The sequence below is a fragment of the Anser anser genome (genome assembly GCF_964211835.1).
Source record: "Anser anser genome assembly, chromosome: 4".
Taxonomy (NCBI): domain Eukaryota; kingdom Metazoa; phylum Chordata; class Aves; order Anseriformes; family Anatidae; genus Anser; species Anser anser.
In genome coordinates this window covers 74,478,203-74,550,291 of record NC_139724.1, presented here as the reverse complement: position 1 = coordinate 74,550,291, position 72,089 = coordinate 74,478,203, and the positions used below count along the sequence as shown (strand labels likewise).

Here is a 72,089-nt window from a genome sequence, read left to right as displayed (position 1 = left end):
GTATTACAAAGGTTATGCATGGTAGGTAACCTATATTCACAACGCTTCTACAGGAAGCATTGAGCTAACCTGTGTGAACTAATTCAAAAACGGATTTCATTCATTATTGATGAGCTATTTTAGATTGCAGAGAAGTTTTTATTTTTCCTTTCAGAATTGGTGTTTCTTATTCAGGAGTTCTTTTCTACATTATTAATTCAATCATGCAGAGTACCTTGCTGCTTAATTTATTGCTTTCAGATTCTTCTCAGTCCAAAGCCATGGGACTTTAGGCTTGCAGAAAAGCTACTGAAAGCTCTTTTCTTACTAAAATAAATACTTTATTATTGCTGATTTTATGGCTTTAAGGCTCTAGCATCATGCCTCAAGTACTGCTGCTTTCACCATTTTTTTTGTTATTGTTTTGTTTGTTTGTTTTTGTTTGCTTGTTTGGTGGTGGGTTGTTGGTTTTTTTTGGTGTTTTGTTTTGTTTTCCTTCCAAGCACTTTGCGTTCAGGAGGCATCATTTTTTATGATACCCTAATTGTGTGGACATCTTATGATACCTCACCATAATAGCATTGGGAAGACTTCCCTGTAGCCTACAATTCAAGAAAGATCATCTCCTAACATCTCTATCCTTTATCACACATTTCTGCAAGAGGAAGCTTTGACCAAGTGCCTCTATAGCATAGAGGTTTTGATGATAGAATATTTTCATAGCTCTTTCTCTTCCGCCATTCGTATGGGTCCAGACTCCAACCTAATTTGTTCTTACTGTATATGTTATTTTCTGAGACTGTATCAATCTTGTGCCACAGAGCCTGACTTAAAGATATCCAGAATGATCATGCCTAAGTTACATGTGAAACTAGAAGCTGCATAACTGCGTCACGGCTGTATTCTGTACAGGTAGAGCCCTGGTGAGTACCATTATTGTATGGGTTGAAAAAGCTCAAGTTATTCAGAGTTTCAACACAAAAATGCCGTATCTTTTCTCTATAGTAATCTTTCCACGGGAGACGAAAATAACTGTAAAAGTCAAGATTTGTTAGGATATATGCAATAGTATTTTTCAATGTAAATAAGATAAAGAGGTGTCTTGAGTAAACAGAATAGTAATTAAAAAAAAAAAAAAGGCAACATAAGCAACTTTCCACTTGTCTACTGCATTATTGCAGCTGGTTCCTTATGTTCAGGCTTGGTTTCCACCAATTATTGGCTTCCTGATTGGCAGCAAACATAACCCTCAAATAATCCTTCTTTCCATCTCCTGCAATTCTTGGACTGTTCATCTATTACTTGTGTTGTGCAGATATCCTTCTCTGAGCTCCCTGCTCCCCTGTTTTTCTCCTTTCTTCTCCTGGCCCCATTCTGGACCCTGATTTCCCCTCTCTCCAGTGGAATCTGCTTCTTCCCACCACTTCCCAGCATTTCTCAGTCCACTCAGCTGAGATTCTCAGATGACAGGCTCGAGATTCTCTGCCCTGTTTGCTGAATCATGGCTGTCCAAAGCAGTGCTAACCCAAGCCACCTTCAAAGTATTGTTTGTCAGAAGCAAACTGTTCCCTCTGGGTTATATACTTTGTGCTGACTGCAATGAGAGGAGGGATAATAGCTTTCTCTGTATTATCTTGTTTCAATGCACTCAGCAGTGACCCTAGATTAATCTCTGCTGTCACCTCATTCAGTTTGTTCCTCAGGCACCTGAGAACAGCTTGGTTGGGATTCCCCAGGAAAACACCTACTGGGTTCTCTGCTGTGGGTCAGCAGCATAAATGCTGACACAGCCAGAGGAGAGGAGCCTACTATCTGTCTGAAGCAGTTCCATATACTTCTGGGACACCCTTAATTTCCCAGCTGGTTCAGGCTTGAAACCAGGCTGTTTTCCAACTTCATAGGTTTTTTTTTGTTGTTGTTTTTGTTTTATATGGTTGATTTCCTGCCAAGATGCAGTTCCTCCATGTGGACACTGAAGAGAGAGATTAGTTTCTGTCTTCTGTGACAGGTTTGTGAGTGTGTCCTACTAAACTGGAATTTTCCTTTGCATGCCAGGACTCTGATTGTGTGCACTGTCTATTCAGCATTGGCCCTATTAGCAGGATCTTTTGCCTTTAAACTTCTTTTTTTAGGCTTTTAATCTACCAAAAGTGCAGGTGGACCCTGAAGTGCTTGTATATTCATTGTGGTTGGCTCTCTTTCTGGGGAAAAGGCCTTAATTTGTGACACTCACAAAACTTGTTGGCAGTCTGCAGTATAGAAAAGTGAGCAACGAATAACGACTTTTTTTTTTTTTTTTTTTTTTGTAAGTAAGGCATAAAAGAGTATTGGGGCTCTAAAATGATTATTGGTTTGGGTTGGACTTGGAGGTTCAGCTAAGATTTATTAGGCGCTCTCCTAAATGTCAGATTTGTTTTTAAGAGATTTTTAAAAAGAGTAGAAATCTGGCAGACCTAGGAACTAGTATTGGTGGGAGGTAAAACCAGACACCCCTGAAAGGTAGGTGAGGGCGTTTTTCTGGTCTCTTCAAAATAATCAAGTTTCTAAACTAAGGGAGCTTTGGGTTGCCTTTTTTGATCAAGGTGGGGTTGAAGTTGGTCTTGCTGACTGGTCTCTGTGTTCAGAATAAAACCATGACTGCACAGACTGTTAGGGCTGGTTGAAGAGTTACCAGAAGCAGCCTGTGTACAATAGCATGAATCTTGATAAGGGTTTGTTTAACCCGTTTGCTTTGCTTTTATTCTCACTTCTGTCTGCCTGGTCTCATTAACCTGCATGATCTTACTGGATGTTTGCATGAGGCTCAAGCTCTGAAGCTCTCTGCCCGAGGAAGCTTCAGAAATCAATTTCAATTTGACAATAAGTGATCAAGAAATTGCTGAAGACCTAGCTTTGAAGTGATACAAATATATCAAGGTAAAATAATAACAAAATAAATAGGAACTTAAGTAATATGCTATGTAAAATCTATCCACAATTCATTCTATATAAAAATCCATACATTGGCAGATTAGCTCCCAGTAAAGAATGGCTAATATTAAAGCAATAACTCATATCACCAATGCTGCAGCTCCTTATGAAGAATTTTATCAGGAAATCATATTAATACTATTTGAAATTGTCACAAACATCCTTTATTCTAGTTATCTTTGCCTGAGGTTCTCTTAAGAAACCATGTACTATTTTGTAATATAAATGCTTCACAACTGGGTTCTTGTCCTGTGCAGTAACATTAAAGTGACTTTTTCTCACTTATGTATAAAAATTAAACCGAAGAAAATTCAAAATATGCTCTTTTTAGCATAAAATGCTTATTATTTTGTCACAATAACCCTTCAGTCATGTTAGCTTATAATACACTCATACTGAATAAAGATCTGGTTCTTATAAATCACTACTGGTAAAGAAAATTGATATGACTCAGATTTAAATTTTCATTATCAAGGATACCTTTTCCATGAGCATTTATTTTTAAGAAAAAATAAAGAAGTATTTCTTTTATTATTTTAATCAATTTAACATCAGTGAATTGCAGTTCACTACCTTTTTTCAATCTTGTTGCAGTTTTAGTGGGTTTTTGGGGTGAAATTTAAAACATTCACCCAGGTTTTCCTTTAATACCCCTAACACACAGCCTCAGGAATGCCTGACCACTGGGACTTGGCTGCTTGGCCTTACAGGGATGAGAACTAATTGAAGTAACCTGTGACTAATCCATATTATGGAAGAAGCCAAGGAGGCATCAGAGAAAGTAGGTGGGAAGTTGCTGGGTAGTACCCAAAGGACTGTTTTGCCTTTTTTGAACTCAGTGAAGATAAAACAACTTGAGAAGCGATTTATCTTGTTGTTGAGCCCCTCTCCTTTACCAGAGAAAGAGGCTAATTACTGATATTTAGCTAGACTAATGCAGGGTCTTCTATACAGTATAGATTCATCTATACAGGTTTGTGCTTCTGTGTACAACTCTTAAATTTGTGTATCTCGAAAATTTGTGAGATTCTCTTGATGAAAGCAAGCGCAGAGTGTGGTCCTAAGTAGATTTAGAGAGCTTTGGCTTAACCAGCAGGCTGTTTGAATTAGTGCGTTCAGGTGAGCTGAAAACAACTACCTAAATTTTCCAGTGAACTTCTAAGGTATTCAAAATGCAGGAAACAGTATTTATTTGATGAAGTCTCACCAAGAATTCTAAATAATAAGTTCCTATCAAATAACGGTACTCAAGCACAAGAAGAACATTGCATCAGTTGCATGATGGCTGAAGGTTTATTTTTGACTACAGCTGTCCTCATGCACGTACCTTTTTATTATTGCACTGTAACTCCACAACAATTTCTGTTTTTATTCAGAGGTCTTTCTAAAGGCATTTAAACCTACTCACACAAGCATACCACGACTACAAGGCACAGCACCATTTCAGTTTGATCATAAAACTAAAAACAAAATCAGAAAACCTTGTTACTAATGAGTATGTGTCTGTATTAAAATTGGGGTATTTAAGATTACCTCCTGAAACACAGAGCACCTTGACACCAAGAGACTTAAATGTCAAGTAGGAGAAACATACAGATGGGTAAGAAAATGACCTTGAAGTTTGGAAACAATAGGGTTTCAGAATTTTATGTTTCAGAGCAAAGTGAAGAGCCTTTTGCTATGCTTTGTGACCCCAGGACAGTCAGTGAACCCTTGTGATGCTCCACGTGAGAAACTGTCATTGGCAGCTCTTTACTCTAATAAACTGGCCTGTACTGAGCAGTCTGGCTATTCATTTTCCTGGAGGAGGACAAAAAATAAGACATTAATCAAATGATGGGTGGTATCAATAGCTCTGCCATGGAAAGGAAGTATAATTTTGCAGTAAATTTAAAAGAGGTCGATGAAGATTTAAACTTATCAAATACATCCAAAGCTTGGAAGATTTCTGTGCTCCTCATCTACCTAGTAGGACATTAGCCAATGCTATAACCAATAGAAAAGCTCTATTTTGTTACTGTATCCTTAAGCAAAATCCTCCTTCCCTCTTGTCAGTTCTTCCTTAAAATAAGTATAGGAAGACTTTAGATATAACAGACCTGGCTAGGAAACTGTCAATATTTACTTAGAGGGGGGAAAAATATTTATTACATTATTTCATTAATATTTTCTGAGCATTTCATTTAGGGAAAAACAAATCCAATAACTATTGTTTCCCAAAACACCAAATGTATTTCCATTCTCAGTAAGAAAAATCTATATTGAGGCACTGAAGGATTACAGTGAGCAAGTGATCTTCCTGCTGTCATTTTTTTTTTTTATCCATAAAAAGGTTTCTTTGATTTAAAACTTTTTTTTTTTTTTTTTTCCCATTGAAGAAAAATTTAGGAATATATTTCCAACTAGTTCTGTTTTGAAGTGAATCGGAGTCTTTCCGACAAAGCAGAGTCTGATCTGATTTAAGCCAGAATGGTCACACTGATATCAGAAGTTAATTTCTTTAAGCTGTTGTAAGTTACTAACAACATGATGGTTTACTGCTTTCTTCACCTGAAATACAGGCAGGATTCATCAGTGTCTGCCTACTGGAACAGTTACCCACTACATCCCTTTAAGAGACCCACTTTTTGAATGCTGTACATTTTGTCAATCTACAGTCTTTAGGACTGACATTTTCTACACAGTGTGTTTACAAACAGTCTGAAAAAAAAATCATCTGGACCATTTCCATCCCTTATGAGAACGGGGAGGCGGTGTGTGTGTGTTGGGGAGAAATACTCTGCTTTGTTCTGAGTGAACAATCAATATTGGTTTTGCTGGAGAGCGGGTTTTCTCTCCGTTGTCTGCAGCTGAGCAACCATCCTTGGTCCTGCTTTGCCTGAGACCAGCAGGTATTTCTGAGGACCACTGTCCATCACATCTCTTAAACATATCAATGGAACATTGCAATATGTCATTGGTGTCATTAACTCAAATGGCTTCTAGGGTAAACTTGCATAGCACAAATCAGCTTTCATAGAGATGTACACAATGACTTTGAAGAAACAAGAATGGTTAATAGAAATAAGAGATGTTTTTAATCCATCTTTATACATGGTACATCGTCTCAGAACCGATTCTTCATTTACAGTTGCATTTCAGTAGAGAGGTAATCTGTTGGCTAGATAGTTGTCAACATGTTAAATATTCCTCCTGAGAGTTAAGTATTTTAATTTTTAAACCAAATGGTGTATGATCCCATGAAATAATGCCTTGTACAAATCTTGAGTATTTAAACCTGACACTATAAACTTTTGCAATCAACCAAATGTGTAATTGCATGAAAGAATGTATCAAATTAGTTTGATAGGATTTGCTTTCAGAAGAAAATGTGAATTATATTACCTTCCTTTAGGTCTTTATCTGTTATATCCTGTGTCAACCATTATTCTACTCAGAACCACTGTCAGGCTGATGTGCCTGTAATTACTTTGTTTATCTAAATACTAACACAATCTCCAGCTGAAGAATGTGGATGCAGGGCATATGGGATTGCTGTGTTTTCAGATTTATATTTTCAAAGATTGGAAATTGCAGACATTCATCAGACATAATGTGGATGCATAAATCTTCCAGTCAAAGATGACACTGCTAGGTACAGCTGAGCTCCAGTTCATTACATCCTAGCATCCTAACCATGAAAAACGTGAGATTAACTGAGCCCTCCAGAAATGCTTATTTCCCACTATTGGTTATGAAGGGAGTTTAGGATGATGTGGTGGTTTTATCCAGCTGGGCAGCTGAACTCCACCACAGCCACTCTCTCACTCTGCCTCCTCAAAGGGAAAGGGGGAGAAAATACAATGAAAAGCGCCCAAGGCTTGAGATAAATACAGGGAGATCACTCAAAAATTACCATCATCGTCAAAACAGACTCAGCATAGGGAGATTAATGTAATTCATTACCTATTACTAACAAGCTAGAGGAGCGAGAAACTAAAAGCAAGCTAAAAACACCTTACCCCCACCCACCCTCTTCCACCTCGTCCCTCTGAGCAGTGCAGGGGAACAGGGAATGGGGGCTGCGGTCAGTCCATGACACTTTGTCTCCGCTGCTCCTTCACGGTCACTCTCTGCCCCTGCTTCTGCATGGGGTCTCTCTCATGGGCAGCAGCTCTTCAAGAACTGCCCCCACATGGGTCTGTACCATGGGGTCCATCCCCCAGGAGCAAACTGCTCCAGCATGGGGACCCCACAGGCAACAGCTCCCCCCAGACCCCCTGCTCCTGCGTGGGCTCCTCTCCACGGGCTGCAGCTCCGGCCCGGGGCCTGCTCCTGCGGGGGCTCTCCATGGGCCGCAGCCTCCTCCAGGCCACATCCACCTGCTCCACCGGGGGCTCCTCCACGGGCTGCAGCGTGGAGATCTGCTCCGTGTGGGACCCGTGGGCTGCAGGGGGACAGCCTGCTCCACCAGGGGCCTCTCCACAGGCTGCAGGGGAACTGCTGCTGCGTGCCTGGAGCCCCTCCTGCCCTCCTGCTGCACTGACCTTGGGGGCTGCAGAGCTGCTTCTCACTTCTTGCACTCCCAGCTGCTGTTGCTCAGGAGTTTTTTTCCCCTTTCTTAAATAAGTTCTGACAGAAGTGCAAACAATGTTGCTCACCGACTCAGCTCTGACCAGCAGGGGGTCCCTTTTGGAGCTGGCTCTGGTCTGACGTGGGGCAGCTTCTGGATTCTTGTCACAGAGGCCACCGCTGCAGCCCCCTGCTATCAAAACCTTGCCACATAAACCCAATACAGATGATTTGCTTATAGGTATCCACACAGCCCATTTCTCAAATTAAACATTGTTCAAAGGAAGTAAATAGGACAATGGAAGGAAACCAAAGCCTGTCAGTTGATCAATGTTTTTTACAGAAGTAGAATGTGATTAGTGATTGCCAAGGTGGAAATAGCTGTGTTTAGTATACGTACATCTATGCATTGATAAGAGCACACCCTTAACATTGTGAAATTTGATACTAAGAGTTAGGAAGTCTCGTTGCCTTCTACCTGCATCTCTCTGTTTTTATTCCATGTTGCATCTACACTATGATCCAGTCTTTAATTACATAAATACACATTTATCTATTTATTTATTTTTTTCACAAGATGCTCCTCTCTTATTCTACATGTATGATGGACTTTTGGGGATATATCCTGACTGCGTAGGAGAGGAGCCTGTAGTCTCTGACAAACTTCAGTCTCACTTACTGTCAGAAACTGTACTGACAGAGCCAAAGGATTGCAAAAAGAGGAGATAACCTCATGGTAAGGTAGCTGCATGCTGCTCTAGGAAGTTAATTATATTTTAGCCCCTGTCTTCGACATGTGTGATACCCAGAAAGTCACTTAAACCAAACTTTGCACAAATGGTCATTAGTTGAGTGTCCCGCACTTCCTGGTCTCTTACCTTGAGACCCTGTGTGATGACTGGATGCAGTCTGACCTCCTGTAGTAGCAGCCAAATCACTGGGTACTGTGCTTGCACAAAGTTTGATATACCGGGATAAGTACCCTGAAAAAGTTACATTCCAGGTGTTTCAGTCTGGACGTTCCCAATTAGTGTATATATGTGTTTTTAATCTCTTTGTGCTTCTGCTCCCTGTTGGTAGAATGGAGATATTGTTTCCTCCCAACAAGGGTATCTTAATTAATATTTATGAAGTACTTGGTTTCTATAGTGATGAGCATCCTAGAAGGTTCAGGAAGAACTGAATAATTATGTTTTTGAAGCTAGAGTTTACTAGGGCAGCGTAGCTAAAATAAGGGCCAATAAACTAAGAGATGAGAGTATCAAGTGGCTGCTGATTAAGTGGGCATTGTTCTTTTTTGCTGAATGAGCTCTGAAACAAAAACAATTAGCTTTCTGTCTGTCATGAGCAGTGAGTTATTAGATAAGTGCAAAATTGGGTGGCTTTTGCTATACAACAAAAGCATCATTAAAAAAAAAAAAAAAAGCTTTGTCAAGAAAGCTTTTTAGAACACTTGCTACCCTGTGGAAATAGCTTTTTTCCCATATTAAAATCGTTAGAAAATCATTCAGAATTGCCATCATTCAACTGAAAAAGCATTTAACTCAAGAAACAGGTTTCAAACTTTTGAGACAATGATCAAATTCCAAGTCTTTCTATTTTTTATTGTGTAGACTTCCATGATGTCTCAAAGCAGAAGATACACATAACTATGCATTAAGAGTGTACACGTAAAGCAGACCACCTAATTTTCTGTCCCTAAGAAACACAAGTTTCTTTGTCACCTCATTGTTATGATGTGGGAAGAAACCATGTCAATACAAGCAAGATTCACTTGTTCAGTCAGTGGTTAAATGAAAGCTAGATGTAGAACTACTGGAACTTATGTTGGGGGATATTATGAAAGAAGAAGTACTTCAGATGCCTGACATTTCATGCATTCATTGTGCATGTGAAAATAATCCTGCCCTGCAATAACTGCAAATAATCATTGAGAATGCCTTTTTTTAATCAAGATGCAATTGTACTGAAAGTGTCTCAGGGGTACATGCAACCTCCGGTTACTCTGCAGCCACACTTGTAAATTCATTCAGCAGCTGCATTTGAGATCTGTATTGGTGGAAAACAGCAGAGAGAACAAATGAATAAAATCTTTGATTCTCATATGACACATCTCCTCAGTGGAGTTTTATTAAAAGAAAAAGAAAGAAAGAGAGCGAGCGGAAAAAAAAAAAGGAAGAAGAGGAAGGAAAAAAGAAAGCAAGGGGGGGGAGAAGCACAACCCTGTTTTACATGCAGAGAGATTGAGGTCAGCTACATTACAGGCAGCAGAAAGTGAAGTATCATAAAATGCCATTTCCACAGTATTGTATATCCTAAAGGTAGAATAAAAAGATGTTCATTGCTGTATTAAATAAACAAAGAATTGTTATAATATACGGCAGATCAGACAATCTTCTTGTGCTAGATAAGTCATCATCCTTCAGTGCATTACCTATCTGCAAATGAAAAGACTGAATAGCACTCTGCTATCATATCTAATAGAGCAGTTTGAAAATGTTCTATTGAACATTTTTTTTAAAGTTAGTTTTCAGCAATCTGAAAAAAAGTCTAAGACTTTTTTAAAGTGAGAATTATCAAGTTTTTTTCAGTTTTCAGATGAAAATCTGCATATGGGAACAATCACATCTAAACTAGTTAAAGAAGAAAAGTAATAATTTATCCCTGTTTCCCTGAAAAAAGCCTTTTTTTTTTTTTTTTAAATCCTGGAATCCTGGATATAAATACAAATGTTTGCTTTGTCTATTAAAATTTAGATCCAGATATAATTTTCCAATTGACTATGGAGAACATCATGTGCAAGAGTCATCTTTTTTTTTTTTTTTGATTGATCCTAAGACTAAATGAATGACTTGTGTACTGCAAAATGTTGAGGGCAGATTTTACAATCTTTACCCTGAGAAACATGAGGCATTTTCTGAAGGGGTAAAAACGTTTCTTGGTAGGAGCAAAGGTGGAAGAATCTGCTCACTAGCAGAGATACCCATGAAATGTCATGACTAATTGGAAAAGCTACTCTGAAATTAGCATTTGCTGAATGGTTTAATAAAATCAGCGTGGTATGAAAAAAATAACAGCAATTACTGTGTTACATAACTCCCAGGAAACATCTATCAGACATCACAGACTAGCTGAAGATGTATAATTTAGCATTCCCCTTCCTCAGAACTGCTTGTTCTTGCTCAAGATGGTCTCTTTCCACCCTATCCCCCATCTGCTCCACCTCCGCTTCCTATCCTGTCTGATCGCTTGTACTTTTTTTTTTTTTTTTTCCTTTTTAATTATTATTACTGGTCTTCATTTCAAGGAATCAATATCAGTTCTGCGGTTGAATCTTCAAACTGCTGAAGGCCTCTGCCAGTTAAAAAGTGATTCCAACTCTCATTAGCTTCAACGCACTGGTTTCAATTTAGTCTACCGATTTATCTATCTGGGTTCTGATATTGCTGTCTACAAGTGCTAGTGGTGTTCTGGTTGCAATTGTGTGTTGACAAGAAAATTTCACAGAGGAATCTCTTCTCAGCAGTGCTGCTTTAAATTTCCTGTGTGTGAGTTCATAGGAGTTCAGAAACACTGAAGAAGAATGTCTGGGAGACACCAGTGCGCTCTCAGGTTAGATTTACCCCAATGCAGATTAATTTTTATATCTTTTTATTTTTATTTTCATATATATATGATATAACTATCTGAATGTGTTTGGTACAACCTGAAGAGAACTTATGAAAACTTAACTGAGGCTTCAACGCACTGGGTCATAACTCCTTACCAGTGTTTAGGAGGGCGTTGAAGACCATTCTGAGACGCGGTTTTTACAGATGGCATTTTTGTCAGGATAAAGAATATAAAACTTCCTGATTCAACATTGTCACAGATTTGTGTGGGCAGGTGATGTGAAAAGATGGGTACAATGGTCAAATCCCTGGTTCCCAGCAGTGTGCCCCTTATCATCAGTAGCCCAAATTGCTCTGAGTCCCCTTCCATACTGTTCTTCATTGCACAACTCCTGGCTCTACCTCTGCTTTTTGCAGATCATCTGACTATGCAAACTACCTGAAGGCTTAATTTCAATGAATGGTGCTTATAAAGATGTGTAAATCACCTAAGATAGGACAAAAGTTTAGTAATAGCTTTGCTGGCTTGAAGATCAAATGTTTTTTGTTGAAGAAATTTTGATGGTATAATCTGATGAATTTACATACTTTTAAATGTATTCAGATGTTTTTCTAACGGCAACTGATGATCTGTGAACACAGAAAAAGAAAGAAAACCCTCCTTGCATAACCTCAGAGGTCTGCTATCAATGTTTCCAATTTGAAAACATCTCTCCCAGACCACACAGCCTCCTCTTTAAATGTCGGCAACATACGAGTTTCCAGCTCTTACAGAGAACACCTTTTACTGTGCATAGATTCAGCAAGTGATAAAACAGACAGAGGCTTAAAAATGCCTGTTTTTATTTTTATTGACTTTTGATGTGTAAAATTACTGTAATATAAGGGGAGTTAACAATAGTCTGTAGTTGAGAGTGCTAAAACCGTGTCTGAAAATGAATGGCTCTTTAATAATCACAGGCAATTAAATAAAAAGTAAAAGGGTAAGAATCTTGTTTACCTAATAAATAGGTCACTAGAGAAAAAGTGATAAGAGGAAAAAAAATCAATGATTCTGACATGAGTGGAAAAGTAAAAGCCACTGAAGACTGAATTTTCAGACCTACTCTGACAACATCATTTCCCATGATGATGTCATAATTGTGCAATTTTGTGTGACAACAAAATTCTAGTTATGCTGTAAGAAATTTTATGGCATGCTATTACAGCTTTAAGTTTCCATTAAATGGTCACTCCATGAATTCTGCTGCAATTTGTAACTTACAATTTTGACCGCAGAAAAGACTTTTTCTTGTTTTCTCATCTTTTTCTACCCACTCATGAAAATTTACACTTGTCAATAGCAATGAAACAGGATTCAACCTTGAAGACAAGTGATTGTTCTGCTCAGCTTTTCACTGGATACAAGGAGTACATAGAAAAACTCAAATTGTCCAGGAAAATCATAGAATAGAATCATAAAATATCTTGAGTTGGAAGAGAAACACAAAGATCATCGAGTTCATCTCCTGGCTCCACACAGAACCACCCAACAATCAGCCCATGTGTCTGAGAGCGTTGGTCCAAATGCTTCTTGAACTCTGGCAGCTCGGTGCCATGACCACTGTCCTGGGGAGCCTGTTGCAGTGCCTGACCACCCTCTCAGTGCAGAACCTTACCCTAACACCCAGCCTGACCCTCCCCTGTCCCAGCTCCATGCCGTTCCCTCGGGTCCTGTCGCTGTCCCCAGAGAGCAGAGCTCAGCACCTGCCCCTCCGCTCCCCTTGTGAGGGACCTGCAGGCTGCCATGAGGCCTCCCCTCATCCTTGAGAGAAATTTAAAGAAAAACCCTTACTCTTACAGATGGGTTTTTAGACGAGCCAAGTGAGCACTTGTTTTTGTGGAAGGAAATTAAAAGAGATTACATGTTTATGTAAAACATTTTGGTGAAACTACATCCTATCACAAAGTTGCTATGCAATGAGTTGTAGCAAATATCATACTGGAAAAAAAAAAAGAGGCTCTAAAAAAAATAGCCTCACTATGCTCTTTTAATAGGCAGCACTATAAAAAAGCTTTTGATTTGTCCTCTTGTGAAAAGTCTTGGCTACTGTTGTGTACTCTGTGAACACAGTGGGTGCTGTTATCTCAGGTTCCTTGTGGTGATAAATAATTATTGCCATCACTTGGAATAATTCTACAGAGAGCTTATGTCCTTTCACATAATAAGTCATATAGTATTACCTGGGCATTTCTCTACAATTACCTTAAAGGCGGCTATAGCGAGGTGGGGATTGGTCTCTTCTTCCAAGCACCAAGTGATAAGACAAGGAAATGGCCGTAAGTTGCACTGGAGAGGTTTAAGTTGGATACTAGGAAAAATTTCTTCACTGAAAGGGTTGAGAAGTATTGGAACAGCCCACCCAGAGAAGTAGCTGAGTCACCATCCCTGGAGGTTTTCCAAAAACATGTAGATGTGGAGTTTAGTGACATGGTTTAATGGTGGAATTGGCAGTACTAGGTTAAAGGTTGGACCAGATGATCTTAGAGGTCTTTTCCAGCCTAAATGATTCTATGATTCTATGGCTCCATTTCAGCAAAAACAATTGAAATTATAAAGATTCTGGTATAAAAATTATTGTACAGTATAGATATGTCTGATTTGTGTCTAACAGAGTAAGACGATGTTCCTAGAGGAAGCCTAAATGATCAGAGATTAGATGTTCAGAGTTTCACTGGCTAAAATTGCATTGTATGAATCTAATATCAATGGTAAGATTTTTCTGAACAAAGATTCTACAGTGCAGCTATTCAAGTTATGGCTATTCACTAAAGACCTTTTATAATAAAAGAACACAAGCAAGAAATGGTAGGGCTTTGTTAATTGCTTGTTAAAGTACATATCTACCTTTGGTCAAACAAATCACACTCTGAGATAGTTATTTTTTTCCTTTGACTAAAAGAGAACCTGAGATGACTTGATTAAGTGTGGAGGTATCAAAAGTCAATTTATATCCTCTAGAAGAGACAGCATTAGTGAATGTATTGGCAGGTGGGGGACTTGTATTATTTTGTTAATAAAAATGAAGAAAAAATCAAAATGCCTTATCTTAAATAAAAACTATAAAAAATCAAAAATTACTTTATTGTGATTCTTACTGACTGTCAAGTTTGCTCTGAGATGGAAGTGAATTTTATCCTTCAGTTGGAGAGTTGACAAATTAAGCATGATGAGGGCATAGATCGGTACAGTATGTGCCATCTCGTGAGAAGAGTTTAGTTCTTTCAAGCCTTTCCACAGCTAAGGATTAACACAACTACTATGTTTTTTAAGGAAGTTCAGCATTTCCTAATGTAATATTTTCTAAATTAAAAAGAAGAGTGCTCTGTGACAGCATTTAGAGGGCTGCTTATTTTACTCCTTGGAAGCAAGGTATGGTTCCTAGCATGTTGCTATTTTTTATACGACAAATATGTCTCAGTGTGTAGTCTAAGATTATAATAGTTTTTCTCTTCCTGATGGTATCTATTCTTCTTTAAACGTTAGGAAGATCAAAGATTTCATGTCATATGTAACAAATATATAAAAAATATTTTCCTGTTCATGACATTATTCATAAGAAGGGTTAGTTGGAAGTCAGATAATACTCAGATGGATGTCTTGTGAAGATGGGTTGTTACAGTTGTTGTTACTGGAATATTATTGTGGTCATGTGGAAGAGAAGCAGGTGGTGTGCTAACAAATTATCCTGTATTGGAATATAGAGAGGAAGATATTCTAAATGAGAGATAACAGGAGGTACAGAGTTTTGTTTTATTGATATAATATATTGAAGTTTGAAGTTCCACAAGTCACACACACATACACCAAAAAAAAAAAAAAAAAAAAAAAAAAAGAGAGAGAGAAATTATGTGAAGACAAACTAGATATATACATTTTTCTTTTATTCTTATTATATACTGTATTTTTCATAAGGAGGTGGTGGAGGAATAGTTAACTGGTAATGGTATTAATGTCAGTCTAGAAAGAAGGGTTCAAATTTGCCAAACACTTCCTATGTAGCCTTAGGCAAGATCCATCTACCAGTGTTCAATCCGTAAAGGATTCCAGGGCTTTACTATCTGCCACCTAACATCTAACTATCCAAGCCCTTGCAGAAGACACAAATTCCTTCTCCCACATTGTATGAAGGCCCTGATGAAGTCATCCTGTAATTAGCTCTCTTAATATCTCAAGGTCTAACCAAGTTGCAGTAACCACAATTGTTTTCACTGGAGCAGAGAGGATGAGGTGAAATCCTTGCACTTAACTTGGAAGAAGAAAGGGTGTTACCTCCCTTCTGTTCATTTTCATTAATCCATGACCTAAGCATAAGGTTAAAGGCTTATTGAACCTCTTCCATATGTTATAGAGAAAACAATGATTTTTTTGAAGTATAGAGGGCAAAAGAAAGAGGGGAAAAAAAATGTGGATTAGACTATTGTTTATAACTTAGTTTCCTGTTCTTGTCAGTACTGAAACACCAAAGACTGCTTATATTTTCTCAATGAAACAGTTACTGGATAAAATACTGTAAAAGTTCTTGGGGCAGAAAGCACATACCAGAACTTCACCTGATGAAAACATCAACCAGTAGGATAGAGATTTAAACTCTCTCTCCCTGTCTAAACTAATGAATCTTTAATTGTATTATATGAAATGACTCAGACTCTAAAGAATCATAGAATCATAGAACATCCCGAGTTGGAAGGGACCCATAAGGATCATCTAGTCCAACTCTTGGCACCGCACAGGTCTGCCCAAAGTTTAGACCATGTGTAGACCATGTGACTAAGAGCACAGTTCAATCACTTTTTAAATTCAGACAGGCTTGGTGCAGTGACTATGTCCCTGGAGAGCCTGTTCCAGTGTGCGACCACCCTCTTGGTGAAGACCCTCTTCCTGATGTCCAGCCTAAACTTCCCCCACGTCAGCTTAACACCATTCCCATGGGTCCTATCACTGGTGTTTACAGTGAATAGGTCACCTGCCTCTCCAAAAGCAGAGGAAAAAAAAGGATAGAGGTCAAGAATTTCCTTCCCTCTTTTCACCCTAGAATAGTTGTTGTCTAGTGGTTAGTGCATTCTCCTGAAAAAAAAAAAAAAAAAAGAGTTAAAGAGTTGTTTTGAATTCTCTCAGGGAAAGAGTAAATCAGGCATGTGTTCCAAATCCTGGATGAGTGCACTAACTTCTGAGCTGCTGAGGAAAATGGAGACAACTATCTTTTTTTGGGGTAAGCACAAGAGCTGAAGAATAAACCAGAATCCATTTGAGTCATGCAGGCTAGAAGGGACCTCTGGACCTCTGGGACCTCTGCTTAGACCAGGCCGTTGAAGTTGGATCTAACAGTTAAGTTAGAACAACTGCTCAGGACATCGTCCTGGGATTTCTTCAGGGGCAGAGATTCCACAACTTCTCTGTGCAACTTGTTTCAGTGTTTGAATAGCCTTGTGGGGATTTTTATTATTATTATTTATTATTATTGAACTGAATTTCCCTTGCCGTAATTTATGATCATCACCCTACAGTCTGTAGTTTTGAATATGCTTGTACTGATACACAGGATAATTTCTAATTTGCAGGTTTAGAAACAAAATCAGATTCAAGCTTCCCAATCTATTCTCCAAACAAGTCTCCTGGAGGTTGTGAGCTGATGAGGAGATATCCAATTTGTTCCTAAGGAAAAATAAGCAATCATTACCTGAAAATGTCATGTAATGAAGGTGTGCTTACCTACAGACTCTTTCTTGTTCAAGAATACAAGGCGTGCTTGGTTGAACACAGTCTGGATCCACAGTGCCTGTGATTCTTACTTTCATGAGTTCAGATACCTTTTAATGTTATCTGTATATCTACCTCCTGGAGAGTCACAGAATTTTTCAGTATTTCCTGATTCTGGGCAGTACTATTTAATGCCAGATTAGAACTGAACATAATATAAACTTGGTTTACACATAATGCACCCTTTATTCTGGGGAGAATCTGGGTCCATAGGAGACCCTTACAAAGAAAAACAAACAAACAAACAAACAAAAAACAAACATCATAAAACAGAATAGAACAGACTCACCACAAGCCACCTCCTTTGAACATAGTAGAGGTTGAAGACTTCCCTTGAAGTATAAAGTTGTATGATAGAGCCAGGTAAGACTTCATTTAATTGGATAAGATTAAATAAATGTCCAGGATTTTGAACTTCACCTGTACTATATATAGTCATAAAAACTGGTATAAATTGATACGTTGTTTACCTTTAATCTCACTTGATGAATTTTGAAGAGTCATTATTATTCATACTATCCCCCCAGGATTCACTTTTTTAAAAACAACATTGTTGAGATTGCTTCAGAAATTCAACCTTCCAGTGACTTAATCATCAGTGTATTTTTCAGGTCATGCATTATCATAATATCCAGCATGTCTCTTTTCTAGAACATATTGTAAATACTTTAAGTTTTAGTACATAAAAGAGGAGAGGCAAAAAAACAAACCAAAACCAACCCTTGAACAATGTACCTCAGTACACAGGAAAACAAATGAATAAAACTGTATTTTCTGTTGACCGTGCATGATACTGATATAAGAGCTAGATCCAATTATATTTGTTCTTTGACATGGTTCACTTATTCATTTTCTCATTCACTTTCTCTCCTGCACTAGAGTTCTGTCCTCACAAGATAACGAAAATACTTTGAAATCTGAAGAAACACTGAATATGTGAACATAACATCTAACACATTTAATATTCTTCTATTCTGAAAAAATAATCTGTGAAGAAAACTTTCAAAATCGTGTTTGTGATTTAAATGCTTTGGACTAGTTTTATAAAGTTAGTTAGAAGAAAGGAGTAAATATTTTCTTACGATATTAAGTCGCCCTAGTTATTGAACTTTATAAGTAATGATTTATATTCCTGTGATGAGTTCTAAGCATTCAAAACTAGGTTTTACCATCACCAATACAATCTCGGTCTGTAGAAGACAGTTGCAAATCTGCACATATCCAATAGTATAGAAGAAAATATAAACTGAACATGGGCAGGAAATTCAGAAGAGCTAGGACATGTTCTTAGAGCTGATGTATAATCGTAAGAATTTTGTCCCTGTGCTCCACCTTCTATGCCTTTGTTTATGTATTTAGAAAGCTGTTTGAATAGTAATGGTCTTCACAATCTGTGCACTACCTGTCATCACTGCGTCTCTGGTATTGACTGAGGACTCCAGATGTGACTACAACATAACTAATAACATAAAAACAACATAAGAAGGTGGGACAAGAACAGAAACTGATTTTATATTGTCCCCAAGGGCCATGTTTCAGAGTGAAATGGAAGCAAAAAATAAAAGAAAAAAAAAGAAAAAGATGCAGCAAAAATGCTTCTTGGGAAGAAATACAATAATCTTGTTTAATCCTGAATCACTGTTGCAATCAATTCAATTTTGTAGGTAGGCTCCCATGACACATCTATTCCAAGAGTTAACAAGAAAGAGAACTGAAATACCAACAACTCCAACAGGAGACCAAATTTTCTCTTATGATGAAAATATCTGCTTGGAGAGGTTTCAGATCTGCATGATCAGTGTGAAATTGAAATTACTCCAAGTGATTTTGATGAGTGACTGTCTTCACAGATGAACTGTTTGATGTTAATGCAAGAAAGAAAACAGAGTGATATGAGAGTAAATGAAAGCTTTGGGGGAAAAAAGGCAAGAAAAAGCTTTTTTTTGTTTTGTTTTGTTTGTCTAATCATAAATATGTTTGATGGAGTAAAAAAATATTGAAATAGGACTAGAAAGGTGAGCAGGGTTAGACAGATATGTGGGCTTTATTCTATACACAACAAAAGAAGAAATGAACAGCAGCAAAAGATAATGTTCAACAGCACATAAATAGCTGAAATATGCACATATCAACTGTACACCTCATGTTGAATTAAAGGAGAATTATGTTAAAATAAAAGGGTTCTCATGCAATTCGTGTAACTTATAATAAAGATTCTGCCTTTAGCAGCAATAAGACCTTTTGATCTTAAGAGGCATTCATAATGACAAATAAGCTCAACTTGTTCACCTCATTTGTGTTACCAGCAGCTCTGACAGAAATTGGGCCATTGTGAATTCAGAAGCTGGTGCTGTGCAAGGTGACATGTACTACTACTTTCCTTTCACTGTGGATAACACTTATTACTCTGCAATTAACTCTTCAGTCTCTTCCATAAATAATCTGACCTCTCACTAGGGAGACTGATATTTCAGCATAAAACCCGATACGTTTGAAGTGTAAGGAAACTTTAGTCTCAGTCTCTGAATGTAGGTGCAAGTATATACTAGGTAGTTTTTTAGGGATCAGTCTTGAGCTTCCCCAGAACCGAAGCATTTCAGTTTTCAAAACTATTGTTTATCAAAGTAGCACATTGTATTGTCTCTAGCCTTTACAATGTAAGGTCACAAAGTATTGGAAATGTGCAATAAATCTCCTGGTGTTTATGTGTCTTTTTCATTTCGATTTGACAATATAATATATATCCTTTCCCTGTGACAGAATTGCCTGCTGTGTTGTAAAAGTACAAAATACCTTTAAATACTGCTAATCAAATTCTGGGGGCAGCTAATGGAAGTAATCTTAGCCCTTACTAAGGGGCTATGAACAGATTTGCTGTCTTCCATACAGAGCTGCATCCAAATTGTGAACTTCAGGAGTTCGAAAACTTGGTCCTTGCTTAATCCTTACTCTGGAAGACAGGAAACTATTCCAACTCTCTATTTGGCGTGGCTTAGTTCCTCTTACATGCTCACTCAGGTTGGCTCAGCTCCACTAGCCAATGTATCGGCAAGATGGAACCAACACTTAGTGATTTTTTTTTTATTTGTTTTTTTTGTTGTCCATCCTCTGTAAAAGCTATCCTTCCTTAAGCAGAGAATGCTAACATAGATAAAAGCAGTACAAGGCTACCTAATGTCTTTTTTCCTTTACTATGTGCAAGTGACTCAGAAAAAAAAAAAAAAAAAAGTTTTGTATTCTTATGGGGCCAACAAGATTTAAAATCTTATTTTATTTTTAATTTTTGAAAATGGATGGCCAGGACAAATCTGAAAAAAAAAAAAAAAAAAAGATATAGTCTTGTTTGCAGGAAAATCTCTAGGTCTAATTCTTAATGTCATGGGTCTTGACTGACTTGTTCAAAAAAAATTTAATTCTTCAACATTGTTTGCATTTATAATGACATATTATACAATTATTAAAAATGATTTCTTTTTCTCCTTTGAAGAGATTTTTCTCTTCTCTTTAGACCAGAAGGCTATGTAATTGTCAGTTCTACATCCCAGATTAAGCATGACTGTTTATGTCATGCAATTCATGCCCTGCTTGGTCTGGTTGAACTGAAAATCAAACTGAATAGAAATTAGGTCTGTAGACAATATTGCTATAGTTTCAACATGCAGTGATATCATCTATCATATTATTTTCTAGTTGCAATAGCAAAAGACCTGAATTTTCAGCATGCTTGGGTGCTCAAAGATGCCAATAAAGATCTAGAAAGATCTTGTTAGTCAAATACTTCCACGTCTTTCCTTCATTCAAGTCATACAGAAAGATGGAGGTGAAATATCTCTTTAGGTATGTTTTCATCTCATTAGAAAGTTGCTTTTAAAAATCTGGTAAAAGCTCACAATAGTGAGCTTCATGCCTCTCAAAGGTAAAGAAATAAAGAACGAAGGGAATCTTATGAAACTGGTGGTATGGAACAAGTATAAACTGATGAAGAGCTCTGTGAAGTACATTGCAATAGGATTAATTTTCAGGTGTGCTCAGCACACACAGCTCTTCTCCAGCCTGAAGATGCTGTTGTTCCTCTTTGCTTTGTGATGTCCTTACGATATTTGTTTGTGTTAAGGCCACAACAGACTGATATTGTTCTCTTCCAGTAAGGCATATTAGGGACTATAAACATTTTCTGGAGTTCTCTCTAGTACCAGGTTATCTACCAAGTAGATTTTGGATATTGAAGGAATTTAGAAGAGAGCAAACCAAAGGAACAGATGTGTGAAAAGGATGAGTATTGGCACTCTAGACCCTCTGTGTCCTGTGGCTGAATACTGAATAATCCAAGTTTGACTAATCTTATTATTTATATTTTTTTTAGGGAAAAAAAAATAAAAAATAGCAGTTTTCTTTAAAAAGAAGTTAAGCTTTCCTTTCCTTTCCTTTCCTTTCCTTTCCTTTCCTTTCCTTTCCTTTCCTTTCCTTTCCTTTCCTTTCCTTTCCTTTCCTTTCCTTTCCTTTCCTTTCCTTTCCTTTCCTTTCCTTTCCTTTCCTTTCCTTTCCTTTCCTTTCCTTTCCTTTCCTTTCCTTTCCTTTCCTTTCCTTTCCTTTCCTTTCCTTTCCTTTCCTTTCCTTTCCTTTCCTTTCCTTTCCTTTCCTTTCCTTTCCTTTCCTTTCCTTTCCTTTCCTTTCCTTTCCTTTCCTTTCCTTTCCTTTCCTTTTTTTTTAATTCTAATGGATGACAAATTGTTTACCAAATCATCTATGTACAGAAATTATTTACATAAGATTGACACAAAGCATCCAAATGTTAAGATTGCCCCATCCCTGGAAGTGTTTAAGGCCAGCCTGTATGGGGCTTTGAGCAACCTGGTTTAGTGGAAGATGTCTCTGCCCATGGCAGGGGGTTGGAGTTAGATGGTCTTTAAGGTCTCTTCCAACCCAAGCCCTTCTATGAGTCTATGAAGATTGGAAACCATCCTGCACATAAATAGGAAACTGAATACGTTTGTCTCTTTTACTACATATGTAAAGAAAATCAGCAGTCATTTGATCTTCCTAAAATACGTTGTGTAAACCAGGAAAAATTTGAATAGGTAAATCTATCTTGAAATATTGCCATTGAATCAAGACTTGTTCAATGTGGAGGAACTTTCAGGGGCGTGTTATCTCCCGGATACTACCCATAATTACTGGTAGATTTTAGAGGAAAGACGAATGACACATTCTGAATGAACATGTTTAATGAATCCCTGGTTTCTACTTAGTGGCCTCTGTAGTGGCAGTGGAATCAAGAGGTTATTGAAATAAATTACTGAATCAGTACACAATGAATCAGTGGCTGGCTTTTTTTACCCAGGGTAATAACCTTTCTGTCTGCTGCAGGGATCACAGCACTTGGAAAAAAATGTCACATTATTCTTTTCTTTCAGTTAGGTGTACTTACAGGGCCACCTAGCTAAAACTGTGAATGTCAGTGACAGTCTGGGACAGTTTGGCTGTATGCATCTCACCAGCCTCTGTTGGACAATTAGTTTCACCAGAAGACAGTTCTGTTGCTAAAAGCACAATCCAGACCTCTTTGAAATAACTGGAAAAGCTGCCATAGGTTTTGGATCAGACCCCCTAATGCAAGCTGGATGCAAGAAAAGCTGCTAAATTCAGCTGGTATTCTTTTCATCCAGATAAAAGATAAGCTCTTACTCAAGCTGTGAGCTCCCAGGGGGAGAAAAATGAATAGAAGAGTTGTTCAAACACAACAGGCTTGATTGTGCCTGAACCTGTGTGGGTGTGAGGGAAATGGGAGCCAAGTGCAAATAAGCTTTTCCATCTCCCTCCTGAGAGTCTACCCCAGGCTAGACATGGTTGTGCTCCCTGAGATCAGGGAGCCTGGAGGCTAGCACAGAAAATGATGCCTGTAGCAGGGAAGAAGAAAGGGATGTCAGAAAGTGGAACCATTTAGCCCCATTGGCACATTGTGAATCCTTTAAAGTGGGACAGCTACCTCTGCACAGAGGGAGGCACCAGCATCAATACATCTTTTCAAATAGGCATGTGCTTGGAGTTGTGCATAAACTAATCTGCTTAAGGAGATTTGTTTCTGTGCTCCCAGAAAAACTTGCTGGGATGTTATAACTGTGCTTTCTGCACAAGGTTAGCACAGCAAAGAGATCTATATGTATATATACTGCTGCTATGTGTGCTGTTGCTCTTTGAGGATGCACCTGGTTCTTCAGTAAAAGACAAAGAGGCTCAAAATACTAAGAAGTGCAGTGTGCAGTTCATATTTACCATAGCAGCAGTTCCCAGCTTGTCGTCCCAGGTAATGGCACACACCAGGACCAACGGGTAAGAGTGGAGATGCAGATGGCAAATCCAGGCAGGAGATGGACACGGGGTGTGAGGACTAAGCATCAGCAACAGACATCTGAACTGGAAATGTGGTGGTTGAAGTGGTGGACAAAATCATGGGATGTGTGCAGCTCCGAGGCTGCTTCAAATGCCTGGATGCCAGTGAGTGCTCAGCATCCTCCCAGCTGCAGTGCTGTATTAAAAAAAACATGATCTGTCCCGAAAGTATTCTCTGTTTCTCTTCTAAAGAGGACGATCATTTATGCAAGAAACATGAGACAATCACAGCTGTTCAGAAAGGATTTGGGGAAAATACATGCACACAGTGATACTTTGGACTGTGCTTTCTGCTGCTGCATTTCTGTACTGATGTATGGAAACAAGTTCTGAATGTTTTCCTGATCCAACAGATCAGATTAAGGCTCTCAAATTTGGAATCACACTTATAGCAAAAGAGGAGTCAGCATTACTATTGTTACTGTTATGGGGTAAATAAAGCCAAAGAGAAGGTAGCTAGTGACCCTTGCTAAGAGTTGATGTAAACTAAAGCAAAGTATTTGGTGTCAGTGGTGGTTCATGGCTCTTTAGCAAAATTTTTGTTTTGCTTTGTTTTGTTACTTTTTCTGTATTTTTTGACCTTTATAGTCAACAGAAAAGGTTGTCAATACTGTCTCCTACTGAAAGAACATTTCCCTTTGTCACTGAAAGAGAGAAGTCAATGGGGCATTTTTTCTGAGCTGTCAGAGCTCCACTGACCAATGTTTTTCCAGCAAATTCAGGACCAGTGATGACAGACTCACCCATTTAATGATGGAACAGACAAGCACACCAGAGGTGATGGCAGTAAAATCTTATGTGTTCTTCAGGATTGGACCATGATAAAAAGGTTGTTATTTCATTCTCCATTTTAATTCCTTTCTTCCACTGAGTTTTCCACTCAGTGCCAGCTGAATGTGCAACTCATCTAGAGCTGTGAAAAAAAAAAAGAAAAAAAAAGTTTCAGATAAAAAATATCTGGTTGGATGTCACCTTTTTAAACTGTTTTATGATGATTGTGGGTATATTGAAAAGGAGTGTTGTTTCAACAAGCAACATTGAGTAAGTTTGCTTTGACTACATCAAACCAAAATAGTTTGGCCTTGGCCTTCCTGAAATAATTTACCTTATTTTTTTTTTTTCCCTGTTGAAATCATTTGAGAAAAGTGATAACTTTTCAAACCTTTGGAGTGCAACAAAACCAGCATGTTTTGAACGTCAATACCATTTGACTTTAAAACTTATTTAAGATAAAGCATTGAAAAATTCACTGAACTTACATGAGTTTACACCTATATCTTAATAAGTAGATGAATATTGTTAGCAATTGACACACTGCCTAATACACCATGTTATGAAGTAGTTGCCAATGCAATCAGGTCCTGAACAGGTACTGACATGTTAATCTGGGAATAGTGATATGAAACCTTTATTAGCCCTTTTATCATTTTTTCAGTCTCCTTTTCTCTGCCCTTGTACCTCCCTTTTTCCATAACCTCAAGCCAGGGCTTAGTCAGCAGCGTTAGTCATTTGCCTTCAGTCCTAACATTCAAATACAAGGAAGAAATCTTGGCTCTGTTTAAATACACTGCAAAAGTCCTTCTAACTTCAGCATGGCCAGAGTTTCACTCTGAAGTGTTGGATCTTTATAAAAGCAGAAGAGTCAGTGACATTTTGCTGCGTCACTAAATCCATGCAAGCAGAAGTTACTTTTGCCAAAGTGAAGAATATGCACAGTTAAGCTTTAAGGGTTATGCCAGAACAATTCCTTGAGTCTTTTTAAATCCAGCTGAAGGTGCCATCAGATTTATTTTCATAAGTCTTTTGCAGGAGAATGAGAGTGACATATCAAATCTGTCCCTGAACCAAGTCTCTATTTTATAACCTATACTTTGGCTATTTATTCAAGGTGTTTATATATATATATGTCAATATATATCAATATATATCACTTAATTGAGTTAGTGGGAGTTTTGTGGTTTATTTCATTGTGTATAGATGCATTATGTGTCACAGATTATTGAATATATTGTTCAGCATACATATTTCATTTCTTATATTAGAATACATAAGCATACATAAAGATTAGGTGTTTGAAATGAATTATTGTATCTTCAGTGGTCACATCTTGACTAATTTAGGCTACAGTGCTATAATTTAATAACAGGAAAACTGTGTTTGCTGCTGTTAATTGCCTATTCTTACACATAAATACTCTTTTAAAGGTGGTTGGTTTTGTTGTTTTCTTTTTTTTCATCCTCCTTTGGAACATTCTTCCAAAGGAGCTTTTAAGCTATTTGAGGCACTCTGGTTGTGTGCTTTATGCCCAATATTTTTACATAAATAGCAAGAGAAATTTGTATTAACTGTATTTCAAAATTTCCACCCGTAGCTCTAGTTTTCTGAGTTATTGCACTGTTTCTGTAATCTTTAGAAAACACTTACATGTTTACTTATGCTTAGCTCTCAGTATGCCTTCATTATGTTCTCAGTGAATATCATTTTTCTGTGTGGGAATGACATGAAATAGAAGTAGAACAAGTTAACTGAAGCCATTGCAGAGGAACACAGTCCACTGGGTATTTCTTGTGCTGCACCAGTTGTCTCTCGCACACCTTCCTGTTCTTCCCATCCCCTTGAAGCCGAGTCCTATAGATAGTTGCTTGTACTCAGGGTCCTCTGGAAGTGTGCACTCCTCACCTACAAGCCTCCAAGGAATAGTGGCTTTTCATGCATACTGTAAAAAACCTTTCTGTTCTTTGGCACTGCATAAAACTCAGGAGGTTTTCAATGGTGCCAGGTACTAAAATGACCTATCAGCACTGCTAAGTACTTAAACAGAGATTCTTTTCAACCCCTCAGAAATGATAGCCTGAATGTGTATTCATATGTTGATAGTGGAGTTATAAAATAACATCTGAGAGGAACAGTTTTCCCCTTCTATTTTCCATTTTCCATGAGGTTTAGCTCTAACTGGGTACTCTGAAGACATCCTTGGCTGATGTAACCACATGGTGAGGGAATTCACTGTCTATGTCAGCTACAATTTGTGCTGTGATTTGTCTTTAGGAGGTACCTACCTCTTCTTGTAGACTGCAGAGAGAGATAACACACCACATTTAATTTAGAAAATCCCCAATTTTTTTATTATTATTTTTTTTTCATGAGTATTGCTGACAAGTATTAAGAAACTGAAATATTTTTAAGTCCAGGCTGAAACTGAGTACTTTAAAGCAGAATAAGTTTATAAAAAAGAACTGTAAAAATCCCCAGCTACTGGGTTGGTATATGCATTAAAATAAATTGGTAGCAATAAATAATGCTTAATTTTAAGTGGAAGTTTAAAATAAGGTAAGAGGGAGAATTTAATAATTACTAGCTACATGACCACAAGACAATCCTGTCCTATTCACTCCCAAGTGGTTTAGGCACACTACTAGAGAACTGTTTACCTAGGTCAGTTTAGGTGTCTTTATTTGTTGCATTCCCTTTTCATTCATAATTGATAGCTGTAGTTCTGAGATCTTAAATTTCACTTCATCTTTGCACAATATCTTAATATCAGTTAAGTATTTTTATAGTAGGTAGTTTCCAATTTTGATTAAATTGACATGATTACCATAGCTTAATTTGGCAAACTTTTTTTGCCATACAAGATTTGAAAGCTTTTGTTTAGTTCAGGTGGTAGGGGATTCTGGCTGATGTTGTGAAGATGCCAATGCCATTTTTGACTAATTTGTAGTAAATTACTGAGAAGCATGAGGATTGGTAATATTTAATGAAAAAAAAAATACTGGGAAGATCTCTGAGTCTTTATTGTTCATACATTACTGCTTACTGGTGATTTGTGATCTCCCTTCATCAGATGATGTCAAATGGCTACACAATCTGGTATGCCATTTTCATCATGGAGGAACAGGTTCTGCCTCGTTATACCTCTGGATCTCTAAGCTTCTAGTGCTTTAGCAGGGATGGAAATCTAATTCCATAGTTTAATCTCTCACAGAAGTTGTGTGTGTGTTACATGCGACCAAGTAATTAAAAATTGTCACATTTGCTCAGTGGTTTGAAATAGACATTTTCATAAAGTTTACACTTGGGACTGTTTTGCTGGGTTTGACTTATCAATTCCTGATGCAGACTTCTAAATAAATAAAACATGGACTGGTATTACTTAATATCATTTTATACAATTGGTGAAAACTAATTTGATGATCTTGTACAGGGATTTCTTATTTCCCAGAAGAGCCAATAGATGACATCTAACTAATATGCCAGTTAAAATTCGTACATGTAGCTTATATGAGAAAATTGATTGGAACTCATTTGACTATTGAAGATTCACATCAGTAAATATAGGGACTGCATTAGTATTAGCTAACCTTCCGAACCACAAAATACATTTTGTCTCATTTAATTTGTAGAAGAAAGGCACAATTATTTTGTGAATATTTTACTTCTTAATCTCCTCATAATTACATCCTGTTATAATAATTAAAATCACACCCTTTGATTTAGATTATTTGAATGGAATAGTGATTTATAAGCTTAAGGTTTAACTAGATCTATTTTTCTCTCCCAGTCTTCAAAAAACAAGATTATGTAAGATCACCTGTTGGTTGCACAATTCTGTTCAGTCTTCATCTGATTTGACCCACAGTACCAAAATACAGATACTTGAGTACCTGTAATGGAAAGTCAAGAACTGTATTATTTTGGTTGCTTTTGGTGGAGGAGAAATTTTCGTAAGGTTTCCTCCTCATAGGAATATAATTGCCATCAAGCTATGACTGAACTTTAATTTACTTCAGCATCTTGTGCTTTTTGGTGTCTGTCAGGTAGCGCAAAATACTGTACAGTATGCAGCTATTTTATGCATGGCATCAAGGAAAGCTTCTTAGAAAATGTGGAGGGTTTATGTATATTCCCTAATCCTTATCTGTATTCACTATTTAAAACTCTTAAGTCTGAAGACTTAAATATTTGCTTTCTGTTTTTAAATGCACTTTGATCCACTTATGAATTTAGATACCTAACTGCTGTGTTGGTCCTACATCCTACATTTCAGTAGCAAATGAGGTCTGAGGAATATTTGCTCAGCTGCAGACTTAAGGAAAGATCCTTTCCCTGTGTCCCTAGCCTGAAGGAGGATGGTTTTCCAGGTAATCCCTTTGCTTGATCCACATTTCAGCACCCAAGCAGAGCAAAAGACAGAAACAACATATGCCTTCTCTCTTTCAGTTTTGGTGATTTTCTTCATGAATTGTTTTGCTCTCTGGTAAGCGTCAGAACTGATATTTCACCTAATTATGTTCAAACAAAGAGCAGGCTCCCTGCCAAGCCCAGTCCCTCATAATGCTTTAACAGATCTGACACAGGTGTTGATAGACTTTCTGATGTTTTCTGCCATCACTTTTCACAACAGCAGCAGAACAAAATGATTGCTTCAAACTTCCCAGTGTCAGCTTGCACAACTGTTCAAGCAATTACCTACCCCAAAGTAATGTAATGGGTAAATTGATGTTATACAAAGATTTGTTTGGGAATGTTAATGTTTAAGTATATATGAATTAATTTAAAGGGCACATACGAGGTCAGCACCCAACCAAGTCACCTGAATAGTCTCCTATTTGCTTTGGACATAGCTCTGGCTACTGCACAAAGTCCCACATGGGCATAGTCTTACATTACTTGTAACACAGATATGCAGACACTTTGTAAAAGAACAAAATATCAATTCAGAAGGGATGAATGCCTACTATTTGGTGAAAGACATATACTGGATTATTTAAACATAAATAGAACTACCTTAAGAATGTTCTGCTTTCTGCATCAGTAATCTCAGTGCCTGTCTAAACACAATCCACAGCTTAGTAATCAAAAAGCTGCAGGGTACGTTAGCATTCTATGATACTTCAGAGCTCCTTTTTTACATTCATATATATTATATTTCTGCATATATGTTTGCACAATTTAAATTATGAGGGCATATTAGGGGAGAAAGAAAATTAGTTATCGTTATCCTAAGCTTTACCAAATGAAACTGTGAGAAGATATAGTAGGTAAGACATTCAATATTCTGAGTTTCTGTATGTCTGGTCATCCATTTTATGAAAGATTTGAAATCTAGCATGTAAAGAATCTGAACATCTATACTACATTAAAAGTAGCACCCAGCAGTACTGCATAATCAATTAGTACTTCATGAAAATGCCTATTGTCTAGCAATTTGTATTTGAAGCAAAGCCTTGTGGTTTGAACAGTACTATAGTTTTAATTTTTGACCGTGCTTCAAGTTCCGAGTATGATGATAGGCTCAACCCTATCTACTTAATGGGAATAATAATATAAGTCTGTCTCAAAATGGGGTTTTAAAATGAGGTTGTAGAATATACATATAACATCAACACATTTTAAACAATGTCTAACCAGTGCATTAGCATACATTCAGCTTCCAAGTCATCTCAAAAACTTCCTGTCCTTTTAGAGAAGCTTAGAGTCTCAAGGAAGCAAAGCCTCAAGACTTTGCAGTATTGTTATATATGGAATTCCAGGAAAGCAAACAGGTTTATCTAGACCCTAACTTTCCACAGTAAAAGAACTAGTATTTTTATATGATCATGACTAGTCCAAAAAAAAAAAAATAGTATAGGGTTTTACTTCACACATTTATTGTTGCCACAGATTACATGCTTAATTTCTTTTCAAGAACTAGAAAATCTGAAGGCTTTTCTTCTAGGCCTTTTCTTATTTTCAGTCCTGAAGTAATCTTTTTATGTTTTGCACATTTTGTTATGTTGTGTCATACTTACAACTGCAATTCAAAATATAGCAACCAGTGCTAAATTTTATGCAAACCCAGAGACATTGACTAAACAAGTACTGAAGAGTTAGCACCCTCATAAACAAGATAGGCAGAGAATATGGGACCTAGCACTTTAATGAACAGAGAGAATAGTAAGAGGCAAATCAAAGTTCTGGCCATGGTAAACAGTAAAGGCATAACGTGCAAGAACAATGTTTATGCAAGGGAAATAACTAAGAAAAAGGAAACAACATGGAGTGAACAGGATCCCATGAGGTCTGTAAGAAAGACAGGTATGGAGTGACCTTGATGCCAATGCACTGTAAGGCAGTGTAGACAGTCAATTGGTATGAGAGACAGAAAATTCAGTCAAGACTGTAGGTAGAATTCTGCAAAAGAATAAAATTTTGCCTGCTTTTAGCTACTTTTATGCTAATTTTCCTACCAGGTGCAAGCTCTTTTAAGTCCTCTTCATTTTTTCCCCAGGTGACAATGCAGGAAGAAAAGATGCCATAGATGCTCTGCTGTCAATAACACGTGTGTGCCAAGCAGTATAAGGGCCCAGAAGCAGATTTTACTTTATATTTCTCTCCTCCCACTGCGACAATATCTATTTTACTTTGTCCTGCTTCTTAGGCTCTCATCAGAATTTAATTCATCTGCTGGTATTATGACTCAAAACTGTGAGCTTTCTGTCAGCACTTTGAGAAAATATTGATGATCTCATCAGTTTTGAATGCTGTTTCTGCTTCAGTTGCTGAACACTACCAGGTTGTTTGCACAGACATTGCCCATCTGACCTAACTATATGCTTTATGTGAGGTGTTAAATTTGGTAAAATTGCTCCTCATGTCTCAGTGTGTGGAGAGTTTTGGAAGAGTAATATGGAAGAAAGAGAGTGGTGTTTTTTGTTGTTGTTCATTTCTTTATGTGTTGATTTTGAACTAGATGGCTTCCCTAAATTAACCTTGTTTCTTGAGATGACAGAGAAATAGAGAGTAGATGTATCCCTTCTTGTGAAGAGAAATTCCACACAGGAAAGTCTCCTGATCTCTTGATGCTGAAGCATCATGTGGGAGATGGTGGTGGTTTCTTCATCTTCTTCAGAAGAAATCAGAAAACTGAAAACTGAACTTGCTGAGAAAGTTAAGAAAGATGTTTGTGAAGTTGATATATGGGAGAGAGCATGTGGTAGGGAATAGGAGTTTCCATTGTGAATATGGGCTTGCTGGGAGATGATGTGGTGACCAGTTTCTGCACCACAGTGGGGCATTGAATAGCACCTAGGAAGCTACTGGAAAGATCTGGAAAGAAAAAGAAAAGAAAATTAATCAGGGAAAAAAAATAGCTTTGTCTTTTTGTTATAACTGCATATTCAATCTCTCACCAGCATAATTTTGAAAAAAATGATACAAATGTGGATTTTAGAAGGTAGGCTCCCGAGAACATGATTATTTGGCTATTGCTGTTGCTATAAATAACAAAATTGGAAGTTTGTGATAGTTAATCTCGTGCTGTTTCTGAGGGTTTCCTCAATGATTTGGACTCAGTGGGGCTGATTTGATGAATTAGTTTGCTGCCTGCCAAACGGCTGGAGTTGAGTGGCACTAGGATCCAGCTACCTGCAGAGCATTTGCTAGCTAGAAGGAGCCAGCACAGGATCTTGTTTTATGCAGGGGCTGCTGGATTTGTAACTTTGACTCTAGGCTGAAAGCCTGGCTCTGACAGGGGTCTATTAAAGTCCCTGAATGTCTTGGTGTAATCCTGACAGTTTTTATTTCATCTGCGATGTCAGGCAAGACAAAGTTCCTTAGCCACTAAAATTCCACCTCGAGAATCCAAACTTTAGGCAAAAGCTCATACCCCAAAGCTTCTTTTTTAGCTTTGAGGCTCAGCTGGTACAAAATCCCATCCTAATTTAGAATAGTTGTAAACTAACTGAAGAGCAGATTGCTATGCTATTGCTGTAGCCAAATGCCTGTGAATGAAACTTCTGTCTGTACTGGACCCTAATTTATAGATTCTATATTATAGAGTTTTTTCCTCTTTTTAAAGCTCTTGTGTGTCTTTGGTCTTTTTCTCCTTCACGGCAGCTGAGCGTATGACCTCCACTTCAAATGTGATAGATTGCAATGACAGGTTGAGATTCTGGTGCTCGTATAGTTTGGAAGTAATTGCCACATTTCTTCACCTGGGATCCAGAAATCTGGGGGGTGGATAGGAGGAGCACAGAAACCTTGTTTTTCTGCAGAACGTATGGTTTTAGCACTGGGTTCCTGTGCTGCAGGCTGAACAAGAAATTTACTTCAATATATAAAGCAAAGACAGAACAGGATAAAAATTGGCTTAGCGAGATGAGTGCATTATAAAACCCTCTTCAAATAAGGTAAGTGCATTGTTTGCACCTAAATATGTAACCCACTTACTAATCAAGAAATACAGTTAATAAAAGTAGTATTGAAATGGTTCAATAATATTGTTTCTTGACTCTTCCTGTCCCAAGGCTGTGTTTTCAGCTGTTAACAACTCTACAAGATTTATCCTTTCTTGGTGACTGCTCTGTGCTGAATATTTTAAGGTAGGATTTTGTGAAGAAAGGACATGTTCAGAAGTCTCAGCCTTTTTTTTTTTTTTTTTTTTTCCCTACAGAAAATAGAAAGTGTAGGGATGCTAATTTAGAGCAGGGAAAAAACTCTCTGATAAAAGCAACTTAAGGTTATAGCCTGAGGTGTAGGATCAGTAAATGAGGAACAGAATATTGGGAAACAGGAGAGCTGGCAAGAAAAGTAAAAGATCTGGAACTGAACAGATTTAGGATTGGGGATGGACTACCTGGACTAAGAATGGATATCTGCTGAAGAGTTAAAGCTCTTGGAATCAAGAGTTGGCTGGAGAAAGAGAAGATAACCAGTCAAGGAAGATGAAAACAAAAATGAAAATGGGGAAAATGGGAATGGATGGTCTCACTACTGAATACAGAGTTAAGAAACATGATGGGTCGATACTAAAATTCAATAAAACAGAGATCATAGAAGAAAAACTCAAATCTGGGAATAAAAGTGTGTGTACCCAGGGGCCTCTAGGGCTTGGTTTCAGGTTTCATATGGGAGAAGAGTTCAATGATCAGTAAATATCTAAGAAATGCACTACTTCCTATTCTGCTCTTCTATTTATTCCTGTGAAGGATGATTACCCACTAGGGTTATCAGAAACTTTGTTAGTTTACTTAGCAGAGAACCGTGTGATGGAAATGAGTCACTAAGCCCACTCATGAACCATGTGGTTGTCAGTATATTTTCTTATACTCGGATTGGATGGATTTTTTGTTTACAGTTAGCTGGTCTGAAAAAAACACAACACACACACACACATAAAGCTAGAAAAACATAAAAAGTATTTATTATTTTAAATTATATAGCTTGTGCTTGAATTGTGTCTTAATTCAAACACTAAACATTGAGAAACTGTCAGAACAGAGGTTGCTTCTGCAACTTTCATTTAGTTTCTGTGCATAATATACCACCGTTAAGAGTAAGATATGGTGCACTTCCCTCTACGCCTTCTTGGGATTATGATTTTGTTCACTGACTACATAAAAATATCTTACCTGGAGATGTAAAATTAGCCTAAATCTGTTGCTGGACAGATTTACGAAATGAAAAATAGGGCTGACTGTATTGTTTCGTGATTGAAAAAGGTTAGGAACTCCTTGGAGGTGGGTTCTCCCCAAGACAATCTTAAGGACTCCTCATGTAAGTTTAGGAAAGTTTACTAGCTGCTGCCACCTCTGTGAGTGCTGGCTTAGCTGTGAGACCCTCAGTTCTTCAGTACTCAAGGAAAAACTGTGTGTCATCTGCAGACATACTGAACTAAAGATGGTGAGAGCTGTTCTTTAAAGAGAAAAATGCAAATATGCCTAAAATGTTATATTGAGATGTTTTGAAGGGTTGATCCAAAAAGAGTGGTCTTAATCTTCCTCTACCTCAATTCCCTTGTAGCAAAATGAAGGCAATAGTATTTTTCATGCCAGAGAGATGTCTTGAAAATTAATTAATGTTTATAGAGCATTTGGTTACTATAGTAATGAGCATCACTGAAGAACTCAGGAGGAAATTGAGCACTATGTACTCTGTGTAACAGTAACAAAAAACAGAATTAGCATGAGCTCATGTAATTAGAAAGTATATTAAAATGCACACTGGAGTGCATTGGCTGACTTTTGTAGTTTTGATTGTGTAACCTTACTAACCTTCTGGTCTGTTATTTATTTATATAATTATCTGTTTGTTTGTTTGTTTATTGTATTATAAATGCTATAGTGGTGGTCTGGCCAGCTATTCCTGACTGTAAAATATTTCACTTATTATGTTGGTGCTTAAGGTACCTTCTATTAAGGCTTTGTGAGAATTCTTAGAGTGCCTATGCATAAATAGCAGACATTGATATACTGCTTTCCCTGACATCTAATTTGTTATGTGTGTAGCATAAGTATTGGTCAAGTGAATCGATAAACACAGAATACATTAGCTCTTGTATGAAGAAAATGATTCTAGTAACTATTCAAGCCATATTACTTGTGATTTCAGTCACTTTGACTGATTCCCTTTCTCTTTTGTTTGGCTGTATATTCCCATGACAACAGATGAACTTTGTCCAGGAGATGTGATAGGAAAGTGTTTAAGACCAAAATATACGTTGTACCCCACTTTTCTTCAGTTTTCATAGCTTCACGTCAGTCAGTGCAAAAAATTATTCTCTGCTATTTTAGCCAGAATCTGTGAATGAACATAAGGAAAATAATAACACTTCCTAATCCCCCTTTGTGTTAAAATGAGGACATTAAAACTTGACTTTCTTGCACCTTGTACATTCACACATTGTTCTTGTTTGCTGCTTCTACCCATATATTCTGGATTTTCAGGTGTGGATTTTTACATCCTCACCTCCACTCTATCCCTTTAGGAAACAGATTAGAATTTTGCTTTCTGACCCTGAACTGAATCCTTTCTCAGCTCTAATGGTTCCCTACCTCTAAAAGAGTGTTTTGTCCTTTCTATCTTGCATTAGACATATATTGGCTTTAGTAGGTCATATTGGTAGACTAGCTTTTGCATTTTGAAATGTAATGAAAGAGTTAAAACAAGTAGGACCATATCCATATCCATTTTTTAACAAGTTTGTTCCACTTCACTATATTTTCAGTAGTCTTTGCTGGAATAGCTTGATGGATTAGGAAAGTGGTATAGAAGAAAGATTTTTTTTTTTAATTATTTTTTTTTTTTTTGTGGCTCATGGGGAACTGAGTGGCAAAGTGGCAATTGCTGGTATGAGAGGAATGACACTTTAATATGTAGGTGACACACTTGATTCCTGTGTGGGAATTTTAAATTTTTTATAGATCAAGAGTATCACTAGATTGCACTTGATGTTGTGACCTCTGTCATTACATCAGGGCAGTGTATTAAGAGGATACATTTTCGTCCCTTTTAACTAACAGTGTAATGGTAACTAATAGGGTAATGGTCAGTGCAGGTAGATGGTCACTTAAAGGGAATCCCAATTGAGGCAGAAAATTGAAGGTGTTTGGGTTAATTTACAGTATTTTTCTGGGCACTGAGGCACTCAAAATAGCAGTTGCAGAAACTCAAGGTCACATTTTCTTCATGCAGCTCTACACGCTTTAAGGACCAGAATAATAAATCTCTGTGATATTCTGAAAACTCTGGCTTTAGCTTCCACTCAGCAGCCATCCATCTAGGAGACATACAACTCACATCACCACAATATCTGAATGCCTTGCATCTTTAATGTATTGATCCACACAGAATTCCTGAGAGGCAGAAAAATGCTATTATCCCTATTTTAGAAATGCAGAACTGAGGTATAAGGAGAGATAAGGACTTAAACAAAGTCATAGAACAAGTCTGTTATAAGTTGTGATGTGATGCCCCAACCATCCTTCACCCATCTTAAATGAGCTTACAACCTCTAGTATAGAAAAGTCTCTGCTGTGCTTTTTAATATTCCCTATTCTTCATGAAGATTTTGGGTCAGAAAAAAATGAGAATTTAACTTCTAAATCTTTACAACTTTTCCTAGTACCTGTATAAAGATATACTTCTTTTCCCTGCTGCAAAAACAAATCTGAAAATCTTGCATATTCCTTTTCAGGCTTTTGATTTTTGCTTGCATATATTACTTCAGAGCTACTTCACAAATTAATTTTCACTGATACAGTTTAACAGTTCACCATTTTCAAAGCAGACAAGATCTTGATAACACAGAATGCAATCAAAAGTTTTTTTAATATTAATTTGGTAATCTGCGTTGAGACTGTATTCATTCAAAGCCGTATGTAAGAGTTTTTACATTGTTCTTATCTCCCCTTCATTATGCCCCATTATTTGGACACCTACATAAATTACTGTCAAATTATTATAGTCTTAGTGTTTAGATTAGCAGTCAGTCAACTGGGTTTATCTTAGAAGGCTTACGATGCAATTCTTCATGTGACTTGAAGATTGTATGGACTTGCTACGAGTCTTGTTTTATAAGACGGGCCAACCACCCTGTAGAAGGGAGATCCTGTCTGTGGTGATTCTAGTCTGATAATGGTTGACAGTTAATTTGGGGATAAAATTTGATGAATTTTAGAAGAAACACTATTATATAATAACTAATTTATCTAATAACTAATTAAAACTTGGATTTTTCTTGGGTTATTAGCTTTGTTCTGGATGGCTCAATGCATTTTTTCCAGTGAACTAGTTGAGGTGTTTTAGATTTGAACTACTGTAAGTGAGAGCTGGATGTAATCTTTTGAAATGAAATATAGAATATACTCTAGACTGTGTAGCCTAGTTTTACTTTTAATGCATAAAAGTTTGTTATAGCTCCAGTGCTTCAATCTGCAGTTTCTAACAGCAATCCAAGTTAACAGCTTTGCATCATTATCTTATCTATAAGCTGTTTATTTCTCTGCCTTTTTATGTTATGCCTTTTTTTTTTTTTTTGGTAGTCAGATCTGTTCTCAGATATTTGGTGGTAACATTTTTCCTTTTGGGGTTACATCTAATTCAGGCTTTCTTGGAGGAAGGAAGGAAAGAATTCCTTAAACATTAGGTCCAGCTCTAGTTGTGATCATATATGAATACACTTTACAGAGATGAGAACAGAACTTTATTCTCATCAGCATTTTATGGTAGTCCACCTCTCATCTAGCCAATACATTCATGTCTACACAACACTTAAAGCTTTGAGTTGTGATTTAAGACGGCCAGCAGCTGAGAACCACATAGCCATTCTCTCACTTCCCCAGCAAGTGGGGGAGAATGGGGGAGAGAAACATAAAAATGTAGAACTCATGGGTTGAGATAAGGATGAAAATTTCTGTTTAATAGGACAGAGAAGAAAGGGAAAAATATAATAATAAAAACAACAACTATATATATAATATATATATACAACTATATATATAGTTGTTTTTATTATTTTATATATATATATATATAAAGAACGTATAAAGCAAGTGATGCACAATGCAATTGCTCACCACTCACCAGCAGATGTCCATCCCAGCCCTGAACAGTGGTTGCCCCTCCCTGGCCAGCTCCCCCTAGTTTTATTGTTCAGCATGACACCATATGGTATGGGACATCCATTTGGCCAGTTTGGGCCAGCTGTCCTGGCTCTGTCTCCTCCCAGCTTCTCAGTTTCTTGTGCACCCCCAGCCTCCTCACTGGCAGGGCAGCATAAACTGAAAAATCCTTGGCTCTGTGTAAGCACTGCTCTGCAACAACTAAAACATCAGTGTGTTATCAGCATTATTTTTTTTTCTTAAATCTAAAACATGGCTTCATACCAGCCATTATGAAGAAAATTAACTCTTTTGAAACAAAATGGGTAACTGGCCTTGTTGCAGTTGACATAAAGTGTTCAGGACAGTAATTTTCCATTTTTTATCAGTGTTCCTGTGGGCATTTGTACACTGTTCAGTGGAACTCTTCAAGGAATCTTGGGGGAAAAAAAAAAAGACTTCAAGACCAGATGAAATCTGTTTTTTGGATGCCCTGAGTTCTGCTGTATGTCAATAAGATCTTTCAAGACCTGCACTGCTGTATCTACATGACAGAATACTGCTTGGGATTAAGTTAGTTTGTGTGGTTTTGCATCATCCAGGATTAAGATGCCTCAGGGATATCCCATGAGGGCCATCAGCCTCCTTGGCCAAGGATGACACTCATCATGTTGAGTCTAATGGGAGAGGCTCTCCAGATCCCCTTACATACCCAGAGGAGTTACTTCCTATGGGACAAATTATGAGACAGTTTTTATAACTGATGTTCCTAATTAAGAATCTTTATCTTTGACATTGGTTGAGAATTTGGCCATTTTATATAATGGTTCTCTGTTCCTAAGTCCTCTGTAACAGGCACATCAACAAGGTTATTCATGTCAGCTCTTTCTCTCTCTCACCCTCTCTCTTATTCCTGAACCATAGGTTACTAAATCATAAACATATGGTTCTATAATAGGTTAGGTGGGAAGCAGTCAGGCTAAATAGCTTTATATTCTGATCCTTACTCAAAAAGCATTGCTATTCTGGAAAATACTTGGGGCTGGTTAACTTCAGCGGGACTGGCACCAGATAAAAAGCAAACAAATAATGTGCCTTATTGAGTTAGGACCATTATCTGGTTTTCCACTAATGCAATTCCACTGAGTTAAACTGATTTCTGACAAATGAAGGGAGAAGAAAATCAGTGTCAAGGTCCCACACTGCTCTCCACAGCTGGTAATTTATGGGGGAATGTGAGTACTGACATGAAATCTCCGGACACCATTAAGTTCTTTTGAAATCATGTTCTAAAAGTGAAATGGGACTTCCCATGAGTGACTGATGCGTGTAGTTTATGGAATTAAATCTGGTGATGGTGTTAAACTCTGTTCATGAGCAGAAGCTTTTGTTATTTGTTGATTGTCTTTTTAAGATGATTTTTGAAAATGACCTAAGAGCTTAAGCAGCAGTTGTTCCAAAAATAGAGTGAATACAACCTTTTGTTTTTGTAGGAAAGAGGCTAAACCTTTGAGTTCTTTCTATCCTATATCTGTGGGGAAAATGCTGTGAAAGGAGTCCCACAAGGCAAGAAAGAAACCACTAGGCAAGAGAACAGGTGCCTGTCAGCATATAGAAGGGAGAGCTGGAAGAATTAAGGAGATTTTCTGAAATAAGCTTACACTTATTAAAGGGAAATGATTGGAAAGTAATGAACTTTTAGGCAAAGTTTGAACCAACATATGTGCATATGTGGGTAGCCTGAAGATAATAAGACAGTGACATAATGAAGACTCACAAGTGACAATATACTTCCCTGAATATACATATAAAACCTTTGATTTAATTGATTCAGATAAAGAAAAGGTGTTTTGAGGAAGAGGAATGGCTAAAGCCCAACAATTTCTCCTCAGTCTTGAAGTGGTTTCTTTTCGCTTCCTTTTCCTTAATCAAGTTGAGGAGACTGAACATTTAATGCAATTGGATGGGTTCTGTCCTGGAATTGTTAAAAGGGTCAGCTAAATTTTTTTGAGATTAAAGCAAAGACTGTAACATGAGGAGTAAAATAGAAGCTGAGATCTCAACTGCTATTCATGACACTTCAATTTGAAAATGGCTAATGCCATCACACTGGTCATGATATAAATTACTTTAAAGTTTTTTGAAAAAATATCCTCTTCAGCTGTAATACATCCTAAAAATAAAAACAAATTTTAGGATTTAAGCATTTCTCAAACGTGCTAAAATTGTTTTGTATGTTCTTGCCTTGCTGGGTGCTTTCAGCCCTTCTAAATTTGATATATTTCAACTGTATTAAAAAAAACATGCTTTCTTTTTTATTTTTTTTTTCTTACTTCGAGATAAAGGAAAAAGAGGGAGAAAATCACACCTATTTTAAAAATGTTTGCTTAGCCTCTCCCCTTCTGAAATGTGAAAACTTTCTGAGCTCTGTAAGTAGCTAAAAGAAAGAAAATTTTACAAAAATATCATCAAATTCCTTCTTGCCTATTGAAAAGACTGATTTTCACAGTGAGGTTTCATTAGTACTTGAAAATCTTAAGTAGCTTTAAGATTCAGGCTAACCCAGGTTGTTAGAGTATTATGTTGGAGGCTAGTGATTCATTCCTATTTATCATACTCTTCTTATTCTTCCTTTTTTGTCAGCTTACATAGCATGGATATATATGCTAGTATGTAGGTTGTAAACATGAGGTATTAGAACAGACTTTATTTTTGATAAGTCTGATGAGGATGGAAGGTACAAAATACAAAAATATGAATCTGCCACTGCATGTTCATTCTGGGATCATAACTTACCCTTTATTCATTTTTTTTTTTATAAATTAAATGTTTCACTAATGATCATTTAGAAAAAATATAAATAAATTACTCTGAGAGAAGGGAGACTGTTATTATCATTTGTGGCACAGAAGGAGACCAATTGTAGACTTCACTGTGCTAAGTCCTGTGCAAAACCAAAGCAAAAAGATGTTACTTTTTCTGAAATTAAGAGTTAAGTGTAGGAGTCTATAAAATAAACTCAGTGTTACCAAGTGTTTGAACCCCACTAATTTTGAATGAGAAGACAGCAGTTTCAAGGTAGCTTTTGACAATCAGCCAAGAGCTCTCAAATTTTATTTTTGTTTTTCTTATGTCCTTCTTCAAGAAGCATTTAGAGTAAATTTGTTCTCTGGAGTCTGGTCATTTGTACTGTCTTTGTTACAATGGCTACAATGTGTCACACTGAAGGTAGGTATTGATGGGAATATAATAAGTTTTTTAAAAACTTATTTTTAAAAACTTTAAAAACTTTAAAAAACTGTCATAGACGTTAAAGAGGGAGAGCCTCGAGACAAATGAGATAAGGACAAAAAGTCACTGCAGAGACTTCATAGGAAAGGAAAAAGAATCCTAAAGTGTTCTGGATAGATTTGCCTTGCCGTAGAAATGGAGAGAAGTAGGTTAAGGATGAGTGTTTGAAGGGGCCTTTTTGCAGACACAGATGTAAGCAAATCAAACTCTATTAGAAGGAGATAGGGAGTGAAGTTACCCCTAACACAGGAAACTGGGAGGAAGCTTAGCTTAGCCCTTGGTGAAACACACACTCTCATCTCTGATTAAAAAACTCTTGGGTTCAGGTTGGAAAATGATTTATTAAAGTAGTAATTTAAAGATCATTGCCATCAGGGAAAGCTCATTTTGTGCCCCTTGCTTTAGGGCAGCAAAATGGTTGTATTACCAGTACACAGCCATTGAAGAATTTCTGACTCAGTATTCCTGAGGACCCGACATCTTTTGGTGTTTTCATTTTTGTTGCCTCTTTTATGAACCTATTGCCCTATAGACAGGAGGCAGAAGAAATTGTGTGAATTTGCCAAAAGGATGGAAATCTGGCTAGGATGTTACAGCAGGTGTGATATATTGCTCATAACTGCAGTATGTAACACCCACTTTGTAGCCAGGAGAAAATAATTACTCAAGCAATCAACATGGACAGAGCTGTAAATAGCCCATTCTGTCTCTTAGTAAAAGGAAGGGGGATGATAAGAAAAATTGGTGGGTGTTATGCTGAGAAAGGCCTATGCAAGGAAAGACAGGAGAGAGGTATGTTATGTTATTCAACTGTTAAATCAAAGATCTAGACAATTAAGCTTTAATAGTTTTGTTGTTCATTGAACTGCTTGTTGAAATGATGTTCCATGTTTATAGTTAAACTGTAAAATTCACTCCTGTAACCAAGGCTAGAGATGAAACGTTGTATCTCTTAATTTTGAAAAGATGCTTACAGCTTTATTGTCAAAAATAAAATCCTGTGTGGTGAGAGGAAGGTCTATTTTCAGAGAAGTCTGAGTTCTTCTTTCCCTTATGTGTCCTTGCATATGGTCAAGTTATTTCTGCTAACTTATTGGATGTGTGCGTTCCTCTGTGGTTGACTCTTTGCGCAGGTGCTTCTGTATGCAAAGAACATATAATATCAAGTATTCTGATTAAAGTCAAATGTCAGATTGGAAAGCTATGTGTGTGACATTGACTTGAAGCAGGGTATGTGGTTTCTGAATTGGTGGTTATTAGAGAGTGGTTTTTTTTTTATCTCAGTGCTGCTCAGTTTGATAGCTCACACTGACACTACCATGAACACTTCACTTCTCTGTAATTAGTGTTTCCTGCCTTCGAAGAGCACAAAGGGGTATGCGCTGACTGTGCTCCTCTAGCTCTTGTTGACCCAGTGCAGGTGGAAAATATGTAACTTAAATGTATTCTATGAAAGCAAGTGCTTACAAAGTCCTGAAGGTGTTGCTCCCATCAAGACACCACTTATGCTATGTGTTTTCGATGTGCACTTTGGCCCTAAAATCCAAGTGGAGACTAGTAGCTGAATTTCCTAATTTGAACATTCAGAGTTAAACCTCCCCTAAAGTAAAGGCAAAGGGGACATCCCAATGACCAAGGAATAGTTTAGAAAAGCGTGGGCTTGAATTTGTGTCAAGAGTCATGTCAGATCTGGAGAGGGGAGTTGGTGGGATGGATGAGAAAGATGCAGCATTAATATATCACTGTACTGCTTGTGATAGAGCCCCATTTCAAAGGCAGTAAGGAAAGCAATATATCATGAGCTGACTCTTGATTTTTTTCTGTGTCTCTTGTGTTATATTGCCTGACCCCCAAAACTGCTGATGTATGCTCTCCTGTGATGCTGCTTTCTTCCCCAGTTGCCCTGCTTTCCACTGGCAGTTTAAAAGTTGAGGAACAGTTCAGCTTTAATCAGAGTTTGAAATTTAAGCAAAGAGAGTTTGAGAGGCCTTTGTTAACAGTACTATGGTTTATTCACATTAAGTTTTTTTTTCTGAAGGTTGTTGGGGTACTGATGGTGACAAAAAAAAAAGTCATAAAAGCTGATTCGAATAGACTTGCATTTCAGTCTTAATGCTGCTGCTACAGGTTACAGTTTCCTACTCATCAAGTAAAGCTAAATATAACAATAAATACCGCTATTATTATCTAATTATTAATATATATATATATCTCCAACAGATTCAAATCCAAAGATGTAATCTTCGAGGGGGGCATTTAAATAAAGAGAATGTAATCATTGTAGTGACACCAAAAGGTAAAAAGAAAATACCAGAAATTAATGGGTAATTTCTAGCAGCAGGACCTGAAATGTTAATGAATACACCCTTGTATACTAGCCCTTGGAATTTTTGCCATCACCAAATTAAAGGTAGAAAAAGTGAGAGACAGAGACACAGGTCCTGTAACTTTATGCATCTAATATAACCCGGTCATCTAGCTTCTGTCTCTATAGTTCCTGGAGACAGAGCAGTGCTTGCAGTGAGCAATTCAATTTCTTTTAGTTGGCTTTCTGAAGACATTGACAGCTTGACTATAAGTTAGGTTTCGATGAATCTTACTTTAAGTGATGCTTTCAAGGACATGTAAATCTCCTATGGCCATCTGGGGAATTGAATGCAAATCTTTCTTATGCAACTCAGGAAAGCATATTATTTTTGATAACACTACCACAGATATTAAAAAGGACTAGCACCAACTTCTGAGAGCCACCGAGAGCTTTGATGGAAATGAGGTGGAGAGAAACAAAGTGTATGAGTGTCTTTACAGTTTACAGAGGCTCACAAATGCTAGCAGCTGAATACGGAGACTGAAGCTATGTCCACATGGTGAATCAATTTTCCAAAACTGGAAGTAAAAAAAAAAAAGCAATTTTTTTCATCTCAGTGGGGGAGAAGAGTTCCACCTCTGCCTTAAGGAAACATATTTAATCTGCTTTATTTTTACTCCAGGGACCAAAACAAAAATCTATTATTTAATTTCTTTAGTTCAGTTCCATCAATATAAAATATATTTTTTTAAAAAATTGCTACTCTTCTAAAATCATGGGCCTGTTTGATCAGAATTAATATTCCTTAGCTTCTACAATTCTGTTAGTGACAGCCTTGTCTCTGGTTTATCGTGGGACTTAAAATGCTGCAAACACTAAACTAAACTACTCATAATCAGTAGCTGTTATTTGACATAGTCATATCTCTGCTTGAAACCTTTGCTCTGTATAGTAATTAATCAAAGCTTTCAAAAGTCTAAGTAATTAAGAGCAAGACAGTTCTAATAGAAGAATTGTAAGCTGTCTGTAATACATCTAAATAAGGCAAGCCGTTAGTGTAGTTATTTCCTTGGCACAACATACAGCATCTGACCCTTTCCTTCTCCACCTTGTTTCTAAATTTCGTATGTGTCCACTTTTTAAATGTTTAGAGAGAAAACGAAATACCAAAGTGCTGAATTGCTGGAGGAAATGACTTTGTTGGAAAGATGAAATCTGAAAACTAACCACCTTGCCACTTGTGAGTGTAGAAAATAAAACCTGCTATTTGTGAACCTCTCAGGATAAGAAGTACTTCAGCAGGAATGGCTTTAGCAGGCTGCAGTGTTTCTTAAGAAGAGAGGAGAAATCTGTTCTGCTCTGATCATTTGTTTTTGCGCTGCAGTAGTGCATTCAGCTCAGTGGTCGATCATGCAGTAATAAACTTAATGCAAGTGAACTTCTGTGAAGCGTTCTTAAAAGCATGCAAATCCTGTCTGAGGATCAGCAACATGTAGCTGACATAGCTTCCTCTACCTGAAAGCACATCAGTCGTTAACCACTTGGTTATCTCTCTTGCTGTATTTGGGGACTGAAGTGAGGAAAAATGAGATATGGAAAAAGAAACCTAATTGAGTGAAAGCTAGTAATTAACCTTCATTGAATTTGGCAGGAAAGCTAGTTAATATGTATGCTTCAAGATGTTTCAATTTCAGTTCTTGATGGTATTTTTGTAATTGGTTTAAATTTCCTTGAGCGTGCTTTAGGTGATCTGCTATACCTTTGATCACTGTCACCTCCGATAAATACCCAGATCCAATTGGGTCTACTTTACCGCAGCACAGCACCTATGCACCTGACAACAAGCTCTGTGTTTAAAGGCATGATCCAAAGTTGTTAGTCACAGGTAGGATGTGTGATTTTCGTAGGATTCCCCTTATGGTCCTTGACAATCAGATTAGGTGACTGCTACAGGGATGCTGTCCAATTTACAGCACTGCACGTATTCCATGGCAGGGGGCTCTAGTCAAAGCCAGGTTAGATAGAGATGATTCAGCCCAGGGAAATGATGGTGGACTGGGTGGTATTTCATACCACTCTGAAACCTTATTATTTTTTATATTTCTTTAAATCTGAGTTCTCACAGCAAAGTTAAGCAAAAGAGATCATTCCGAATTGTTCTCAAGTCCAAATGGATTTGGAATCACTTTAAATCAGATCTGTATCTTTTCTGTACTGGAGTTAATGCAATAGTCTTCCCATAAGACCTTCATAAACTGATTTTTTTTTTTTTTGGATGCTTTAGTCCTGCTTCTGATTTTGATCTTTTCAACTTGCATAGCTACACATACTGAAAAGCTGTTCAGTTATATCTTTTGTTTCACTATCTTATCAACGCACTCATGCACGCAGATGGAAAATATTAAAAAAAAATCTGAAGTACAATGTTATATTCTATGCTATAATGTGATCATAGAGATAGGTTTTCAACGAACAGTACTGGACTATATTTTTAATGCCTTTGGCATTTATTTCCATTATGCTCTATGGTGCAATTCTGATTCAAAACTTCATCAGACATATTCAGGCTTCAAGATATTGCTGTGAAATGTTGGTCTCACTCTGAAATCCAAATGAATCCCACAGTTCTTATACTTGTTCTGTATTGGCAATAATAATTAGTAGTAAATATTACTGTGAATGCAGAAGTGTGGGAAACCACTAGATACATATCAGTGACAGCTTTATGCTCTCTAAAGTTCCAGAACATGACAATTGTCAGCTGTATATACAGAAATAATTGCAGAGAGATCAGCCTTGATGTGGGTAAAACTTGTATGTTTTTTGGTAGATGAAGATAAATTGCTACCATTTATGTAGCAGTTTTAAAATAAATCTCTTAAGGAGCATGTGACCAACCTGAAACAGGAATAGGATACATTACATCATGCTCTAGTTCAATATTTAATTACTGAATGTTGGAATAACCATGCTGCTTTTTTTTTTCCAATTTTCTTTAAAAATAAACCCAGTAATTATTTATTCATTTAAAATTAAGTGGTTTGGATGCAGAATTTGTTGCCTGGGGTTTACTGACGGGTGACATGTAGGGCCAGTTATACAATTCTTTTCCCAAACACTACTTGTTCTCCTTTTCCCCACTCTACACTCTCCCCAGCCCCCAGAGCAACCCATGACAGTCTCCATATGCGTGTTGCATGATCCAAAAGATATTAAGCAAAGTTGCTGCTTTTTTAACGATGAAAGTAAAAAAAAAAAAAAAAAAAAAAAAAAAAGTCCTAGGCTCTTGGGAAATAAATAAGCAGTGAATGTGGAAGCACAAAAAAAATGTGATATTATGGAATCTGTTCTCTTTCTAGCTAAACACTAAAAATAAAGCTTTGATAATAACTATGAATTCCACTTTCTCGGTACAAAGAGACTATTCTAATACCATTGCGGTTATCAGAGAAAAAATTAAAAACTTAAATTTAAAAAGCCAGACCAGAGACCAGTTCTTTTATTCATTAGTACAAGCTCATTAGGTACAGTTCACGTTTCTCTCTGTTTTCTCTACCTTTCCAGACAATCAGCAGTGACGCTCCAATGTCTGAAAGAGAGTATACCTACATGATTAATACTACTGCTGTGCAAACTCTTCACACAACCACACTAGTGATAATTCCTGGCGTCTACCTGCAGTCGCCAAAATATTTCTACTTTTCCCAAGGTAGCTGCAATGGAAGCAAAGGGATTTGCAAACAGCAGTGTGTGAGATGAGGAGGCTGTGCTGACAGCTACGGGTGAGGTTCTGCTCTCTGTGTGATCCGAAGGTGCTTATCTGTCAGGGTGGCCATGGATACTGTCAACTGCAAGGTGTGAAACTTCTACAGTCTATAGCTGCAGTGGTAAGTAGATCACAGCATGGAATAATGAGCAATGTGTTGCAAAAGAGGTGTGAAAGTGATCCTGGGAGAAAACTAGGGGGTTCAGAGTAGTACAGGTATATTCTCCAGTAGAGTTCAGTTAGAGAGGGAGCTAGCAGAGAGTTCAGCTAGTGGAGTTCAGCTCTTGAAGAGGGAGAGGTGATTTAAATGGGGAGCAATAATTATTATGGACCCTCTTCTCCATGTAAATTACATAGTCTGCAAGCACAAAGTGTTTGAGGTTATCAGTGAGCTCACAGTCAAGATTTCATTTCCATGCAATCTAATTCTGTGTTCCCTAGCTGGAAGAATATTACTTCCAACAATATTGGGATAACATTGGTAATCTTAATTCCACATTAATGAAGAAGTTTTGTTTGTGTTTTTCCCAAGTTGTTGTTTTTCGTAATGGAGAGAGAGGGTGTCTGCTCTGCATGATAAGGGTCAGTTAAACAGCAGTCATTGCCTGGCTACATGGCTGCTAAAGTTAAAGAATATCTCATCTCGTACAACACTTGTTAGAAGCAGATCATTTTCCTTTGTAAAGGTGGAGAAGGGAAGGAGTGGGAGGTTGGGAAAGAGGTAAAGTACTTGTCCAAGGCCACTCTGCAGAGCTAAAAAAATAAAACTTGAGGCTTTTGAGTTGCAACTCAACAGGCTATTTACTGGCAAAACAGCTATTTTGTGATTGCAGAGTATTATCTTCTACTGGTCTTATTCAATTACTTATGGCAGAGTGTAATCAAAATTTCCACTTTGAAATGTTTGCAGCCTTATTTGACTGCTGGAAGAGACTGAACTTTCAGGAATAGGATAGAGTTCAGTTTGCCTAGATTTAGCCACATATATAGCCAGAAAAATAAATGGAGAAAGTATTATGTCATGGGTACAATAATAATAAGTGCAAGAAAGAAGGCATAGTCCCTTTGATATACACACTGGGCTGAGTATCTCCCCAGCAACAACCACTCTTGCAATACTCCTGAGTGCTTTCCCTGTCCTCAGACTGTTCCCTGTCCTCAGACTGCTTTTTTTTTTTTTCCTCCTCTCTCCAGTATTTAAATTGCATTGTAGGTTTTAAAATAAAACATTGGTAGCAAATAATTCTCAGAATGTCTGTAAGTCCAAAGCCTACCTTTGGCAGTGTGTCTGACAGATATAATGATTTAAATTTTAAGATTTAATGATTAAAAGCATGCTCCCTTGACACATAGGTCACTGTCCTGGTTAGTCATCTTGAAATCTTGATGTGCAATCTGCACTATGCTACCTATATACCAGTCCCTCTCTTTTTTTTTTTTAAAGAGTCTTGTTTCAATATTATTTCTTCATAGAAGCACTGGACATCATATACCAGATGAATACTGAGCCACCATAATTTGGAGCACGACCAGTGTCATTATTATATCCTGAAGTGTGAAAGGGAGAAGAAAAAGTAGATCCTCTGTGTAAACTCATTGAAATAAAGCTTTTGGTTAGGAGCATGTTAGGATGACGCGTAGGAACTAGCTTTTTCCAAATCAAGTTGTCAAGGCTGAGCAAGCGGGGACTACATGGTGCTGTCGCTTAACCTGATATAACATGACTGCAGTACTGACAAATTCACTGTTGTATGGACTTTCTCTTGGTTTTGGCTGCTTAGTTTTCACTGTACAGCCTACTCATTTGTACAAAGGCATTTTGCTTCAGGCATAAATCTGAAGCTTTGTGACTCTGTTCAGATCTTGTAGTAACACTGGTTGTTCTTTAAAAGATCATCTGGATTATTTAGGATCATTTGAGGAAAAAGTTCTGTCACTTCCAGAAGACATGGCTCACAGGAAATCAATTCAGGCAGTCATTTAGATCTTCGCATGTTTACGGAAGACAACTAAACTGAGATGCTCCTAAACTTTCTGTGGCAGAACTGTTGCTTCTCTCAGTGCTGTTTGCCAGGTGTCAGATATCAGATATTTTTTTAACATTTGTTCACAGACCATGAGAGAGGTTTTACATTGTTTCTTGATGCTGTGATGTGGTTAGTTGATTCCTGAGATATAAAATGTTATGCATTAGTTTGTTCTCTTTTAGTAAATGTTGGTGTATCAGTTCACGTGATAACATAGCTGAATGTAAATCACTAATCCGTTGTTGATCATCTAGTTCAAATAATCTGAACTTCATCTCTTTTTGTCATGAGAGTTAGTGTCTTGGAATTTTAAATACTAAGTGGTATAGTTTAAAAAATTGAGCACATCAGTTGCCACTAAAATAACCTGACTTCATATGTTAAAGCTTGGAAAAAAAAAAAAAGAAAAGAAGTAAGACTAATATTAAAGAAATTGAGTAAGGTAATCAATATTCCTCTTGAATTCTTTGAAATTTTAAATAAAGAAAACTTAAGAGTTTGGGTGTCATTTCCTCCTCCATCTCAACACACACGGAGCATTTTAAGATTTTTTTAATCTGTTGTAACAGCAAAGAAAAAAGTCTCTTGTGTTCAGTCAGTTTTTGAGCCTACAGTCCTTTCTCACTGCAACACAGCTTATAGCTTGCACTCAAATAATCTTTTTTTTTTTTTCTCCTCCCTTCTCCTTTTTCTTGCTCCAAAGTGTAAATTGTTTCCTGCCACTCTATAGAATTTTTCTCCCTTAATGATATGGAAGGAGATAACTACTCACAGTGCTGACAGAGGTAAGAGTACCAGAACAAGTAATGCTTCAGACACAGGATGATATACTGCTACTGGGAGTAAACTCAACAAAGATTCATATCCCAAAACACTAGTTAGTCTATCAGCACTTCTGCCATTATCTCTTAGACCACAAATCTGAGAGAAAGTTTCAAGGTCAGTTGTAACTATATTGAAAATCTGCAGATCTAAGAAAAGTCCAGTGAATTAGCAACCTCTTCCTTCTTGAATTGTATTTCTAAAGTGAGGACTTGGATGTCTCTATTTGACTGGATGGGTGTAATAGGATAAGGGTAAATATAAAAGCCTGTGCACATAAAAGATATGCTTGGGGAGGGGAAGAAGTAGCATTTGACAGAAGCATTGGGTATTTTAGCCCACAGAAAGTATGAGGTCAGAAAGAGTTTTATGATAAGGTTTAGGTAATTACCTGTGTAAATAAACTTCCGCTAATACCATCGATGGCAGTATGCTAACTTGTCCATCATAACAACGAGGTGAATTGGATGTTTTAAAACTGTCTTTAATTGTTTCAATGCCTCTTTAAAAACAAAAATAACAAAAGCCTAAAGTGCAAGTTAAAGTTGCAGCTTGTGAGCCACTGACCTCTAAAGGATATTTAGGGTTTTTTGGTTCCTGTAAGGATTAATCTGATTTTTTAACAGGAAAAACTGTGTTCTATAGTGTTCAGTTTTGGTACATTAATACATTTTTTTCACTGACTGATGTGGAAAAAAATATCATTCTAATCCTCAGAGGAAGTCTTTTCCACCTTTCCCCTTCAGTTTATGGCATTGGGCATATTACAAACATAAGTATACGCTGCCAAAACAGAGGAAGGACAGATAGCATAGTAGAGATGAACTTAAACACAAAAAGCTAAGGAAGAGCTCATATGCATTTTTAGGAGGGAAAAAATTAAAAAAAGTGGAAGCTAGTCTTGATTATTCAGGACTGATCATAAGAGTGAATATAGAAAAGTCCAAGACAAAATGAGAGATATCATTGGGTCTTTGGGAATGCTTCCAAGATGATCTTCAGTTTATTACTAGGAAAAGAAAATAAAGTGAAGGTGCTGGTCCACAACATGAAGAAGAGTAAATGTTTTCTACAGATAGGAGACAGGGGAGGAAGGAGAAAGGCTTAAAGTTATAACACTTTTTGCATTAGCTATTCTGGGAAGGAAAACTGTACTTAGATCCATTAATATCTGTCACAGACAGTAAGTTCTCTTCCTGCGAGAAGGACATGAAGCAAAAAGTGAAACACATATTTGGATCTGCTGGGGTTGATGAACTTAGGCTGCTGAATAACTGTATGTTTCATTGTCAGATATTATTTTCTCTTTTAAAGAAGGTATCAGGAAGAAAAAGAAACAATATTTCATATAAAAAATTTCCAAAACCAAGTATGATTCAGGTCACTACCAGAATTGGTGCCAGCCACCACCATTCTTTCTAATAGTACCATTCTCCTCTACTCATATTTGTACCTGGGGGAAATAATAATAATAAAACACCTTGTGAATCCCTGATGAGTATAAAATTATGATTGAGGAGTGCAAAAGATCTGCTTTGGAGAGTATTTAAAATGAGTCACAGACAGAAAAGTAAGCATGAATCAAAGGAGGCTCTTCAGGGACATATCCTAATGTGGTGCTATTAAATATTTTCATTAAGATCCAGATGATGGAATAGAAACTTTACTTATTGAATTTCAGGCTGCACCAAGCTGGGAGAAACTGCAAGTACATGGGAGGACAGGGTTAGAATTCAGAATGATCTTGACAAATTGGAAATATGGCCTCAAAACTGGGTTGAGATTCATCAGGGATAAGTTCAAAATTCTATACTTAGATAGAAATAATCAACTGTAATGTAGACCAACTGAGGACAAAAACAGGAAGAGTGATAAGGAGTCTAGAAATGTTGCCTCTGAGGAAAAATAGAGGAATTTGGGTTATCTCTTTTAGAAAAGAAGAGACAGCATACAATAAAAGTGCTATTACAAAAAAGACAAGGAAAAAAGGGAAGGGACTGGAGGGGAGAAGTAAAAGCTTAAACTTCTCCAGCAAAGAACTGGGTTAGACACTGGAAGTCGCAAGTCAGGATATAACAGTTTATTTTCTGAGCTTGTGTTGTACCTAACTTTTAAGTATTGATTAGAGAATTATGGTATGTGATACAAGTAAGCCAAGTCATATGGAAGCTAATGGCAAATGCAAGGTCACAGCAACTTTGTTGGCCAACTATTCATTGTGAGCTTGCTCTTGGACAATCTTGCAAAGTTAAGGCTTTCACTGCATAGTGTAGACCTGTCTAAAATGAACTACTCACTGGTATCAAACTTTGAGTCTTTCAGGAAAACAGAACATCTTTTGCTGTATTTGCTATCCTTTATTTTCCTGGAATCTATTAGCATGAGGTTGGAACAAATATATTTTTTTTTTCTACACATGAAATCAGGAACAGTAAAGCTATTGTAGGAGTATTGTAGGAGTTATCTGTTCTCTTCTGTTGTCTGCTTGAAAGAAGAAATATTTGTATCCATCAATGAATTTGAAACTGAAGTGTACATGCTTATAGAAAGCTTTAACCTTCATCTTAACTTTTTGAGTAGCTTTTTACATTAACATTCTGTAGCTCTCTCATAGCCTAATATTGCTATCTGAATTTAAGACTGAAAGTACATCTAACTTCAGCAATTGCTTGTCACTCACCTGTTGAAATCTGCATTTATATTGCTAATTACAGTGAGCAATTTCTTTTCCCTAGCACTATGCCCACTAGACTACCTGCCATTTACCTGAATTTTCAGAAACCATTTTCCATAATAGGTCAAGAGAACTCCAGAATAATATCCACGCTGCTAATGCAAAAAGTATTTTCTTCTTTAAAAGCACAATAGTTTCAGCACTTTCTCCTTTGTATTTGTTCATGCTCCCTGGAGCTTAGTTTTAAATGAAACAGAAGCGTGTTGGATGAATGCCTTCCTTCTCATGACCTGAAATTGGCTTTAAACAGCCATTTAGGAGCAATTCTTGCTCATCCTTACGAAACTTTAAAGACTGTATGTGATTATGTGGTTGTGTAGCTTCTCAGACTAATCATTTATACCATGTCTTATCCCTTTCCAAAGTGGCTCTTTGAACGCAAAATCTTAAACAGCGCTCGTGATGCTATGTTTTCTTAAAGATAATCTGTCAGGTATCTTACAACTGTGATGAAAACAGTATGTTGTCTTTGAAATTAAATAAATGTTGTCCCTGTTCATGGGATGCTGCTAGGGGAATGTTAAATAGACTTTTAAGCCTTGGTATCGTAAGGGGTGCGTTAAAGCTACCTTGCTGTGTGAACTATATTATAGGAATATTTTGGCAAGGAATACCTAAACATAGCATTAAGTTAGGGTAATTATAAATCCAAAAAAAAAAAAAAACCAAAAAACAAATAACAAACAAAAAATCCACAAACTACTAAGATTTTATTTTATTTTACTTTTAAGTAGTCAAAGAACAACTAGAAAAACTAGGAATGGAGTGGGTTGTCTGTATATTCAATGGGGAAGGATATTGGAACAGTCACAGGATGACTGATCTCAACTTGATTTGGGATTTCAAATACAGGGTCTGAATTATCATCCAGAAGATTACTTCTCTTACAAATATTCCCATTGTGGCACTCAGTATAAGGGTGGATATATATATATATATATTTATTTATTTATTTCCTGTTTTTAACTTTAACACTGCAATTGACAATATACAAGAGCCACATATCTCTTCAAAGAGACTGTTATATTTAGCATTTACATGAAATGGGAGAATCTTGTTCCTAATTTGAATTATTTTAGATGAGTTTTGAATGACTGTAGCAATGCTTGTGAAGGTATGGGAGTGCTGTTGTCTGCAGGGCTGAGGCTGCAGCCTTACAGTGCTCTGACAATCGTTGGAAGCAGTAGAGTGATCTGAGAATTGTGCGTAGAGCTGGACATCATTTAGTTCAATTTGCAAAATCTGGTGTTTTCTCCCTGCACATAAATATCAGAGGCTAGAAAAACAATCATTTTAATTTTCTTTCCTTGTAACTCCAAGTAGTGCATTTTGATAGCAGCTAACATATGGAAAGCTGAAAAAAAAAAAAAAGCTCTTTGAAATGTAAGTCATGCTTGTCAGAAATAGAAACCATGTAATGATCTGACAATAACTAAAACAGTTTGCGTGGCCCCTTAACTATATTATTTGTTTTGATTTGACTGCAGTAGAAAGCACCCATGCACGTACTCTGCCTCGCTTGTCAGTTATTTAAAATCACAAGCCCTAAATCAATGCCATCAGATCCTTCTTTCTGCTAAATAACAGCACAATCAAATACTACCACCTGCAGACCCTGGTCTGCATCTCTGTCTACCTTCTTACAGAAGCCAGTGAACAACAGTATACAGAGTTAACTAAAGGTCTAAAGAATCTCTTCTATACAGTTGTGAGTTTAATTTGCACTTGCTTAGTCCTGCCTTTAGTTGGCACTCTCAGGTAGTCTGTGTTCTGCGATCATAAAAAATTAGGTTGGGAGGAGTTTTTGGAGATCTGCAGTCCAACCTCCTCAAAGGAGGACTAACTTCAAAGTCAGAGACTTTAACCATCTGAGTCTTCGCAATTCCCAAATATAAAGATTCAAGCCACTCCTTTAGAACACTATTCTTAACAAGTCCATGGTGAACCCCCTCCCTCCCTTTACAAAAAGCAAAGCTAAGCAGGGTGAAACAAGCCCTGTTTCCTCACCATTCTGCGTACAGCCCTCCAGTTTCTTAATCAGTGTTGTACTGGGGTGGGGGCACAAAACTGCACGTTAATGCAGGTATGGTCTCACAAACGCTGGGAAGAAGACATCATTTCCCCATGATTGACTGGTTGTACTCTTTCAAATGCAGTCAACTATGCAGTTTAACAACACTGTTGTTAACACACACGATAACTTACATTCAAAATCTCCACCATGATACCCATGTCCTTTTGGACTCTCTGGCTAGCTAGCGCACAGCCTGTGCTATTTGCTTTGTCCAAAGCTTACATCATCTGTCTTTTGTCTGTGTTGCTATTCCTGTCAATGTATTTCTTGGATTTGTTAACCTGCCATCTAGCTAATCATCTCTTCCCTAATTTTGATTCAACTCAGAACTTGATGAGAGTTCCTACAATCACTAGGAACATGAGATGAAGCTTCTTCCCTGATCCTCCATCCCTGGGAGAGATGGGAAAGATCTTGAGTGAAAGAATCTAACAAATTTCAATACCCGCAATGCCAACTGGAAGGCATATGCTGGGGATTTGGGGTGCAAGTAGAACAAGTTTTGCATTTAAACATCATATGAGTACCAGACTGTTAATGATTGCCACATCAAGGGAAAGGTAGCATTCAAATATATTCCACAGATAACTATGCAGTTGAAAAACTGTCCAGAGGTGATGCCAGTGGAAAAGATAAAAAGAACAGCTGTAAAGGAAAAGGAACTAATTTGGAATGGAAGCTGTACTCAAAATCACCATGTCCCAGTAAGGCTGATCGTGATTCTTTCTGCTTCAGATCTGAGGTTCTACATCTGAGCTACAGCAGAAGCTGCATTCACCACGGAGAGAGGAAACATATGTAGAAAAAGCAAATATGTTTAATGAGATATATATTTGGAACGAATTTCTCTGTGAAGCTGGGAAGGAAATAGCTTTGCCTGATAGCTCCTCCCGAAGGGATTGTGGCTCAGAGCAGTATCATACTTGCCTTCATCTTTATAGTGAAGCAATCCTGGAAGCAGATAAAGTGGGCTGAATGAACACATAGAAAAAAGGTGTAAGTTTGCCAGTGAAAAACGGCACTCATTCAAAGCCAGAGAGAGTTGTTTCAGTGGGGTTCCTTTGCTTTATTTTGTTAAACTTCAGTCTGATTGCAGCTCAAGCTCAACAGCATTTTAAAAGCTATGACAGCACAAAAACAACCATCCTATTGTCCACCCTATGTCATCTTATTTTGGTACAATACAAATGTGTATGTGCTGTTGTATGCTCAGTGCTGTTGTATGCAGTATGTGGATTTAGTTTAGTGCTCAGCCTTCCTTTACAATTCCCAAACTAAAGATGTTAAAGAAAACCATCAAAAAAAGAAGTAAAAAAAGCAACAACACCTTTTCACTTGCTCTGTGAATCCACATGGATTCATGTGCTTATGATGGTATATTTTGATTTCTCTAGGAAAACATCTCCCTCTTGGATTGATCAGGCAGTGGCAATAAGGCATAGATTTTATTTTTAGATACAAAGCAAGGGGCTCACAGACACCTTGTTTAATGAGTTTCTGTTATATACTGCAACAGGGGCAAAACCTCAAGTGCAGAACTGTAAATAAAGAGCTCTCCCAGCTGAGGAAGTAACATTGCCACTGCAGTCCTCATGTAGGTTAATTCCTTAACCCAAATCACTGAGGCGTCTTCAAAAGTGACATATCCTCAGCAGGGCAGGCTTTAGAAAGGTGCTTAAGTATTGGAAGCTGCAAGTAACTCCCTCTTCTCTTTCCAGCATGCTAAAGCAGGTTTTCTAATGGTTGTAGATATCACTAGCCATCACCTTCCTCCCCTTTGCTACCTCCAGGACCCAGAACATAGGTTACATCCACATGGTGGATTGAACTCAGACCCTAACACACTAATGAGCTTCTTGTGAAGAAATTCAGAGCATGATTTAGGAGTCAGGACACTGCTGAGGTCATTCCCAACAGTCTACAATCAGCTTTTTTTTTTTTTTTTTTTTTCTCAGACCCTGGAGCTGCATATTCTTTCCCCTGTAGTTAGCTTTGGAGGCTGTGTTAGCAGAAATACTGAATCTAGTATGTAGCTATAACCAACACCTCTTTGACTAGGTGGTTCAGGGGTAAGGTCACTAGAAGTCCATAATTATTACTTATAGTCTGAATCCTGGTCAATAAGACTACCTCAATAGGTTTCAGCAAATTTCAGCTTGCTGTACATTTGGCAGCTCAGCCTCTTAAAACATTGGTACATCAGATGGATGATTGTGAAGTCTAAGAAATATGATAGTACCTGGTTGTTTGAAGTCACAGAGTAATGAAGAGACTTCTGAAAGAAACAGAAGGTCAGAAAACGCTCACAGGAATCTGGTGTTTTATACATGCAAAACTGTTGGCATAACAAAATTAATTTCTCTGGGCAAAAATGTAAGGAAAGAAAAAGAGCAACTTAAAGAAGTGAAGGATGTTTTGAATCAATAAAGCTGCTTTTTTTTTTTTTAAGGCAATGAGGCCATTAAAACTGACGATTTAAAAAACGTATTTAAAAAAATACACACAATAGAGAGGTTTTTAAGACAGTCCATACTGCTATGGGTATAAGAATTCTGAAATGTATTTCTGTTTAAAGACTGACTTTGCAAGGCTAAAATCCAGCAATTTTTCAAAAAATGATGCATTTCATTTAGTTGGGCTTTGGAAATTACACAGGCAATGGTCAACAAAAAGTTACATGAATGGTTACCTGAAGAAACTTAATCTCTTCTCCTGCACATGCCTTGTAATGGAAACTTAACTGACATTTCCTGGTGATCCCTGGTTATACGAATATTTCTTACTTTTTATGGAATAAGAAAGAGCTGCATTTTCAGTAGGGAGCAGAAGACTATATATGAATCCTGTATAATGTTCTCCTCTATTTGACTAAACCTGAAATTCCATAGGTACTAAATCAAAGGAAGAAAATAAAGACTGTGCATTCCTGGCTGTTTGAATCCATGATCGCTGGGATATCTCATATCAAATTCAGCAGCACACTGTTAATCAGGGTCAGAGATTTTTTTTTTTCTTATTATTTTTTTTTACGGATTAAGGCTTATCTCAGAGAAGACATATTTCCTTGATTGTTTTTTATTCATATCTGATAGGGATTGAGATGCCTCGTGACCAGATAAGTGCCTGAGGCAATTTGAATGGATACTGTGACTTCAGCAATGGAGTTCAACTTTTGCTGCACTTACTTATTGTATGGGATATTCTGTGAGAAACACTGTAGCTGTAAGGATTGGACATTGCCAATGGGCACATTATCTTGATTTAGAGTCGCAGAATGGTTTCAGTTGGAAGAGACCTTAAAAATCTTCTAGTTGCAACACCCCTGCCATGGGCAGGGTCCCCTGACCCGGCCCAGGCTACCCCCAGCCCCATCCAGCCTGGCCTTGGGCACTGCCAGGGATGGGGCAGCCTCAGCTTCTATGGGCAACCTATGCCAGTGCCTCACGACCTTCTCAGTAAAGAATTTCTTCCTCATATTTAATCTAAATCTACCCTTTTTTAGTTTAAAGCCATTACCCCTTTCCTGCAGCCCCCTTTACATACAAGCAGGCCGCTGTAAGGTCTCCCTGGAGCCTTCTCTTCTCCAGGCTGAACAACCCCAACTGCCTCAGCCTGTCTTCATAGGAGAGGAGTTCCAGCCCTCTGATCATCCTCGTGGCCCTCCTATGGATTCACTCTAATATGTCTGTGTCTTTCATGATGAGAGACCTGGTGCTAAACACAGTGCTTCAGGTGGGGTTGTTGTCTGTTTCGATCTTCTCTGTCTGAAATACGTCAAAGTCACTTTGAGGGCAAGAAACATTCACAGTTTTCCAGGTGCTCTTCTCTCTACTTGGACTTTAAGGAAGGTCTCTATTAAAAGATGGGGTTGGTAATTGTATAAGAAGCATATCATTCAAACCTTACAGCTTATTGGCAGTAGCATAGCAATGTACGGTAGTATATTTTAACGGCTACCTTAGAAAATGGAAAACCTTAGAGAGTCTCCCCACTCTGAGAAACTGGACAAGTCTAGCGGAGAGGATTTGGGGTTGGAGCACAGGACATACATGGGATGATGATACTGTATAGGATGGGTTGAGAGAGCTGGGAGAAGGGAAGGTGCAAAGGGAATTATAGCAGCCTTCCACTACCTATGGGGGATACAAAGAAGACAGCAGCAGACTCTTATGAATGTTGCACAATAAAAAGTCAAGAGACAAAGGCCCCAGGTTTCAGCAATTGAAGCTGTAATCTGATATTAGGAATTCCTTATTCCCCCCTAGCAGTGTTTACAAATAGAGGTAGAGGTGCAGCAAGGTGATGGAACCTTGGTCCCTTGTGGTTTTTCCAATCTCAGCTGAACTATTTCCCAGGGAACCTGATTTATTCTTGAGGTTTCTCCTGCTCTGAGCAAGAGTTTGTGGAACAAACCTCTGGAGGTCCCTTACAAAAAAAAAACTGTTGCCTTATTCTGTGCTTCTAATAGTACGTAATCATTCTTGGGGAAAACGAGACCCCCTCTGCAATAAACACTGGAGAAGCAGTGATTGCAATGCTTTTTAATTACGAGCATGAGCTCAAAGGGGTTATGTCAGCTCAGTTCAGAGCAGCTATATATGGCATAGTACGAAAGTCAAGAAAACCAAAGTTGCAGGGATCTATAAATACTTCAGAGATCTCAAAGGGCTGTCCAAATTGTGTATATCTTCTGTTAATAAACCAGGCATTTCTAATTAGTGTAAGTGACTGCAAAACTCAAACCAAAGAGCACAAATTAGAGAGAGCATAGCCTAATTTAATGACTCTAGAAGTTATTACCTGTCTACATGAAGTCTGACATAAGGCAAGTATTGACTGAATTATGTGGATTGGATGAGAATTCTAGTGGTTTTATTCCAAGAGGAAGCAGGGAGGGGGTGAGGGGTGGAAGAGAGGGGAAGTTTTGGCTTCTGATAGAGAAGCTCATTTACCCCAGATATGAAATCCATATGCTTGTTAACTAGGAACTGGCTACATCCCAACATGAAAAATGAAGTTTACATTGTGTGTGCGAACCAGCAATTTGCATTGATTTGCACATGATTTGTGTCTAATTTGCTAATCGTTAAACTCCATGTGATATGTAAATAGGTAGGAAGTTAAAACTGAGGTTTAAAATTCATTCACTTTGACAATTTAATCTTGTTGGCAAGAACTGCCTTCTCTCACACAATCTGACTCCGCTGAAGTTCACCCTATGCAAAAGGCAGGTAAAAAGATCTTTCACTCATACTGTTTCCTTTCATTGCTACTGTCCAAAGGTTGATTAAACTTTTTTTTTTTAGCAGTGACCATTTGTTTAAGATTTTTGAGATATTTGAATTATTCCACAGCTATTTATATGCCTTGTGGTCCATCTACAGGTGAGTCTGACCAGCACAGCTAATTATCATTTTCAGATACCTGAAATATAGATGGAATGCAAGGCAGAAAATGTAGAAGGGGCAGAAGTGAAAATAACTGCCTGCAAGATGCTGAAAGGCTGGTTTTAATGAGAACAGGATCACGCCCCAAATTTGCAAACAGATATTTTATGTCAGATAAATATATTATTTTATTTTTAAATGAATATAAATGCAAAAAGACCACCACTGCAACATGTGAAAAAATAATAATAATAAAATAATAACTTGTTCTTTTTTGATTGAAATAGTAATTAGGTGGCTAAAACAGGATGTCTGATACTATCAGTGCCTCAGTTGTCTTGAGTGGTTTCAGGCTCATAAGAGAAGTATAATTAACAAAGCTGTAACAAATGAAATGAAAATAAATGTGCCAAAGACCAAGTATCTTCTTTTTTTTTTTTTTTTTTTTCTAAAACATTGCTTTAATAAGACAGAAGGATTTTAGTCTGCTTACCACCAATGGGGTACCTTCTTCTCCCAGACATGATCATCACAAATGTAATTGCAGAATGATTATTACTGGTAAAAAGATTTGTCCAGACCAGTAGGAAAGATAAGATCCAATAATGAAAAAATAAAAAAGGAACAAAACAAAACAAATAAACAAAAACCAACAGTTATCATTACCATCATTTTTCCTGGCTATAACAACAAATCATCAATTTAACTTCACACTTCAGTTGTTACCCAAGAGCATTTCTTTACCCAGGTAAAGAGATGTGAATAACGAACATTGCCTTGGTTGCTAAGTTTTTTTTTTTTGATTATTATTTTATTATTATTATTGAAATCCAAATGTATTATGAGCTAAACCTTAACTTGTGTAAATATACTCTAATATTATTTCAAATATTTTTCCAATCTATGTATTTGGACCACCTATAATAAGCAGTGCTGAGGTCATCTGAAATGCAGACTCAGTAGTATCTGTTTGTATGTGAACAGAAGGAAAATGGGCCTTCTGGTTCAATGGTCTGTACATAGGAAAAAAAAAATAAATCTGATTTCTTCAAAGACAAAGGGAAAATAGTTACCTATTTGTATATATGTTGGTGCCGTGTGACATGGAAACTTCTGGACGAGGATGGAAAAGACAAAACTACCCACAGCGTGTTGTTCTGAACAGTTTTCAGGGTAGAGGATATGGCTGATTTGAAGAGGTGAAAAAAAAACACAGTACAAACAACACCCCCCACAGCACCCCCCAACAATTCTAGGTCAGATTGGTGGTACACGAATTTTGTTCAACTAGCTGGAACTTTAGTACAAAATTTGTCTTTGGGGTGCCAAACTCTACAGCTAGAGTGAGTTTAGGATTTGTTTTAAAAGGAGTGAACACATCTTACATTGACCTATTTATAAACGCTATTGCACCATGAACAGCAAGGGTTGAAAAACTGATGTTTAGAAGTACATAACAGATGAACATCAGACAATGGGTAACGTCAGTGGACCTAATCCTGCACCAGTAAAGTCAATGGAAGCATTTGTCTTTACGAGGGTACAACACCAGACTTTTGAGTTTGAGGTCAGCCTGGATCATTCCAGCAATCCCTTACGAGTCCTATGAGTGCCCTTCCATTTCACTGTCTTGTGCCTTGCAGCCATTAAATATTGGAGTATTCAATTGATTTAACACTATTTTGATAGTCTTACAATGCTAATGTTGACCTTGATAAGGGAAATCTTTTACTTTTTGACTTTTTTTTTTTTTGCAGTTGTCAGCATAGCAATTAATACATACTTAATAGAATCCAAAATTAGTCTCTTCTGAAAGTAATTATGTGTTAATTATGCAATTATTTTATTTTATATAGGCAGAAAAAAAAAGTACTTCAATTATAGTTTTTTGATATGAAAAATCAAGTCAACTACTACTTGACTTATATATTCATTTATGGAATAATTTGTCACTTGACATTTTAATTCTTCAGGTATTTTTACAGCACTGTTATTGTGTATATAACAAAACTACTTTATCTGAGACTTTTTTCCAGTGTTAGAAATTTGACAAAGATTTATCTTCTATATCTGCTTGAAATTATGACTCTGGGCAGTTTGGGCTGAGTTTGAAATTACTCTTTTAAAATTAAACTTGAGGTGGGGAGTGGGATTGGATTAATTTCTTGTGTAAACAAGACTGATCAGTTCAAAGTCTTTGTATATCTCTTGCTTTATTTCCTTTTTATACTTTTAAAATCTGTTGGCCATTGTTGCTACATTTGTCAGAAGTGGCATCATCTCGAGATGAAAAAATTCTATTTTGAGAAAATTCAGTGAGTACCCAAATTAATGCTTACAATCAGAGAGAACAATATAGGCTCAGTCTGTTCTGTTTGGCCAGCCAGCTTGTCAATCAGCATATACTGATGCTGATCAGCCTTCTGATCATGAAATTTCTAATTTTATAGGTAGACTGAAACCAGTTTCAGAGTGAGCAGCTCCCTGGGGAATAGCCCAGATTCATGACGAGGCAGATGGAGAATTGCAGTGGCTTGCCCTGGACAGAGCATTGCAAAGAAGAAAAGATTTTGGAAAGAGATGATGAGGGAAAGCAGAAAGAGATAAGACTCAAATCCACAGGAAAGCAAGCTGCTTTGGTTCAGATGCCTATGAGTTATTTTAATTCTCCTCTAAAGGATGTCTCTACAGTGCTTTATCTCCATAACAATATTGTTCAAGACAGTATCTGCTGTGCTTAGAGGGAAACTCTCATTGTGTACAGGAAACAAATGGCGTCAATCAAATAACACTTATGACCCTTTCTGCATAATACTACAATAATATGGTTCTGATTTACGATTACTCTGACTACACTGGTAATTAGGAACTCAAATGAATTTGAAGCCATATTATTGTAAACAATATAGGAAGACATTCATAGAAGATTTACAAAATAATATTATGCTGTTTGATAGTTGGGAGTCTAAGGAGGAGAAAGGTAAATTATAAACCTGAGATTAAGTCCTTACCGACTCTAGTACTTAATAAGTCTTTGTTGATACTAAGTGAACTTTATCAAAAATCAAGCAATGTTAAGGAGTTCACATTTACTAACAAAGATTTTGGCAAAACATTTGTAGATCCTGTATAGAAAAGCAGGATTAATTCTGCAACCCATTTTTCCAAGAATGCTGGCTGTCCTTTGATGCATGGGTATTTTTACCATCCTATTGGCATGCAGCTAGTCACAGTCTGCTGTTTCCTCTGGATGTGGCCATACTGTTGTTTTTTCAGAAATTTTAGCATGGAAAGGATAATGCCAATTTTATATTTAAATATATCGCTGGGATGAAAAGGGAGGTTTTCCAGGATTCCCTGATCCTCCCACCCAGCAAAATACACCTAGATAGTTTTCCCTGAGGGTCTGTCTCCTATAACCCAACAACACTTCTTGCTCTTTCCTAAAGGAGGGAGATTGTGGGGCGTCTCATCTGAGCTTTATGTTGAAATAAATAAGCTGTATGGATTGGATCTTTATCAGCTGCTGCATAAGGAATCACATTGTAGGGAGTCTGATGATACTGCTAAATACAGAAATATTCTCTGCCATCTATCTTTTCCTTCAGTGCATTCTGTAATCAGCTCCCTTATTCTGTTTTTACCTCAGTAACTCATACTGCTGTGATTGACTGGCAGATAGAGACCACAGTGTTGCCAATTTGCATTTGCAATCAATAGAGCACTTAGATTTCCAACGACATTATTAACATACATTTAATAAACAACAAAGTTAACTTTCAGCTGACATTTATGACTATGTATTGAAGCAGAAACACTTAACGCAGAACTCTTCATGCATTCAACTGCCACACATACCTCTACTTTCCATTTTCCTTCTCACACACCACTCAGAGAACTCCTGCTGAAAAGCTACAAAATATTTTGCCTTCTGGCATCAGCAAATAAATGTACACCATTTTTATTGAGAGCTAGGTAACAAAGAAACACAGATACACAGACTTCAGACTATGGCACAATTTCCTTATTTTGTATTTTCTGGGAGCTTTATAACATTTATTTTATTCTAGGCTGTGTTTGCTTTGCAAAGTCACTTTAAGTAATCACGGCCCAGATTTGAGCAGGAAGGTTAAGCTAGCCCACCACAAAGCACCCACACTCTGAAGTTGACTTGCTGGGTTACATGTAAGGAATTTGCCCTTCTTGTATTAAGCTGTAATGACAGGGTAAGCTTTCTTCTTCAATTTTTTGGGTCAAAGAGAAGCTATTACACAAATCTATGTTAAGACAGCGCATCATTTTCTGTGACTCCTTGGGGTGTATCGCTGTGATGGATCAGGAGACAATGCGTCTGGTCTTGAGCGCACATGGGTGAAATGGAAGGAAAACTGGAGAGCTGTCAGTGCAAAGGCCTTATTTCCCCTCATTTTCAGAGTCGGTATTTTATTACTTTGAATTTTAGCAAGCTGTCCCAAATCCAAGCCTCTAGCTAGGCCAAGTCTATGAAACCATAAATGCAGGATGAAGGCTGTGCTTGATCAAGGGAGGCGAAGACTTGGGAATGGGTGATAGCAAGACTCAAAGTACACACAGGAAATGCTCCAGGAAACTGCAGTGAGAATATGACTTTAACATTGGGGGAATGGATGTTGGGAAAGAACAAAAGAAAAGCCAACAGTCAAAAGATCAGAGGATGAATGTCTCCTTTGTTATAAGGTGCAGCAGCTCTGAGAAACAACTCGACTGTGCAGTCAACTTAGGAGTTTGCTGAAGTCTAGCAGTAAATTGGATAGTAGCTATTGTGGTTTTGTAGCTGTGCACACCTCTTTCATCTTCAGGCTCATAAACTACCACTACACTGCTTGTGCTAGAAAGTCAGTAGAAATGTCATTTAAGTAGCTGAAAGCTAAGTGGATATACACAAGTTGAATTGGCACTAAGTTGAATTGGCGCTAAGTTGAATTGGCCTTGCTTTGTTTATATATATATATATATATATATGTATATTTTTTGATGAGGAAGCAAGAGTTCCCAGCAACATTACTTTAAAAAGGTAAAACCTTTCAGGAAAGGAATTCATTCAATGCTTCCCATTGGCAGGCAGATGTTCAGCCACTTCCAGGAAAGTCAGGCTTATTATGCATAATGCTTTTTTGGCCATCACACCCAATGTCCTCTCCTTCCTCCTCCTTTAACTCAGCTTCTTTTTTTTTTTTTTTTTTTTTTTTTTTCTGAGCATGACGCCACATGGTATGGGATATCCCTTTGGCCAGTCTGGGTCAGCCATCCTGGTTCTGTCCCCTCCCAGCTCCTTGTGCACCCCCAGACTCCTTGCTGGCAGGGCAGCAGGAGGAGCTGAAAAGTCCTTGGCTCTGTGTGAGCACTGCTCTGCAACAACTAAAAACATTGGTGTGTTATTACCACTATTTTCATCAAAAATCCAAAACACAGCATCATACCAGCCTCTATGAAGATAATTATCTCAGCCAAAGCCATGACATACCCTAGCCTCTTCTCCATTCACTGATGACCACTGAGAAGCATTTGGCTCTCTTCTCTTCTTTGTCTCCATCAGGTGATTATACATGTTAAGAGCCTTTTCTTCTCCAGGCTGAAAAATTCCAGCTGTCTGTCTCTTCTTGTATGAGAGATGCTCTAATCCTTTAATCATCTTTGTGGTCCTTTGCTGGATTTACTCCAGACTATCCATGGGTCTCACCAGTGCTGAGAGGAGGGGAAGGGTAATATGTCTGATCGTTGCCGTCTACCAGCTGTGTTTCCAGGCTTTTTGCAGTTTTAGGAAAACAACTATCCTCTAGTTAAATTTTATTTCATGTTTTGTAGTTTTTCTTTTTCTTTTGAAAGCATAAAGTAAAAATAGTCTATATGTAAGCGGCAGTGGAAGGAAGGATGTGGTGGGAGAAGAAGCTTCACCCTAGTATAACAGATTTAAATCCTGGTCCTGGGGAGGAAAAATAATCTTTTTTGTTTTATTTATTTATTTATTTATTTTGTAACAGAAGATGGATGTTAAGGATGTCAAGTTTGGGGAGCTCTTCTTGTGAGTTTAAATATTTAAACTTATTCTAAAGGTAAAGAAAAGCATAGTGAATTAAAAAAATTAAAAAAAATAAAGAATGTGAAACTTTTTTTTTAACAGAAAATGCCAGGAGAAGAAGTTTTAAATCAGAAAATAAAATCTAGAGGACAAAAAAAACAAGATATTTTAGTGGCATATGTTTAAAAATGACTGTTTCTTTTTACAGCTGTAAACATATAGAGCTGGATTAAGTATCTGAGTTTATTTTGAAGTTTGTTATTCTGGGGTTCTCAGTTACTCCCTGCCAAATAAGGACTCAAAAAATTATAGATGTAGGTTGAAAATGTTGAAAAAATGTTCTATACTAAGCACGCTTTAATGAAGAGAAAAATAGATATGTATGTGAATCTTTGATGGTGTTGTTTTGCCTGTGTAAAATTTAAAATACGGGCTATACCAACATTTGAATGACTGTGTCACAGCAGAAATAAGTAACTATGTTGTCCACTAAAATAGATTTATTTTACTTGCTGGTACTAATCATTCAGACATGAAATCAAACATGCCACCTGCAATTCCTATTAAGATATTTGATCTTTCTCTACTCTTAGGCTTTTCTATAAATACATCCCTAAAATCCTTTGGGTCTTCTGTCTTCTTATCTTAATACTAGTAATTAGAAAATTAAGGAAGTGCATTCCTAGGTTTCACAGATAGAAAACAAAAATATGAATTGATTTTGTTAACATATAACAAAGAAAAGGGAAAGGAAGAAAAAATTATGAGTTGACAAAGTAAGAGCCTAAAATTAAGTTTACTGATAGAGAAATCGGAGAACACCATTGCAATTCATGTTGGTTTGCGTTAAGTATATGCTCATTTTTGTCAAATGAGTTTCAGGTAGTTCCAAAGAGTTGGCCATCTGACTAGGAATGATGCACATCAGTACTATTGCCATTTTGCAGATGGGAATGGAGTCACAGAGTAATTAGATTGGCCTACAATCTCTGACAAACTTGCTAAAATCTCACCTTTACTGAATGTTCATCGAATTCCCCAGCTGCAAGTCATTTTCATCTCAAGAATAAATAGTGAATAGTGAATAAATTCTCCAGAAAGAGAAAAAAGAAGTCATATTCAAATGTGTGAGGAAAAAGAAGATCCTTTATTTCTACAAAAAATGGTTTTCTTTTCATGATCAGCTGATCAACTGATCTCCGAACCCTGTCTTCCCCTTCTCTTTTTTTTTTTAAATCTGATGTATTTTTTAAGTTAAAATGTGGGAGATTTAAAATTTATTGTAATATATGGGCTTGTATCTCCAATAAAAGAGAAGAGTAGACAGGGTCTGGTCCTTAGAAACTGCTGTACCCCAAGAGCTAAAATGACCTCATGCTTTCATGATGAATGGTGATCCTTGAGGTATATGCCTGTTCTGTTGAGTGACTTCTGATTTCTTTAGTTTGGTCTCTTAATCTGTTTTTTACTTAATATTGATTTCAGTTCACTGCTTTTCTGGAAGTACAGTACCTAAGATTATATTTCAATAGTCTCCAAGCATGAGTGGCTTAATAGAAGTCTCTCATCTTATTAGAGGTTTATATTCTTACAGCAGGCTCTCTTTCTCTTCTAACATATAGGCTGGTATTGCAGACAGGTATATCTACAAAGACATTCTTAACTCTTTATGTAACTGTTTGCAATGACAATGAGTCTGGGCATGGATAATTTCTTCATGTCCATATTTTGCTTCAAATTTTGTATCCAATTTCTTTGTAATCATTTCTCTCAGAATAGTTTTGGAAGAGATTTTATGCAATTCCTGTTTGAAATCTACTGGGAAGATTTTTCAGAATAAAGCAGGGGCAGTGGACAGTGGAAAATTAATTAAGTGGATTCAATTAACTAATCAGGCAGACTGATGTGTGATTAAATAGATAGTATCCAGGAAAGTATTTTATTAACAAGGTATTTCTTAAATCCCAGATAAATCTAATTAATTTTAGTTTATTTCAGTCTCTGATGTTATATTTCAGATTTGTGTTCGAGTGACGGCATGATGAAAAGTCCTAGACTGGGACTTTACTCAACATCTCCGAATGAAATGATCAGAGATAAGGTGCAAGGGATAAAATCCACAAGAGCCCCAAGCTGCTTAATGTGGATTTTCCTGCTCAAGTCCAGTCACTATCTTCAAAACTCATAACTAATTTACTAGGGTTTGTCTACATGGCAGAATGCAGTACAGCAGAGAGATGCCCGAGCTATTTGAGAATGAATTAATGCCAGGACTAGAAGCAATCATGTGCAGCTTGTCTATAGTCCCTTGTCTATTGGAGAGTAGACTTAAATAACTTGGGTCGGTTTGCACAGCTTTGCATTATGCCATGTTCACAGGTGTCTAGCACTGTTCTTTTTTTTGTGCCTTGTAGTGGTCCCTCTTGGTATGGCAAACAATCTTAGAGTGCTTGAGCCTCTGTGAGTCTGCTGTGGGGTCTGGCCTTCTCCCTCTGGGCCTATCTAATGCACTGCTATCTAATGCACGTACACTGCCCACCACAACCCTAGCCTCATTCAAATTAAAAAGACAGCAAAGGTAAAAAATTCATCCAATCTAAGCAGAGTTGGGTGGTTTCACTGTAAAAAAGAGATGTTAAGTTTTTTTTGGAAGAATTGAAACACAGGCTTGTTTCCTTGGGATGGGGGGAACCTGAATTCAAGCTCTTTCTTCTAGGAATGTTTTCACTGTGTTTATAGAAAAAATCGTCACTGGGTTTCCTGTAACACAACTTAATGCAAAGATACTTCTCTCTGTCTCTTAAGTGATTTTGGAAATTCTGTAGCTTACCTTTACAAACATGAAGGCTGGGATCTGTGAGCTGCAATCTTTCCATTTCTGAAGTCTCAAGACTGCAGAAAACAGAGAGGACATCCTTGTAGGACAGCTTTTCTGAGAATATTACCCAGATTGTAGGTCTCCAAGTCTGCCACACAGACATTTGAATCACAGAGACAGGCAGGATTAGACATATGAATTGTAGTATCTGTCTCTCTACTCTACCTGGAAGCTATCAAAAATCGCATAGAGGCAAATTATAGTCAGGAGACAGTGGGAGTGTGATAAAGCATCCTCACTAATATTAGTCTGAGTAAGCAGTCTGCATGTCTGGATGTGCATTTAGCCTTTACATTACTCTTATTTCCACTTAGAAAATTTTGTTAGAGCATATTTGAGGATTTCTTGCCCTGCTTTGAAATATATGGAAATCTGATAGTCTTAACAGAGCAAGCATTGCAGCAACCAGACAGTTGTGTATGGAGAAACTTCAGAACATTGATTGTCAGTATTAGTGAGTCCAACAGGGAAGAGAAAAGAAGCTGTGCACTTATGACGAACGTTGGACATACATGTTAAAGAAGGCATCTGCACACCTGCTGTACAATGTCTACGTCTAGTGGCTGTTTTGCTATGATTTACATCTGCAGAAGCCAAAAAGATCCCAAATGCTTGTGCAGTGATATCTGTGCTGAAAGACCTTGGAAGTTGTTAAGTTATATTAAATTTTATTCAGTTTTTCCTATAGACCTCTTTTGTCAGAGACTGAATTCTGGTAACAACTGCAACTGTAGAGCAGTAAGTCCCTGCCAAAATGCAACTGTCTTGAAAGCCTTTTGGGAATGGCTTATTAAGAAGTAAGAATATGATTTTCTTGAGAATTAATAAAATACAGTTTACTTACTTGAAAATTCAGCTCCTAAAAAAAAATAAAAAATAAAAAATAGAACACCTAAGGGTTTATTCAGAATTCGTGCAGAATTCTGAATTGATTTGATCAAAGTAATAACAGCTACTGTTCCTTCTCACAGACCTCCTCCCCCATAAAATGACTACAAACAGTGAAGAGGAAAATCCTCATCTCTAATTTGAACGTTATGAAGACCTGACAGATCCATCTGCTTCATTCTTTGTAGGAGAAAATACATGCTAATGATTCTGACTTCATTAATCATTAAAAAACAAATGATCTGAATTCTATAACATATAATAAAATACACAAAACAATTCCACTTATATTGTCCTTCCTGCCCTTAGTTAATGTTTCTGTCTTTTGTGGAATTACACCAAACATGATTTTTTTTCCCTTTCTTTGCCAGATGTGATTCCATTTCTTCACTTATTGTTTCTTTGCCATATTGGAGTTCATTTTCTTTAGCTTGTTGAGTTGTGGGTTTTGTTTGTTTTTGTTTTTACACTTCCAACACAAACTTTGACTGTTTTTTAACAGTCAGCTTTTAATAAGGCTCTTTCTATTAAAATCAGACTAAGGTTACCACGATGAAGTATGACCATTGTATGAAATGGGATTTTATATGAATACATGAATTTCCATTTGAAAGGGAATAATTCTAGTTTCAATGTTTCAGATTTATTCATAGTGGCATTGGCCATTTCAGTTAAACCATCATATGCATCAGAAAGCAATCTTTCCCAGCATCAGATAAATATTTGTCATTTAAGATTAAAATACTTTAAAAAAGATATTTCATAATTTTTTTCTCAATTCAGGACTTTTCTGTCCATTCTTGTTTAGACAGTTGCAAAAATTCACCTAGAATGGTCAACCTTGGCTCTTAAATGCCAAAAGTATTTCAAATAAAATAAAGTAAAGATCAAAAGCCTGGGTTTGATACAACTTTCTGAAAGATCGTTGGTTGTTAGTAGTAAGTATAACACAAGTTGTGAGGTAGGAGTGTATCTGACATAGTGATTTAGAATGTAACTACTTTGGATTAAACGGAGGGTCTCACTCTGCTCAGATTTGGAAACACTGTGATAGGAAAGTAAACAGATGCATGTTGTTCTCATTTCAGATTTGGTAACTTCTCACTTTGAGTAAAGTAGCTGGATTTGTCTTTTTGTTGTTTGTTTGTTTGTTTCTGCTGATAGCTTTCTGACAGGAAAAAGGACATTACGGTAGGGAAATAAAGCAAATGATTTTTTATATTCCACTCCCTAGTTTTATCTCAATATATACTAAAGAAAAAAAATACAGTCTTACCATATAAGAGAAAAGAGAAAGTGCTTGCAAATTTCATGGCTTATGTTCTCCATGCAGATCACAGAATTTGTGCTAGAGCTGTTTGAAAACCGCAAGCAGTATTCACAAAGCTCATTATCTGGAATCTTTATTACTACAACCTCCTCTTCTTGTGCCCTTGACAACTGCTGTCTTGCCCCTCAATTTATTTGAAAGGCTCCTCTAAGATGTTCTTTCTAGCTCAATGCTCTGATCATATTATCCATTTTTCCCAGATGACAATGACTCCTCCTTTTTCATATCTAACATAATCTATTTGTTTATTTTAAGGTCCTTCCTGATTTAGTTTCCATTGAACAGTGGCTTTTTCTTTTTTAATGGTGCCAAGTGATAATTCTAGTATAACTCAGTTTTCTAGCTCCTTTTTAGCTCTTACACACAGACAATTTGCAAATAGAAAGGCAAATGATCAGAGGAAATTTACTCTAGGCTGCTCACTCAGCTCTAAATCATCTCCAGGCTAATTCACATACGGTGGATTCATGTTCATACCTGTTCATTTTTTGCCAACTAAGTTTTCTTTAGTGAACATAATGTTTTAAATGTTCAATATTTTAAAGAAGTTCACATATTTTATATTCTTGATTGTGTTCCATATTCCTGATCCTCTGGATTGCTCATAAATGTAGGCTGGTGGGTTGCCATTTTCTCTGTGTTTCACTCCAGTACTTCCTGTAGCCTTTGTGGAATAAAACTGGATAGTTCATCACATTTCCAGTCCATTTGAATGTAACATCTGTCACACAACATAAAACTGTTTACTGTCCTCAGCTGAATAAGACATTCATAATGGGGGGAGAAAAAAGTTTTCTTGAGGCTGAAGGAGCTTTTTTTTTTTTTTAATTTTTTTTTTAAATTAATCACATTAATCATAAGCTTG

The 72,089-nt window shown here is 37.2% G+C and overlaps 1 long non-coding RNA gene across 1 annotated transcript; it reads left to right on the top strand.

Annotated features, from left to right (window-relative positions):
- Positions 1–41,631: 41,631 nt before the first annotated feature.
- LOC310898384 lies at positions 41,632–49,971 on the top strand. Its single transcript, XR_014583265.1, has 3 exons — positions 41,632–41,744; positions 46,825–47,147; positions 48,500–49,971. It is a non-coding gene; the product is annotated as an uncharacterized lncRNA (long non-coding RNA).
- Positions 49,972–72,089: the final 22,118 nt, after the last annotated feature.